At 42.9% G+C, this 60948-nt stretch overlaps 1 protein-coding gene across 1 annotated transcript; it reads right to left on the bottom strand.

Annotated features, from left to right (window-relative positions):
- Nucleotides 1-5147: 5147 nt before the first annotated feature.
- Nucleotides 5148-35977, bottom strand: PLP1 (proteolipid protein 1; the record flags this gene model as incomplete). Its single annotated transcript, XM_082864395.1, has 8 exons — nt 5148-5219; nt 6313-6378; nt 7166-7239; nt 7670-7838; nt 9022-9178; nt 9929-10115; nt 21121-21270; nt 35932-35977. The coding sequence occupies 8 exons, from the start codon at nt 35975-35977 to the stop codon at nt 5148-5150; spliced, it is 921 nt and encodes a 306-aa protein (XP_082720521.1).
- Between the last annotated feature and the right edge of the window lie 24971 nt (nt 35978-60948).

The following is a 60948-nucleotide window of genomic DNA, read 5'->3' as shown; positions in this document are numbered from 1 at the left end:
TAGAAGTCCTTTTAACATTTTTCAACCCTAAATACCATAGCATGTCAGGCCTCTTTCTCTAGACACAGAGTCACATGTCTCCATCTTCTTTTACTTGACTCTGTTTCTCATGGGACTGTACAAGTTTCTCCCTGATTCTGTTTTCTCCACCTTTTCTGTCATAGGATGTTAGTCTCATTCTTTACCACACTTCCAGTCTCCCTCCCTAACCCTTTTTGTCTTTAGTTGAGTTCTCTGAGGGCAGCGACTGTCTCTGTTTTAGTCACAGCTGTATTACCATCATCTAGCATAACACTCGGCACAGAGAATTTGTTAAATAAATATTTGTTGAAGGTTTGAATAATGTTAAGGTTGGATTTCCTTTGCTTATTTCATGATGTGGAAAACACTCATTACTTTATCTTACGTTTCTTTCCTTTGGAATAAATTTGATCAATTCAAGGAGTTCCAGAGCAGGAACACATAGACACCAAAGTTTCCAGGACAATAAAAATTGTGAAAAGCTTTTTGCTTGCTTCAAAGTGGACATGGAAAATCTTTCCCAATTTATAGATGTTGACTTGAACTCCTTACCTGCTTATTGATGTAGGAAAAGGCCAAGTATGATTTTTTTTGAATGTAAGAATGAATATTTCTTTCACAGTGGGATTTACTAAGCCAAAAAAGGAATGGCATTTTGTTACATGCTATAACATGGATGAACCTTGAAAACACTATGTTTAGTGAAATAAGCCAGACATAGAAGGACAAATATTGTAGATTCTACTTACACTAGGTACCTAGAATAGGCAAGTTCATAGAGACAGAAAATAGAATAGAGGTTACTAAGGGCTGGTGGGAGGGAAAATGGGGTTGTTACTGTTTGTTGGTTACAGAGTTTTTGTTGAGGATGATGAAAAAGTTTTGGTTATAGACAGTGGTGATGGTTACACAACACTGTGACTGTATTTAATGCCACTGAACTGCATATTTATAAATGGTTAAAATAAATATTATTTATGTATATTTTACAGCAATAAAAAAGAGGAATAAAAAAGAATGAATATTTCTTCCCTCTGTTACTTAATATTCATCAAGCTAACCATGAATGTCAAAATAGACACACTATCTGTGCTCACAGTATGAAAAATCAAAGAGAGAAGTACCTTGTGTCTTATACTATTACCCTCATGGCTTCTCAGATTTAGCCTGGATGGGAAAAAAAGGCAGACTGAATAGCCTGTGTTTATATAAATCCTGATCTGTGTGCCTTCTGACTCCCAAGATGACTGAGTGGGTGGAAGCACGCACATGCATTGTGACAGTGTGTACATAAATACTGTCACATGTAAGGCCAGGAGCAGGGTGACATAGAGAGCAAGTCACAAGTTGTCAGGACTCTAAATTGAAGTTTTGTTTTTATCAGGGCCCTAGAAAGCCAGAGCCACGTGAAGTCATGGCCCTTAACCACGACCTCTCCCACATACTGAGGGGAGAATTCAGATGCCCACTGCAGTCAGCCGGTCAGACTGCTTCTCGCATGCTCCCTGCCTCCACTCTGCTCCACCCTGGAACTCTTCTCCGCTATGGCTGAGGCTGAGTGAGATCCTTGAGATCATATCTTTATCCCCTTTCTACCCACATCACCCCCAAACTTGAAACTCCCAGGGTTTAGCACAAAGCTTAGTAAGTGCCCAATAAATATCTGTAGACTGAATTAGTGAATGAATGAATGTTGCTCTGGCCAAAGCCGCAGCTTCCATACCCTGCATAACTGCACTCAGTACTGACCCTGAAGATAGGAAAAGCAGTACAACTGATGCTGTAAGAAAATGTTTCTTGTTTATACTGCTGCATCTTGATCTTTGGCTGATCTAAGCACAAAGAGAACTCTTTCAGTTCAGAGAAAAGAGGTTTATGGTGTGTGGCAGAGCTAAGAACAAAGGGCTCAATTGACAGACTGGAGACACTCTCAGCTTCTGAGAGCCTGGAAACTCCATCTATAGATTGGTCCCAGAGGGCAGAGCCAAAAAAGGGCAGATGGAGAACACAGCTTTCTTGGGAACTGGTTTTCCACTCCTCTGAGGCAAAAATACATCACTCTATAGCACCCTGAATCAATTCTCCAAAATATAGTGCTGTGTCCTTGTTTGCCAGTGTCTAAAAATAAGTCCTTGTCATATTTTTATTCTCTTTGTCTTAAAGTCATCCAACCAGCCTTGCTTGCAGAATATTAATTGCAGTGAAGCAGAAACCAGGAGATTAAATTGAAGCTACCTTTGAACGGAGCTCCTTAACTGATGACTGACTTGTTGCCCCCAAGCTAAACTCTCCTTTCTCTCTGATCATGCTCCTTGCCATCTGCAACTACGGGACAATGAATCAACGGCTAACTTTAAGTCAGCTTTCTTTAGGCTGGTCATTAGAGTGCCTACTGTCTGACAGTGTCAAATTCTAGCCTAGGGTTGTGACAGGGATTTAATGCTGTGTCCCAAGTGGGCTACTGGGCTGGCCATTAGAGTAGCAGGTGTCACTAATTTATCTTAACACTGCCCCGCCACAGACTGTTTAAATTCACATTGCCCTTACCATATCTGCTCTGCCCCTACATTAAACCTTTCAACCAGTACTTTCCAGATAAAACTAAGCATTATTCATGTATGAAGCACTAAGTGTTATTTTTGGAATAGACAACAATTCCAAGAAAAGTTAACAATAACTGAATCCTATACACACCAGGGCTGGGGCACCATTGTCATATTAAAGAAGAAACCATACTTGACTCTGAATTAGTAGAACAATACTTTGAAACCCAACTTCTAAGAGAAAAGAAACCTTAAAATGCAATGAGTTGGTAGCAAGACCTGAGTTGAGTTCTAGTCCAAGCTCAGATACGTATTTATTGGATTATTGGATTCCTTTGGGTACTTTATTTGCCTCTATTTCTTAGTGCCTCCAGCTATAAAAATAGAAGTGATTTATCTACTCTTTATTTCAGAAAATTGTTGTGGGAATGACTTGTATGACCTGAAAAATAAATAAGCTCCTTAAACAAAGCACAATAAAAGTACAATTATTTTGAGTTGCTATTGTAGGGTTAAATAGAACAATTCAATCAAAAGCCACAGTGTTTGAGAACATTCTTAATTTTATTTTCTTTAATTTTATAAAATACATTTTGTAAGATAAGTTTCTAAAAGTTTATCCTTTATGTGTGTTAAAAATGGAATTCTATATCAGAAATGAAGGAAACACTTTCAGTTGATTAACTCTCTTCATGTGTGTATATGTGTGTATGTATGCATGGGAGGTTTTCAGGGAAGGGTTGGTTATTTGTTATGTTATTAAATCAAAACAAAACACAAGGTATAGATTACTTCACTTTCCTTGATCTTGATTGGTTTCTTACAGAACCTTTTCCATCTGCTCCCTCTATGCAGCCTGGAAGCTTGTCTTGTATACTGTTCTGAAAGCAAATATCAAGTGTCTTTTTGTAAACCTTACATCTCCTTAAACATTGTTGAAACCACTTTGGGGGAGAAAACAAAACGACTCTTTACAGCAACAGAGCCACATACAGCCATACCCATAAAATCTTTCCCTTAATAAAGACAAATCAACTTTTTATTTTTTAACCCAAAGTTAAAACCCAAACACAGAAAGGGAAGACTGAAATCTGGGAGCTATTCGAATTTCAAACTCTTTCCACTTTTCCTTTTCCATGGAAGCTTACCAACTGAATAGCTGATGGCTGGTGCATTCAGTTATATGATCTGCACCAGGAGAGAATAACCTGTATGTTAAACCTAACTCTTTAATACACCAAGGTAACATTGCTAAATCAAATCATCTCCCGCCAGCTAGAAAGAATGATCAAATAGGTTATTCAAATTGAAGTTCAAATTCACCAAATCTGTTTCTGCAAAGGACGGAATAATTGGTCTAAAATCCCAAGAGATGCAATAACTAGCCAATTTTAAACATCATTTGCGTTTTTTAATGTCCAATTTTCATTTGTTAAAGAATCATAACCAAAGAATCATTCTCCAGACCTTTCTGGTACAACCCCAAACAAGCGATAGACAAACTGAAAAATGTGAAATGTGCATCATTCTGAAACAAATCAAGATCTTCAAATCACCTGCTATGACTGAATGGATAATACCCCATGAAAAGAGCACCATTGTGAAGATATGACAGAGGCCGAAGTACACAACTAATTAACAGAAAGAAGACATGCTATCCAAAGAGTTATCTATCCTGTGTCTACCAGAGGGCTGGCTCAGTTTACACCGTTAGCCTCTAGCAACTGCTGCTCCTTAGGCCAGTCTTTTTTCGTATGAGCTAGTTTCTCTCTATCCTCAGCTCCTTGGAAACCACAGGGTTGTCATGGTAGCTGTTATCAAGGAGAAGGGAGTGAGAAAATGCTGACAACACCTTGTTTCTCTTCTCTAACGAGGTATAAGGCCAGGTGCCCCCTTTGTCTCCACAGACACTACGCTCCCTTATGCTATAAGTAAGGTTGGCTGAGTTAGGGCTTAAATAGTCCATTGCCATCGGGGTCAGTGCTCTCTTTCTATGGGTGAAAGATCCTTGCTTTGACCCCCTTCTCCCAGCTGCAATAGGTAAATTTGGGCAAATGCTCTTATTGTTTTGCTGGCATTCTTTTTTTCTTCTATCTTCAATGGTAATAGGGAGACAGGAATGAGTTCTCGGTTTTGTACACCAACGAGGATATATTTGGCCCCCAAAATGGCAACGGGGCCAGGTACATCCCTTTTCTCTACCTGAGCATCTTTCTTTCCACTTTGTTTCCATCAGTGGAAGTGCCCTTTGAGAAGAAAACACTTCCTGGTCCTCAGGAGATGCTTGAAAATTGAATTGAGCCTCCATTTCTTTGTGACTTGCAGTTGGGGAGTCACCATCTTAAGCATTTCCCATTTCTAGCAGGAACCAGCTATGAAGCAAAATGACTAAAAGAGGTACGTAAGAGGGGAGAGTCCACGGAGAGACATTAATCACCACGAGACTCTCCTTTCTTGTTACACTCGTCAAGTAAGAAGAGGGCCAGTCAGTGGCAAAGGCAAAGAGTTAACATGGGAGACGCAGCATTGTAGGCTGTGTGGTTAGAGCCTCGCTATTAGAGAAAGGAAAATTTCTACAGGATATCAGAACTTGGTGCCTCGGCCCATGAGTTTCAGGACGGCAAAGTTGTAAGTGGCAGCAATCATGAAGGTGAGCTGTAGGTAAGAGAAGAGAGAATATGAGTGAGAGTAGAAAAGGCTCCCTCCTCCACTCCTTTTGGGAACGAGGAAGGGTAGAAATAAAATCATAGTTAAATAAAGAAAAAAACTCCTGTTCTGCAAAAAGCAGCACATCCAGGCTTTTGCCCTGTAAACTTCACTAGAAGTCCTCTCTGAGACATTTCCTTCCAATGGCCCAGGCCCAGAGAATCAACTCGACAAGGAATTTTTCCACACCTCTGCTCAGCCCAGCACTGAGTTTTCCTCAGGAAAGTGAACACTAACTGGGCTCTGCCATCATATCTTACGTGTCTGAGCGACCTGGATTCATAGGGTGCTTGCTGTAGACGCATAGCCACACCGTGCAGCACAGCCTTCCCCTGCTTAATGCATCCATTTATTTCACAAGATGAGGAACAACTCGACTCCGTAGAAAAGCCTCAGCGGTGGGGGCCAGGAGTGCTGCAAGCTGATCCTTGGTTGATCACCACTTATTCAGTGACTGGAGATAAATTGCTTCACCCTTCAGTACCCCGGGTTCTTAATCTGAACAATGAATGCACTACATTGACACTGAGCCGAAACACCATCCATAATAACAATTCTAATAATGTTAAGAGGTCCTTCCAGTATTTTCAGGAGAGTAACTAAATCCCTTGGAGAGCATCCAAGATGATTCCTATTTACAGTATATAGAATTCCAGGCTACCAAGAATCATGTTTAGTAAGGTTTCAGTGTTCTTGTCACTGATCTGATCGGAATGTGTTGAGAATTAACTATAATTTCTGACTGCAAAGCACCTGGCAATGTTACATGCTCTGTAAATGCTCTATCTTATTATTCTTGACCACGAATCTCTTTCCTCTTCCTCACACCACTTTGCTTGTTCTTATCTCATTTCTGAAAATTTTCTGCCTTGCCAACCCAAAGTAGAAGGCCGCAGTCTCTACACTCTGCTGTCTCTGCCCAGCAGCTTTTCTCCAGCACTTCAAGGTTAGAAGGAATCTACCTCTTTTTACCTTTCAGCAGAGCTGTACCCAAGCTATCCCAGGACCACTTATTTTCCAAGATCATTAAAAGACAACTCACCAGGGAAACCAGTGTTGCTGCGGCCCCCACAAATGCAGCAATAAACAGGTGGAAGGTCATTTGGAACTGTAAGAAAATGCAAAAGGGAGAACTGGGTCTTGCAACAGCTGAAATAGGCTCTGCTGCAGATCATGAGTGCAACTTTCTGAACGTGTTGATATCTTTCTGTGTGTTAATTTGGCATCTCTAACTAAGTTGTTACATCCGTGAGTGTAGGCCTCCCATTCTTCAATGTACACCATAGCACCTGACCCCATAGCACCCAGAACACAGAATACTCATAAAATAGTATGGTCTTCCCAAATAATCAACTGATTCCCCTGGGTTGTGCCCAGAATCCCAAAACATTTTGCTTTCAAAGAAATAGTTTACTGCCTTCTTCCTCAGGATTTACTTTTATTCCCCTGCCTCCTTTGTGTATAATATCCATTCTCATTACAGTGTTTCCTTTTTCAAATGTACTTTCTTTTTAAATGAGATTGAGAAGTTCCAAACTAAATGTGTTTTATAAAACCTACGTATGTCTGGGCACAACCCATTTTCTTGATAAGGTTTTTCAGTAAAAGAATGAAAATTTTCACTTGGGGGATTTTGCCATTAAGCTCTACCTTTACCTAGAGCTAAAAATTTCTCTTTTAAAGGAGGAAGTCTTAGAATGGAAGGCTTTCTCTGCAGCTTTAAGGAAAATAGATATTTTACCATGTATGCTCATTGGCTCAGGCAATATTTTATAGAAGGCAATTTGCTAACTCAAAATCCAGCAAAAAGAAATTGTGGTCCTTAAAATCAAAGTTGGGTAGAAATTTTATGTTACTAGCCATTCCACTGTAAAATAACCCAATGCCCCACTCACCTCAGCTGTTTTGCAGATGGACAGAAGGTTGGAGCCACACACCTTGCCAGGGAAGGCATTCCATGGGAGAACACCTACATAAGACACAAATATCAACCAAGGTAAGCTTCACAGAGTTATGGGGCTATATGGAGCACTTCTTCCATCTTTAATCATCCTGGCTGAAAAGTTGGGTCCTACTGACAACCAGGATCTTCTTTTCTAAAGATTTACCCAAAAAAACAGTTGCAATTTTTTTTGTTTGTTATTGAAATATGCTGCTTCTGGGTTGGGGACAGCAGTCAACTGGGGTAGAGCAGTGCAAAGAGCCAAGAAAACTCCACCACCTCCAAGAAGTTCCCTTCTCAGGGAAGAAACCTCTCCAGTTTCAATGAGAAGGATTAACAAACTAGATCCAAGCATCCATATTTTTATTTTTCCCCATAATTACCACCTTCCTTACCCTAAGAACCAAATATATAGTGCTTCGATAGGGGGTAGGGGAGCCAAGCCACCTTAACTCACCATACATTCTGGCATCAGCACAGAGACTGCCTATACTGGCAGAGGTCTTGCTGGGGGTGGCAATAGACTGGCAAGTGGTCCAAGTGTTGAAGTAAATGTACACAGGCACAGCAGAGCAGGCAAACACCAGGAGCCACACAATGGTCAGGGCATAGGTGATGCCCACAAACTAAAACAATTGACATGGGGTGGTTAGAAATCAACATCAGCCTGCAGACATTGAAATATAAACAAGGAGATCCTGGAATGGCATGTACCAGACATGAAACCAGGTTCCAGGGATTTCCACCAAATGAAATTAGTAAGCAGGGCACCTCTACCAAATGTCATTGGCAGTATCTACTAGAGAACTGGCCCCAAATATGACAGAGGGTGGGGGGAATGGGTGGGGGTTGGAGTGAGGAGGACCCCTGGGTTAGAGAGGCTTCAGGAGATTGTTTGGGCAGATAAGGTGTGAAGAAATCAAAAGAGATCTTGAAAGAAAGTCGTGCCATTTAAATGCCTTAGGCTGAGCTTAGAAAATGTTCTTTGTCAAAGGACTTTGGATCCCTAGTTATTGAACAAAGCCAATAAGAGATTTAAATTTCCGATCCCAAAACCTTTCTAAGCCAACTGCTAGCCACAAAAGACATCACCACAACCCACAGATGTTCATCCCCCAAAGGATCTTTAACTCTAGAGGCTGGAAACCAATGTATACCTCACTGGAAGCCTGGATAGCCCTCTAACAAAGATAAAGTATTAAATATGCAGATCTACACTAGCACCCTCTGGGGCCTCCAACAATGTAGGATCCCAGAATATTATGGATTCCATCTTGGAGTCAATTACTTAATTTCTATGATCCACCCTCCCTCTCAGATCAGGTACCTACCTACATCTCAATCCCACGAGTAGCATTTTAAACTCTTGGGCAGTCAGATCTACTCTTGTTGTGGTCCCAGCTAGGAGGGGAGTAAAGGGGTACCAACAGATGGCTTAGAAATGGTCTGATTGAACAAAGCATCCCACGAAACTCATGCTTTTCCTTTTGAGATGAAATTTTCTAGGGAACTTTTAAAAAGTGAGGCTAAGCCAGCTGGGCACCACGTTCTTCCTGACCTTCTCATTTGGCTGCAGCCATCACGTCCTCACTCAAAAGCCAGGCCCCTAAAGAGGACCCAGCCTTGGGTGGGGGTGAGGCCACAGACTCACGCCCAGTTGTCCCCCACCCCCTGTTATTGCCACAAAATCCTGAGGATGATCACCTTGTCGGGATGTCCTAGCCATTTTCCCAAACAATGACACACCCGCTCCAAAGAATGAGCTTGATGTTGGCCTCTGGAACCCCTCCCCTTCTGGCCCCCTGTTACCGTTGCACTCAGGCCCTTGCCGCAGATGGTGGTCTTGTAGTCGCCAAAGATCTGCCTGACTGCGCCGGTGGTGTAGAAGCCCTCAGCCAGCAGGAGGGCCCCATAAAGGAAGAAGAAAGAGGCAGTTCCATAGATGACATACTGGAAAGCATGGATCCTACATTAACAGACAGACAAAAAGCCAGAAAATCTAATGAATTGAGGACCCAGTTCCCTTGCTGCATAAGTTAGTTGGACCCTTGAGTGGGCACCTAAACAAGGCTAGGGATTCTTTAGAGGGATCGCTAGGTTCTTCCTCTGTGCTTCTACCTTATCTTCATTGAAGTAAAAGAAGATGCTCCTCCCAACACCTGGTTTACCCTGTAACCTGAAGAACCGGGGCACTACTCTCCTTGACCTGACCCTTCAGAGATGCTCCCTCAGAGGAGAGAGTAGAGAGGAGCTAGGCAAGAAGGAAGGGGGATGAAAGAAGAGGAGTCTAACTTGCCCTAGGAACAGGAGAGGCTTAGTACTGTGCCTGAGAGGACTCAAGTGGTGTGGTAAACCAAGAGAAGCAGCCCCACCCTGTCTAGTCGTGCCTCCCCCGAGTTCTTTATATGGACCACTTCAGAGGCTCCAACTCTGTCCATGTTAACCCTACTTAGCAGAAATTAAAACATGTGGGACAAAGCAAGGGTGGGGTGGGTGTGGTTAGGAGTGGGCTGGCAGGCAGGCAGAACTCCCCCTCTGAATGTGGCACTCTCCCTTCATTTAGGGCTTCAGATGTGGCACAGGTAGAATCTGCACACAGAAGGAAGATCCAGGAATCCTGTCTGTCCCCACACCAATCCCCTACTAGTCACTAAGGTACTGATGAGTTCTGTATCTCAAAGATAGACAGGGTTCGTGGGGGACAGTAGGTACTTACACATTGATGAGATATTCATAGTCCTGGTAGTTTTTGGAGAAATAGGTCTCAATTAGCTTTTCTGTGCCAGTGAGTGCTTCATGTCCACAGCCACAGAACAGTGCCACCCCAAAGAAACACAATCCAGTGGCCACCAGGGAAGCAAAGGGGGCCCCTACGAGACATCTTGCACAGCACTCTAACAAGCCTGAGGACAAAAGAGGGTAAACAGTCAGGGATGGGCAATACATAGCTCATCACTCATCACTCTCCACCAGCCCAGCCAGGCCCTGTGCTCACATGCACGGATGGTAGGGGGTGGGGGGGGTGTCACCCCGGAGGCCAAAAGCAGGAGAGTCCAGAACCTTAGACTTTTAGAATGTGAGATTGACCCCCCCCAAACTATACTTTGTTCCATTCTTGAAGATAAATCCTTACCTTTAATCCCCAGAATGTAAGTGGGTTTTTGAACAATCGGTATTCAGGTAGCCGGCTAGAGAGATGATGCAATCATTCCCTCCTTTCTTCTCATTCTGATTTGTTTTCATCATTTATCAACTCTTATGGAGTACTTACTATGTACCCAGCATTGTGCTAGGTATTACGTGGAGTGTGAAGGCGTAAAGACATAGACTCTGCCACAGGGGACTTGTTTGTCTACTGAGGAGAATGAGCTAGGTAGACCTAATATTTTCAACTAACAATTCCAGGCAGCCAAGTAAATGGTTATAAAGAGTAAATGCCCTTAGAATTCCAGGAAGGGGTGAGTGTAGGCCAGAGATATTGATATTGTCAGACAACATTTGAGCCTTAAACAGCATTCCAGGTGGAGAAACTTTGGAAATTCCATGTTCCTGGGTATTCCTGAACGTTGTGTGTATTTGCTGCATGGAATGCTTGATTCTTCTTAGTCTGGATGTGTGGAGAGCAGTCCAAAGGAAAGGAGGGAACTGGCAGAGGATGGGAAACGGTAATGGGAGGATTACTATTATTCTCAGTAATAAACAATGCAGGCTGAATGATTTTTGGACACTTTACATGGCTGATTTGTCCCCCAATACTACAGTTTGGCCAATGTCCCCACCCTCAGTCCTACCCTGGAGTTCTGTCAAAACAGCTACAAAGAGACTTTATACAAAGTCAACAAAGCATGAAACATCTTTCTGGAATGGCAAAACACACCAGGGCCTGGGAACACAGGTGTCTTAAAGTGCTAAGAGTCCCTGAGATTCCCCAGACCTGGTACCTCAGGCCCCAAGCCAGTGTTGCTGAGAAGCAGGAAAGGCACGCAAGTCACAGGCTCTGAGAGCAGCGGTGCCCCTAAGTACTAGCCCTGAGCTCTAAGATGTCACATGGAGTGAAACTTAAAAAATATCCAGTAGATGACTGACTAGATGGGAAAAGGATGGCTCCCTCTGGCCTCTCGGCCAGATCCCTAAAAGGTGGAAGAAATGAAAGTGTTAAACTCTTCAGAAAAATGTTATATATACACTGATTTTATCTATCCACATATCATATAGATATGGCATATGAATTATTTTTGTATTTTTGTGTATATATGTAGTATACACATATATAAAATATGTATAAAAAATGTTATATATACACTGATTTTATCTATCCACATATCATATAGATATGGCATATGAATTATTTTTGTATTTTTGTGTATATATGTAGTATACACATATATAAAATATGTGTGTATATAAAATATGTGTACACACACACACATACACACAAATAATCAGCAAATGTGCTGAGAAGCTGCTATTTTGGAAAAGCATGTTGGAACTCCTTACACAAATCAAATAAATTGTATTAATTTTTAGGTTTGGATTTTATCCAAAGCTCGCTTGTCTATTCCAGGGTACCAGGGACTGGGGGAGTCCTTTGCCTGAACCTCTTAATAATAGTACAGTTTCTTTTTAGACCTGAGTGCTTGACCATCTGGTGATTTGCCTGGCTGAACTGCATCCATGTGAACAGATTTTGAAGGACCAAATTATCTCTATCGTGAGAAAGTTGAGGCAGAGACATTTACTTATCTCTGTTCTCAGAGCCACAGAATGAGTGAGTCCTCTTACCCACTGTCCCCTAAAATGACAGCCCTTCCTTGGTACTCAAAGAGCCACTTCCTCAAAGATTCTTGTATGTCACACCAGAGACAAGACTCAGAAGCCCAAGCCAAGCAAAATAGCTAACATTTGCAGCAGGACTGAATTTCCTCCCTTTTCTAAGAACTGAAGCACTGCTGTCAAAAAACTTGGCCTCTGTGGGAAGCAGTGCTTCATTAGAGCTGGCCCACGGGGGGTGTGCGCGTGCGCACACACATGCCAGGGCGGGGGCACATGCATGAATGCAAATGTTCACATAAACACATGTATATACCAGAGAGAAAACCATAGCAGTTTAAATTGCTCATTGTCCTCAGGAAACATTCAGAAACTGATCTTCCTCTTTCTCAACAGGTTAAGATACTAGATGCATCCTTAAGTCAAGAAAAGGAGCTTGGAAATAAACAGTGCTGCCATTTTCCTTCTCGGCCTATCCAACTCTTCTCCACCCCCAAACTCTTAGAATCTTCTAGTAAAGAAGGTCTCTGAAGCCTGGGGGTGGGGGAAGGGAAGGTCAGTGACCCCACTGTTCCCTCTCTCCCCAGCACAGGGTCAAGGCTTGGACAGAGCCCTCCATAGCTCCCCTGGACAAAGAAGCCTTGTTTTTCCCTGAGATCTCAGGAGCCTCATTGGTATTCTGCAGGGGCCTGCAGGCCTGGGGGTGGGGAGGGGATCAGACCCAGGGAACAATGGAAGAACTGTTTGTTTAGCCCAGAGTAAGGAGAGTCATCGTCCGTAGCAAGTGACCGTCTTGTGCCCACTCACTCACCCCAGCTTTCTCACCCTGGAAAGGGCTAAAATGGTGGTGCAGGTGTGAGCAGGGATGGAGAAACTTGAACTCTTGCTAACCAAACAGAGAATTCCTCTCTAAGTTTTAGCTGATGCCCCCTCCAGGGTTGTAAAGATGAGGAAAAAAGCCACTTTAGTCTATCTGATCCCTCAAGCATCATCCAAATAACCAGAGAGTATCACATATAGTGTTCTTACTGGGTGATAAAGGGCTAAGCCATGGGAGCAACTCTGAATCATCAACTGATATTCTTTCTTCTTACATCCACTTTTCCTCCATTTTCTTAGCGCTCAAATAACTTAGCGCCCCCTTTTCTGCTCCACTGCCACTCGAAGCAAGGTACAAAAGGACATAGGCTTTAATGAGTCTCTAACATGGAGTTGGAAATAAATGGCCCTGGATAAATCTATCACTCTTCAGCTATAAACAGTTCAACAATATCAGCATAAGCATCAGGTGTCCACCTCTTCACATTGAAATGAAATGTTTGTTCTGGGGGCATTTAAGTTCAGCAGAAGTGAGGGATCTCAGTCAGTCAGTCCAAGCAAAAAATCAAATTTTGGATTCCAACTGGGAAAAACTTAGAACATGCAAGAAATTGTGTCATCAAACTAGTTGACAATCAGAACATTCTGAGAAAGGTCCATTGGGTTCCCTTTGATTTGGGAATGTGTGAACCTAAAGCCAGAGGGTCTCCATTTCAGAAGACTTCACGGTTGAAAAGATATAGGTTTGATTCAGGAAGGCTGTGAGGGATTCTGAAGAAGTTCCTTGGCTCTTGCAAGGACATTCTCACATTTCCAGGCTAAGTATAGACTGCAACATGGTGGAGTTGGCATAAAAGAACTATATAGCAATAATATTACCCAATGCAACAGAATTGGATTAAACCACCTGACTTTGTTGAGAGGTGATAAAGAAAAATAATAACCTTCCCCAGTGTTTTCCTTTCATTTCTGTTCATTGGATTCAGTACAATTATTAAGCATATTAGCAGTAACTTAGACACTATGGGAAACAAAAGGGAATTATAAGGCCCAGTCCCTTTCTTCAAAGACCTTTCAGTCTTATTGGGGAAAACAAACATGTCTGTGAATCAAAAACCAAAGCTGCCTATAATCTAGTGTTAAAATGTGTATAACCAAGTCCTGTGGGCAAAATGTAAGCAAAGGGGAGATATTCAGTGTTGGCTAGATATATCTGCGGACTCCCCAAACTAGTCTAATCAATCTGTGATAGAACTTCAAGCCCTTCTCATTAATGCTCTTCACAGGAGTCTGAAAAGGATCAACGGGACTGCTGTGACTCATCCAGATTCGTCTATCCAAGGGACTGGATTGATCCTGATGCTGTCTCTTTAAGCAGGAGCCAAAAGCTCCCAAACCCTCCCTCCTTTCCCATGCCCTGGGAACGCCTCAAGGACAAGCTCCATGATGGAAATTTAGTGTGAATCTGGGAACCCATCAAAGGGAGGAAAGGAAGGGCTTTCATGGAAAGGGATGGTAGAAAGAGACCAATTGTGCCTTGCACAATTCCCAGCCTGTCCCTTGAATCCAGCTGACAAAGGGAGAGATAGAAGAACCCTATACAATAGAGCTAAACAACAGGCAGGCTCATTGAGTGAAAAACTGGCCCCATCTCCCTAAGTCTCTAATCTGAGCTAAAGTCTTACCCTCCTCCCAGAACCCACCCCTTAACCTCACCCCATGAACAGAGGCTCCCTTGATCAGGACCTATCACAGTTGACAGGACCAAGATGCTAGAGCAGCCGTGACTGGTACTGGGGATGGATGGGGATGAGTGGGTGGGTTCTAGGAGTAAAAGAACAATCAACAGGAGGTGCCAGAGACAAAGACTTTTGCTTCTGGCCTTATCCTGACCAGACAAAGCCCTGCCTATAATCTTGTCTTTCCTACATGAAATCAGCACTTATACCACATTCAAGCGCTGGAAAGGGGCTCTGTAGCCCCTGAGGCATGGGAATCCAAGCTTGCTAGATAGTCAAGTCATGCAGAGTTAAACATAAAAGGAATCTCAGGCTCCTCTTTGAACAGGTATTATTATTGCCATGGCAACAGCATCTGGACCACCTTGTTTCCTATGTTCCCTACTCCTCCCCAAACACACACATACAGGCACGCATGCATGGATACACATGTGCACACATGTATGCCAATTTATACCCAAACATTGGGAGACTGGGGTAGAGGCTGGATTGTTACACTCTATCTCTGACACATTGTCTTCGCCTTGCCCACTTCTGGAAAGGTTAAAGAGAAGTACCTGGCACTAAGCTGAGAGACAACAGTTTTCATACCTTATTCCTTAGGTTAGTCTCCCACCATTTCCTCCTCTCCCCTTGGTTGCAGTGTGAAGCTGATCTAGGGAACCTTGTTCTCTTCCTCGGAATGTCACTGACTCCTTTCCAGAGCCCTGTCTGGCAGAAAGCTGAGAGGCCAGTGCAGAACTGAACGATCACCTTTAGGACCATTTTAAAATAACCAAGGAGGAATTAATCAATCAGTACTTGCTGAGCTTTTGCTGTGAGTTTGACACTGGGCAGGCCCTGACAGTGGGAAAGGAAGGGAAAGCTACTCTGTTCACTTCCCATGGCTGCTGTGACCCTTCCTGATCAGGTCACTGCCCTGACTTGATGTTCTCTGGACCTGAAGTTCTGTGGGCAAGGAGGGCATTTCTACTGTTGATTTCTTTCAGCACCAGGAATCCTGGGGATGGTTTTCAAGGTTTTAAGTTAATACACAAAAAGGTAACAAGGGAAAAAGATTCCACTGGCTGGGGGTTGGCTGGCCAGACCGGGTTCTGCCTTCATAGGTTTGGAGACTATATTTCCCCTCCCACCCATTTCCCAGGGGTTTCTTGGGCCTTGTTACTACTCAGAGAGATTTGAGAGCATAGTTCTAGTTGGCAGGCTATTGAGTAAATTGTTGGATTTCCTAGCACAGAGCCAGAGCAAAAGGTCCTCGAAGCAGAGCAGACCTTTCAATCTGCCTGGCTCTCCAAGAGCGCCTCTGGCTCTGCAGGGCTCTGCAGGGTCAAGGTGAGGAGTGGGGTGGGGAAGGCTACCTATGATCATTTTGGTCAGTGTCTCTAGGAAAGGTAAGTGAATGTGCTGGTTTGAATCTGCTTTCTTTTTAGCTCCTGGCATTCTTGCAGCATTCTTGCCATCGTGATGGGATTCAGATAGTCTTCAGGCATTTTGTAAAAAACTGGACCCCTGCTCTGCCTCCACACTTTTTGCCTAGGCTACATTCACTTACTCTGAGCCAGCCAAAACTACTCTGCTCGGCAAACAGCCACCTTTGGAGGGAAGCATCATAGTCTGGTTACCGGGGTAACAGCCACTGTTCTCAGACATCAGGCTTTGCAGGAGCCAATGTTTTGCTGTTCAGTAATGGCATTATGTTACTAAGCAGAGAATAATCAGCTACTGCTCTTTGGCTCTTTTCCGGTTCCATTGTTATCCCAAAGACTCATTTGGAACATCCCTCTCCCAAGTCAGGACAAGTTTTAATGAATTATCATTTCCCCCGTAAACCTTTTGTGTGGACACTACTGAATTCCCTGTTCCTCTTCACTTCCAATCCTACTGGATTCTGTATGGTTGAGGTAGTGAGCTCCCTGTTCCTGGGGGTGATTAAGAAGAAGCTGTAGGAATGTTTAATTGGCTGTTGTAGAAGGGAATCCTGCATTGAGAATAAGCTCAGGCAGCTTCTTAAATTCCTTCCAATCCCAGATTCCACGATATAATTTGTCTACTATAATAGTTAAACAGCAAACACTCCATGTCAGAAGTAGTAGCAGTTCAGTACCTTGCTGGAGATGGTCTATTATTTACAAAGTACTTGAGATACTTTGTCATTGAATAACTGAGAACTCAATGGCTACTCCATCATGTGCACCTGGCCCAAGTATGGCCCACCCCCAGGATCTGGGATCCAATACACAACCTCTACTGTGCCCTCACTATGGTAATCTCTCCTGAAGGAAATCATCCAGCCTCCATAACAGGAAACTATCCCTATGGTCACCTTATTTGTTCCTGTCTTTTCCTCAGGGCTTTCATCCTCTAAGGAAGTAATATTCAGCATCCTTCTTTACTCCCTCTCCTTTTTTTAATTCACAAGCTACCCAATCAGCTGCCTTGGCATTAGGTAGGGTTCTTGATGTTACCTAGGGCAGGAATTGAGTTCCTCCAACATTCACTTCTCACCTGGCCACACTCAATTGGACAAATGATTCTTACCCAAGTGCACAGAGTACATACAAAGAAAGCCCAAACACTTTGTAAAGAAGAGTCAGCCTGTACATGCATTATTGTATAATAATTGGTATTATTATTATTTACAATTGTTCTAGAGCTTGCCCATTTTCAAAGGACCCCCACATCATTATTATTTGATTTTTATAACCCTGAAAGTAGACAAAGCAGTTATCGTTATCCCCATTTTCCAGATGATGAAGTGATCATTCACAGCAACCTACCCAATGTCACGAAGTTCATAAGTGGCAGATCTGGCATTCAAACCTGGTTGTGTTAACTTCTAGACAAGTTCTCTGCCCTCTTAATTATCCTGCCTGAATACACGCTTCAAAAAGCTCTCTCAGTGTTTCAGGATGAAACAACCTAAAGTCTGACACCAGGTTAGTATAATTGAAAACCTATCTCCGTGGATGTTGTTGGAGCCTTCTGAGTATTACATTTGATGGTGAATACTCAGGACAATTGATTCTCATTTCATTTAGGACGTATTCAAGCTGCTGCTCTTGTTTTGCCAAATGTAGGAAATGTCTACATGTTTCTGTGGCATCCTGTGTGGACAAAGACCCTTGTGCTCTGCACACCTTGCTCTGAGTAGACACCACCAGAGACCAGACCTCAGACCTCATAGCTTCTCTACAGAGAAGCCCTCAGTACTCAACCAAGTCAGTAAGAGCCCTAAGGTCCCATCAACCTCCTTGTCATAGCAAGGATTTAGAGTCTGAGCCATGGCCTCAGGAAGGCTAAGTCTTTAATATTTGCTACATATGGTCACCCATACATGTGCATGCACGCACACACACACACACACACACACACACACACACCCTTACCCATATCTGTTCCCTATGGTAAAGCCATTGAGGACTTTATTTTCATTTCCTGAACCTGAGATTGGCCTCCTCAGCCATGGCCAAGCCTGAGCCCATCTCTCCCAGTTTCCTTCTGATGCCCAGTAGGGTCCAAATTTTGTATCAAGCAAGCAATTATTTTGAACAGCTGAGGGCCAGCCAACATTAGTTTCCTCCAGCAAAACCAGGGATGTCAGCTGACTGGGCCATTACGGGGGCCTGGGAACCAGGGGAAAAGAGAAGGTAGAGGGAAGTGAGGGGGTAGGAGGACACATGACAACATCCAGCCCGCCGGGCACTCTCTCCAAGGACCTGTGGGACTCTCCACGTGCTGCTGGAATTCTTTGACAATAAAGCATCATTCTCAGTACAGCAAAGGAGTTAATTTAATTGCGTGCTAAGGAATTAAAAAGAAAACAGGTGCCAAAACACAACTCATTTCAACCATTAGAAACCCCGAACCGCAAAGTTCTTGCAAATTCCTGTGCTTTGGCTTGAATCTTCCATGCTAAAGTTTTTGAAACTCACCCATGTCTTTGGGACTCTGATTCCAATTGTAGCCTGCTGGCTAGTCTGCTTTGCGGCTGACTTTGTTCAGCTGGAAGGATCTTGGTCTCTCCAGTCTCCTTCTTCGGTCCTTTACTTTTTCTCTCTGAGTATCTTTGTCCTCTTCTCCTGCAATGAAAAGGGCTTTCTGATTGACAGCCAACCCCCTTAAAGGGACAGGCCCGCTTTCCTCCTCCTCTCCTCCTCCCCTTCTCCTCCCCTTGTCCCCACCTCCTCAGGGATACTCCCTTCTCTAAGGCCTCCATCTTCTTTCTGCTTTTCACTGCCAATTGTCTCATTTTTTTCTTTTTTTTCCCCCCCAAGGCTTGCCTGTGTGGAATTTCACTTTGCTGCAGAGACATCTGGAAATGTGGTTTGGGGGTGGAAATAAAAAGAGGTCCTGCAGGCCTCCAACTGATCCTTGGATCTATTTGGTGTGGGATGGGGCAGCACAAGTGTCAGAAGCCAGGAAGGTAGTAGCCCTGGCGAGGCAGTCAGGGTCTAAAACCTAGATGCCATCTCCCAGTCCTTCCAACTCTGCCCCAACCCCACCCCTCACTCCTAGCTGCCCTTGACCCTATCCACCATTACTCTCCCCACCACCGTTTGGAAAATAAGCGTTCCTTCCCTGCCATCCCAGCTCCAGAAACACAAGAGAAAAGAAAAATTGTCTTTTAAAATAATTTCTTCCAAATCCTTCTTAGTTTCAACTGAATGAGGACAAAACACAAGCTGTTGATTCCACGAACAGATTTTGACCAAGCTGGAGAAAACTAGAATTGTAATCATTTTTATAGACAGGATAACAGAGACCCAGGGACGGGGCAAGACCTGTTGTGCAGGTTCACAGAATAGGCTTAAGAAAAGGTCAGAGTTAGGGATGTGGGTGATTTCCATGGAAAGTAATTGACTTTGACACGAGAACACAATCTGGGAATTAGGTAGTCAATATCCCACCCTGAGAATAGTGTCATCAGAGAGCTGAACCCAGGCTGGTGAGAGGCAGGGACTGGGTTGAGGTGAAGCCATGGGTGCCAGTGAGGATGGAGAGAAGGGGAAAGTAATATGGTTCTTTCCTCAGAGAAACACTAAGAAAAAATAGCCAAGTAGCAAAAACAAGGGAATAAGATACTAAACTTAATAATATTTATTTCTAAAGACTGTGAAGGTATTTGAGTGCCCAGGACTGGGTGGGATTAGCCTATGGAAGGTTTTCTAGAAGAACTGAACCTTAACCAGTGTCTACCTAGCTCCTTGTTCGTGTTCCCTATCCCTTCAGGAGTCTCAGAGAGACACGACTCTCTTGACCTTGAGGCCCACATCTTCCCATGGACGGCCTATAAGGAAACTGGTTGGCATATAACTGGGAGAGTACCATTAAGACTCCAGGGAAGTAAGGGATGCCACCTCCTTAATTTTCCCCATGGCTTTGCCTTGGGGTAAGAGAGGAGAGGAAGGAGATATTGAGCAGAGTCTAGAATCTTCCTATGGTGGGGAGAGAGGCAAAATTGTGTCTTACAGTTTTCTCTTTGCGTTGTGACCTTGGTCACGTTTCTGGCTTGGGCTCTTCTGTTAGGAAATGGGTGAATCTTCTGCAGATGCTCTTGTGGGTCCCCTCGGTTCCTGAGTCCTGCAGTAGTTGAGGCTTGTCCAGAGTCCTAGAACTCTATATCCTCTGCTCTTATACCAGCCCCAAGGAGAAAGGATCCCTGTAAACACTGCCCCTTTGGCAGAACCGTATAATAGTAGCTTTCTGGAGCAGACCAGACAAAGGCCATATGACTGATGGTAGAGGGTCCCAGGATCCCTGACCTCGCCAGCCCTGTTCTCCAGCCACAGACTCCACTTACTGAGGAAACTGAGTTGTAGGATTGTGCCAACAATTAACTTCTGGATGGTTGTTGTGAGAATGGCCCTGGAGGAGAGGGGGGACCAAAAGCAAGAAGTCAAATGGGCCAAATGTGTGCCCTCAGCTTCTCAGATGGCAGAAGAAGCTGAGTGCAAACTTTGAGGGTTCTGATTTAGGGGATGAGAGAGATGTTTTTTTACAGCTCGAATAGATGAGACAGCTCCATATGCAGGGGAAATCTCTCAGGCTGAGCTTCTCACAAATCTGCCCCTGGATTCCCAGCAGCAGCTCTGGGGACTGCGAAGCTACTTGGAGGAAAATATGTGTTCCCAGTAAATTCACAGATACCAATTTTTCAACCATATTCCTCAACATTTCTCTTCTCCTTTCCTCCAACTCTCTTGCCATACTATTCATTTTGTCTTCTCCCCAAGTCTCAATCTCTGTGTCTCTGTTTCTCCATCTCTGTCTCTGCTTCTCTCTGTCTCTCTTTCTTTTTCTCTCGCCACAGTCCTTGATGGAGCACGTCTTCCAGTCTGCACCTTGTTCTTATGTCTGGGATGGCAAAGGGGCTCAGCCAGGTGACTGTGTCATGTTCACTGTCCCTGGTGCCTTAGGATTCCCAGCTCCCCAGGATCTACTGTGTTACAGTGGCTCTGTAGGGCCTGACACTCTGCCTCAGCACCCACTCACCACCCTTTTCCTGAGCCTTTCCCACAGGCCTCGTAGGGTTTTTTCTAGGTCCCCAAGGGGGCTTTTTAAAAAATCTATCCAAACCCACCTATTTCTGTGATTCTGCTTCCAATGGTTCTGCTGGCTGCCCTTGGCAAATATTCTCCAGAGTCCAGCTGGGTCCCCGGCAGTACCCAGGGATTCCTCAAGAGGGCACTGCCAGTCTTCTTGGTGGCAGCCTGCTGCCTGCACTGGGTGCCTGTGGAAACAATACAGGATTGTATGAAACTAGTAAACAGTTTGCTTAATGTAATTCTGATGGTACCTCAGAGGATCTGGGCCCCATTGATCATAGCTTGCTTTGGTTGTGCAGATTTCTTGCAAATAACTCCAAAACGTTTGGATATTACCTCCCCTCTCTGCTGTGTGATCCCACATTACCAGATTCTTGAAGGCCACTGGGCAAGTGGGTTCTCTTTGCTCCATTATATAGAGTGAACTCTGAAATTCAGGGAATTCCAGTGAATTTCTCCCAGGAAAGTAAATAAGGGCTCAAGTGCCCCATCTGGCAGGCCACTTCTCCATGTTCTTAAAAAAGATTATAAAGGGAAACATAGAAGGCACAGTACCTGAGGTCACCTGCTAACACTGGGGCTGCGGAGCTGAGGCTTTGCTTCTCCTCCCCAAGATAATGTCCTCCCAGATCAAATTTAAGAAGGCAAGTGGCTTATTCTTACAGCTTTTCTAGCCCTGGCACAGAGGGCTGGCTGGCAGACAATATATTATTTCCTAGGCACTTGAGCTAGAACTTTCCACACCCAATTTCATGCCGATTGGTGGCCTTGCCTTTCTGGCCAAGAGAACTGAGGGCTGAGGGCCAGAGATGTCACATACTTTGAGCTGGCATGTGGTGGGAGGAAGTAGAGGGTGCTCTTTCTCCTCTCCTGAAGATTCAGAGAGCAGTGCAAGGATGAATGGGGGCAGGGGGTGAGTTGGATGTGTATTTGTGATGATGAGATGCCCATGGCTTAGGGATAGAGTGAAGGGTAGTCTGGAAGCCAGAATAATCAGATGAATAAGCTCAGGAAAGGAGTGTCTGGGGAGCACCAAATAGATACTAGCAACGTGGAGAAATAAGTTGTCCACATAATCCACCTTCACCAAAATGAAAACTCAGCCAGTCTTGGCACAGTGGTCCCTGCGGAGGGGCCGTATGTTTGATACAATCTCTGAGCACAGCAGAAATAATACTACTATCCTTGGCTGTCAAATACTCACCTAGCTTCTGAGGACCAATGTTATTTGTTCTAGTTTGCTGATGGGGTACAGAGGCAGCTCTCCCAATGCCACCCAGCAGGCAAGGGACAGAGCCACCTCTAGAGAATGCACCTCTCCAGACTCTCATTGCTTAGAAATTGCTTGGAAGATTGTTCTGCTTCAAAAGAATGTTTACACAGAGAGCCTCTGGCCTGAACAAGAAGAGCCGGGGGAGCATGGACAGGTTTCAGGCTGCTGTGGCCCAAGTCTCCAACCCTTTGTACTTCTCAGGCTAAGCAGGGTGTCCACGTTCAGCTCCAGGCAGGGCAAGTTACATGCAATTTGTAGATAGTGGGACTCAAAATCAGTCACTGGAGATTAGATAATACTAAGGACTTTCTTATATTTGTTAGGTGTAATAATAGCATGGTAATTATGTTTTTTAAAAGGATCTTATATCAGTTAGAGTTGCATAGAGAAATATTTAGAGGTGAAATGTCATGATGCCTGAGATTTTTTTTCCTCCCCCAGAAAATTACAATAGCAAGATTAGATGAAATAGCATTGGTTAAATGTTGAAAATTATTGAAGCTGGGTGATGGGGACATGGAGGTTCATTATACCATTCTCTCTACTTTGTGTATGGTTAAACTTGAGGTCACAAAAGAGGAGTCATTAAAGTTAAGGTTGAACTCTTGCACTGCTGGTGGGAATGTGAATTCGTACAGCCACTGTGGAGAACAGTATAGAGGTTCCTTAAAAAACTACAAATAGAACTACCATATGACCCAGCAATCCCACTACTGGGCATATACCCTGAGAAAACCATAATTCAAAAAGAGTCATGTACCAAAATGTTCATTGCAGCTCTATTTACAATAGCCCGGAGATGGAAACAACCTAAGTGTCCATCATCGGATGAATGGATAAAGAAGATGTGGCACATATATACAATGGAATATTACTCAGCCATTAAAAGAAACGAAATTGAGCTATTTGTAATGAGGTGGATAGACCTAGAGTCTGTCATACAGAGTGAAGAAAGTCAGAAAGAGAAAGACAAATACCGTATGCTAACACATATATATGGAATTTAAGAAAAAGAAATGTCATGAAGAACCTAGTGGTAAGACAGGAATAAAGACACAGACCTACTGCAGAATGGACTTGAGGATATGGGGAGGGGGAAGGGTGAGCTGTGACAAAGCGAGAGAGAGACATGGACATATATACACTATCAGACGTAAGGTAGATAGCTAGTGGGAAGCAGCTGCATAGCACAGGGAGATCAGCTCAGTGCTTTGTGACCACCTAGAGGGGTGGGATAGGGAGGGTGGGAGGGAGGGAGATGCAAGAGAGAAGAGATATGGGAACATATGTATATGTATAACTGATTCACTTTGTTGTAAAGCAGAAATTAACACACCATTGTAAAGCAATTATACTCCAATAAAGATTTTTAAAAAATATAAAGTTAAGGTTGAAACAAACTCAGAAAAAAAGGAAACACTTTCAAGAGAGATCTCTGATCTTTCTGGGAGGATGCACATAGCCTGATAAGAGTGGCCTGCTTCTGGGGAAGGGGATAGGGGGCTTGGAGCAAGAGGGAGACTTTTCACTCTACGCACTTTAGTGTAGTGGGAATTTGTACAATCAGCCTTTGGTATCCTGGGGTTCGCATCCTTGGATTTAACCAACTGCGAATGGTTGAATACTTGGATGCAGAACCTGTGGATACCGAGGGCTGAGGGTTGACTGTGGAACTTGAGCATCAGCAAATTTTGGTATCTTCACCAGTCCTGGAACAAATCCTCTGCAGATACCAAGGGACAATTGTAATTATATGCAATGCCTTGGTTTTTCTATTGAAAATCTCATTCGAAAAATGCTTCAGGTAGATTGAGGGACAGCAGCCTGTGGGTCCCTTGAGTCTGCTCCACTGATGCTGGTGGATCACAAGAGAGAAGTCCTCACCGTGGCAGATAGGCCAGCCCCCATGCCGCCCACACCCTTCTTTGCCTGCGTTTCCAAAACACTGACCTCCAGCCGCAGGAGAGTACTCCCAGGAACCCCTCCTGAGGTACAGCTGGATGGGGAAGAGGGGTTGCTCTTGTCCTGCTCCCCGCGGGAGGTGAAGACATGAGCCCTTGAATACAAGAAAGGTCCTCAGCACAAGAGGCCGGTTCCTCCACCTTCCAGGGGAACAAGGCCCCTCCTCGCCCCTCTGCTGATCCCACGAACAGTGAGGGCTACGTCTGCCACTGAAGGGACACGCTCAGGCAGCTGCTCAAGCCTCCCTTTCAAAGCTGCTGCCCAGGACTGCCTTTTCAGAGATATGATTCTGCCCCCTCCATCATCATCATCATCATCATCGTCGTCATCATCATCAAAGTTTGCTGTCCATTCAGAGAAGCCAGGCCAAGCCCTTCATCCCTGGCTGCTCGCCTGATTCAAAGGAGTCGCTCTGGGCTGTGGCCAATACCTCACGCAAAGCCACGCTCCTATGGAGTGGATTGTCTACCCTCGAGGCTGTGGTGCCTTCCTTGGGAAACTGTGTTAGCATCCAGGATGGAGAAGAAGGGGAGTCTCAGTTCTCCCTGCTGAGAGCTGCATACTCCACGTAAGCACAAATCATGGGGCCAGAGCTTAGCGCAAATGCCCCACAGGGCTGAGGATTGCTTTCCCCCTCCCCTCTTCCCACACCCTGGGCTGAGACCAGGAGGAATACTGGGTGGTTGCTCTCCCCACCAGCATGGGCTCCTCCTGCCACTGAATAGGATGCGGCAGGCACTGAGCCTTGGGGGAGCTCCCACCCTCCAACCATTCCCCGCCTAGGAACTCGATTGCTCTGGAATTGTCTGTGACAGCCAAGGGGGCACAAGGGGCGCAGGGAGGGGTTAATGCACTCCTCCATCCTGGACTGCCCCTTCCTAGGCTGTAGACACCCTGGCCCTTGGAGGGAACTGGGTTCTTTTTTAAAGCACAATTAGTCCAAAACCATAAAGTCTAAGAGGCAATTCCCCTGGAGGACCCTCCAAAGAGGGTTTTACATGCTTCTTGGGTTATCCTTGAAAATCCTTCAAATTTTCTAAAGCACTGCAATTATTTCCACAAGCTGAATCCAGCAGTTCTTGGAAGGATTTCAAAGGATAGAGTGTCAGCAGCTTCCCTTAGCCTCTGCTCCCTCCCCGCAGCAGAAACCTTCAGGAAGGAAAGCAAATCCTCACTGGTATGTTCTCTCTACCCTGGCCATACTGTTGCTGCCCAGCCACAGAAGCTCTATTCGATTCTCAGCCCATGAGACACCCTCCAAGGAGCTGGCCTTAGAGAGAGCCACTGAGCCTAAGCTACAAGCCTAAAAAGCCAGTAGGGTTCTTCGTTCTGGGGCAAGAGCTCCCCTACTGTCCTCAGATTTCCTCAAAAACGGGACATGGAGGTGGCTGGGGAATGCTGGGGTGGGGCTGGCTGTCCCAGTTAAAGCTGAGTTTAGAGAGAGTGGCTAGTCCTGGGTTTCCTGGGAGTAACCATCCTCTCTCTGTTGATAAATCAAGAAGGAAGTTGATAGGATTGCAGCATGAAGGATTTTTAGCAAGGTATCAAGTGGGCCTTCCAGAAGATCAGAGCTCTGTGTGAGCAGCGGAGCAGAGTGACTAATAACATAGACTCTGAAGTCAGACACACCTGGGCTTGAATATCAGCTCTACCAAATACCAGCTCTGTGACTTGGGGTAATTCAACCTCTCTGGGTCTCCATGTTTTCATTCCAAAAACTGAACAATAATAATAGTGACCTCGTGGAGTTATTGAGAAGATTACACAAGATAATGAACATAGTAAGCACAGTGCCTATGCTACGGTATAATAATAATAATAACTAGGGGAGGTGACAGAGTATCTCTGAAAATGTTTAATAAGCATTTAACAAACAGAAGCTGAACTTGAATGATCTCTAGAACCAACGCCTTTCAGATCCAGGATTCCTAGACTTCCGCGGAACCTCTTCATCTTTTAAATGGACCTGAGGAACTATGCTGAGGAGTACTGAGACCCTTTGAGACTCACCCAGCAGTTCAGCCGCGTGCTCCTCTAGGTATGGTCCTCACTAGGATGACCAACTGTCTTGGTTTGCCAAGAACCAAGAAGTTTCCTGAGATGTGGGAATTTCCATGCTTAAACCTAGGTAAACGCCAGGCAAACTGGGACAAGTTGGTCAGCCTACACCAGCACTCGCACCCACGCAGGGCCATAAGCACAGTCCTTGAAGAAGTTCCCTCAAGGGCTGTGCAAAACAGCCTGCGTCAGTTTCCCCATGCTGAAGCCACTGAAGAAGAAATTCTAAAAGCCCCCCATTCCTTTACTCTCTGAAGTATGATGTCCAGGCAAGTAAGCTTGCCAGATAAAATACTCGACACCCAATTAAATTTGAATTTCAGATAAACCACAAAAAAATTGTTTAGGATAAGTATGTTCCCAATTACTGTCTGGGATATACTTATACTAAAAAACGTGTTTATTGTTTATCTGAAAGTCAGTGCCCTGTATTTTTATTTGCTAATTCTGGCAACCCTACAAGCCAGGGCAATCTTCCATGGCAAGCCAAGCTGGTTTCTGGGGAGGGAGCTGGGGGGGTTGCTAGGGAAACCTCAAAAAAGAAATCACAGTTCCCTATGGACACACCTTCTACTCTGCATTTTGGCCCCCCATTCCTTCATCTTGTGAGCCTTACCAGCTCCCCGAACCACGCCTGACTCTAGGGAAGATCGTTTGGGGCAAGGCAAGATGTGATGGGCCCTGAGGCGGGCCGTACAATGCAGTGGTTAGGGGTTCAGGCTTTGTAGCAAGCCAGACTGGGTTTGCATCACACCTCAGCTTAGGACATAGCACAACAGTAATAATAGCGGTTCTTGTTAATAATTAGGGCCTGACCTTTCTCCTGTTGATATTCTCTCTTCTCTTCTTATCCTGTATCCAGCACTTTGCCAGGTTTTGAGAAGAATACAGAGTAATGGGAGGATTTCAGGACACAGCCCTTGCCTGAGGGGACTTACAGGCTCATCTGGAAAACATATTAGAGATATTAACCAAATGGAGACTCAGACACAACTAACATTGAGCATCTACCTATTCTTGGCCTGCCCTATGTGCGCATGTAAACAGAGGGTTTAGCCTGTCCTTTCAAAGTCAGATAAAATTGGCTCTAGCCCCTATGCCACGCCTTGCCAGGGAGGCCCAGTGTCTTCCCCAAGATTTCTGAGAATTCTAAGGGAGCTCAGAATCCTATGACCAAATTTGGTTCTGAATTTGGGCTCCTAATGAACTTCTGATTCACATCCAGTCCATCTTCCATGGCCACTCCCTGCTTTCTATTTTTTGTCACACCAGATTGGGAATGCTGCTTTTCTTCCTGGATTTCTGTAAAAACCACTCACATAAAGGATTTGTGCAAGTAACAGAATTTAGCGATGTTTGGGTGGATGGAGGGACATATGCTATAGCAACACAAACAATTAAAAGTTGATGACGGGCTTCCCTGGTGGCGCAGTGGTTGAAAGTCCGCCTGCCGACGCAGGGGACGCGGGTTCGCGCCCCGGTCTGGGAAGATCCCACATGCCACGGAGCGGCTAGGCCCCGTGAGCCATGGCTGCTCAGCCTGCGCGTCCGGAGCCTGTGCTCCGCAACGGGAGAGGCCACAACAGTGAGAGGCCCGCGTACCACAAAAAAAAAAAAAAAAAGTTGATGACTAGACATTCCTGTATTTAAAAGTCCTTGGCTACATTGCTACTTGGAATTTCTCTGCAAACTCCATCCTCCTGCCATGCATCCACTATTGCTCCTTTCTCCCTTCTCTCATTTCCTCTTTTTTCTTCTCTCCCACCCCAAGTTCATGTTTATTTCTTATGAAAAGCAATTTAGCTACATATGTGTTATCTTCCAGTCCTTTCCATCAGAGCACCTCCTTCCCTGAAACTGGCGTATCTGAGTATTTTCCTTAAAAAGGACTGTACCCTTCTTAGGAAAAACCTTTATGTCAACTAATTTATCACCCTACCCCTCTTGCACAAACGTAATCCCTGTTAATCCCATAGCATACGAGGTAGGGTTGTTATACCCATTTTACACATGAGCAAACTGAGGCATCTGAAGCCCACAGCTGGCACTGGAAGAGCTAGGATTCAAACGCAGTTCTTCTAAGTCCAAGTCTGGTGTTCTTCCCATTACCCAAGGGTGTTGCTAAATTGTGTACTACAGACAATTAGACAATATGTCAGGGATGGGGGTTGGAGAAATTACTCTCAGGTGGAGGGTTCTCTGACTGAGGGGAAATGCCCACTGCAGCCTATAAGCCTTTCCCTCAGACCAGCTCCAGAGTCAGCAAAGCAGCGCTCTCTGTCTACAGCAAAATCACAGGCACTCAGATTCACTAGGCCGCTGGATCCCTGAGTTGTTTAGCCTAGGAATCGCTTCAGACATGACCTAGCTATCACATCTTTGTCGGGTTTTTTTTTTGGTGGTTTTCTGGCTGCAGCCATGCGGCCTGTGGGACCCCAGCTCCCCAACCAGGGATCGAACCCCGGGCCCCAGCAGTGAAAGCGTGGAGTCCCAAACACTGGACGGTCAGGGAATTCCCCACATTTTTGTTTTTTTTCAAACAAATTTTACTACCAGGTCTTGCAGCAGCCCAAAGAAGTGGATACTGTTACAATGTCCAATTTACAGACAAGCAACCTGAGTATCAGAGAACTCACATAACTTGCCCAAGGTCACACAGCTAGTAAATGGTGGAAGGCAAAGGTGGAGCCCTCTGGCTTCATGTGTTGTCAATGCCCTCCAGCAAAAGGCCACCAGGAATACACCTGGCTTTGTTCAAGTTGGGTTTATTGCCCGTTGCAGCAAAGGGAGACACCCCAACACCCCACTGTCTCCCAAAGTGTACGTTTTCCCTAGAGGCAAAGAGCAATAAGTCCAACTTGTTCAACCCCAGGTGTGCTCCTGGTGGTCTTTGGCTGGATGACATTGACAGAAACAGGGGTTCACCAACACTCAGCTGCAGCCCTCACTGCCTTGGACCCAGATGTTCCACTTAGTAATAGTGCCCGCATCTGAGACCCCTTCTGTCTACCTGTTTGAGGTGCCAGCCTGCCCATATCTGGGAGATAAGTTCGTGCTGAATTGCAGTCTGATAGTTCATTGAAGTCCTTCAGCTTTGGGTTTATTTTGCTTTTCTAAGAATGAGATCCCTTGGGGTATTTTTGGTTATCTGTTCGGATTTGTATTGTTCCCTGGTAAAATTGTTTTCTAGCCTTCTAACACATGCTCCTATAGTCTCTCTGCTTGTCTAAGTGTCTTTAATGCTGTTTGTTTATAAGAGGAACAATCTATAAGGAGAGGACAGCATAGATTCAATAAATTTGTCCTTGAGCTGGCCCCAGGGACTGAGGAGTTCAGGTCTCCTCAGACCATTGTCCTTCTGACAAATTTTATCTCAGTTTATCATTTCAAAGCCTTATAGAGATTTCTCAATCTTGTCTTTGTGTCCCTGAGACCTGCTTCCTTTAGTTTCATCTACCCAGAATCAGGGGCTTTCATCTGGCCCCTCATTGGTGGCGATTGGCCTTTGGCCAAATTCTGGACGCACAAAGTTCACCACCGCCATCTTTACAGATGGTTGAGTTCTCATGGGGTTTTCTCAGTCTAAAAATGCACCGCTTCCAGGCTAAACACCTCTTCCTTCATGTTTTCCCCCCATAATGCTAATTTGTGCACTTAGCCCCCTAACTGGCCCAATTTCACCAGGGACAATTTAAAATTGCAGTAGTCCCTTTGGGGGAGCTTTGGACATAAACAGGAGAGGTACTTTAGAGCAAAAAGTAAAAGAAACCCTCTGGAGGAGATTGTCTTCTTTGTCTAAAAGAGAGGTCAGTTTGTTTAACGTAGGAAATATCACCTCCTTGGTTTCCATATTTGGAAGATTAAAAAGTGCTGGCTTTTTAATTATACAGCTTGATAAACTTATCAAGGGCCCACGTTATGTCAAAACCAGCTATATGTACTCTCTTTTTTGTGTGTATACCTCAAAATCTGTATTTCTACGTGTGAACTTTCTTTCTTTTCCTTGCAGAGGAAACATAACTAGCCCTTTACAGTTGATAATTATACATTTGACTGCAGCTGACCCTCTCATATTTTTTCTGTTCCACTGTCTTTTTCCTGTCTTGTGAAACTTTAAATATTAATTTTATCACAAAACAATTTAGTTGTCTTGCATACACTCTAGGAATATTTAGTCCAAATAAACTCAAATTTGTCTAAAAGAAAATTTTAATTTATTAAACTGTCTTACTGTCTGTGTGCACTGAAAAGCATAATAGCCTTGTTGCTATAGCTATAAGAAAATAAGAAGAGGCTTTAGGGACTTCCCTGGTGGCACAGTGGTTAAGAATGTGCCTACCAATGCAGGGGACACAGGTTCGATCTCTGATCCGGGAAGATCCCATATGCCGCGGAGCAACTAAGCCCATGCACCACAACTACTGAGCCCACGCACTGCAACTACTGAAGTCTGGGCGCCTAAACCCTGTGCTCCACAACAAGAGAAGCCACCAAAATTAGAAGCCTGCACACTGCAACAAATCCCCCGCTTGCTGCAACTAAAGCCCGCGTGCAGCAATGAAGATCCAATGCAGCCAAAAAATAAATTAATTAATTTTAAAAAAGAAAAAAAATTTAATGGCTTTAAAAAAGGAAGAGGGTTTAAAGTGAGAGAGTGGCATGGACATATATACACTACCAAATGTAAAACTGATAGCTAGTGGGAAGCAGCTGCATAGCACAGGGAGTTCAGCTTGGTGCTTTGTGACCACCTAGAGGGGTGGGATGGGGGGGTGGGAGGGAGGGAGATGCAAGAGGGAAGAGATACGGGGACATGTGTATATGTATACCTGATTCACTTTGTTATAAAGCAGAAACTAACACACCACTGTGTGATAAGCAATTATACTCTAATAAAGATGTTTAAAAAAAGAAGAGTGTTTAGTTTCAAGATAAAAGAAGAATTTTGGTATGATTTGATATCTTTAGCACACTATCTTGGCTTATGCAAAACCAGGTTTAAATGTCTCATAATTCAAACTTCTTAAATTTTCTACATTGGTTTTATAAGTTAAACAAGTTAGTATTGTTTCCATAACTTGTTTAAATTAAAATTATATGTATAAAATTGTATTCAACTAAACAGAATGAAAAAAATCTTTTCAAAACTTTGTTTATGAAATTCTAAAAAATGCTGTATACTGAAAGAATTCAGTGTGTTAGCTAAGTTGTAATTTCCAGATACTTAGCTAATTTTAAAACCTTAGACCCAAGTTCATTGTAAATAATCTTTGGCTGTCTGGACAGTTCCAAAAAGAAAAAAAAAGATACAAATATAGCTATATTCTTATTTTTTAATGGCAATCAACTAACAAAATATACAAAAGTTTTGGATGATATTTTGTACATTTTTTTGCCTTCTAAAACTGTTAAAATATGAAATAATTGTTCATGGAGACAAACATAGCTAAACAACTTTTTATTTTCTGTCCTCTAGTTTTCTCTCACGTTTCAGGAAAGAAAAGTTCAGTACTTTGATTAAAGATGAGAAAATATAAATGGTTAGTTATACTTGGTACAGTAATTACAGAGAAATAGAAATGTATAAAAGATAATGGATATTATTTTCATTTTGCTTTTTAAAGAAGCAGTAATACATACAGATGGCCAGCAAACACATGAAAAGATGCTCAACATCACTAATTATTAGAGAAATGCAAATCAAAGCTACAATGAGGTATCACCTCACACTGGTCAGAATGGCCATCATCAAAAAATCTACAAACAATAAATGCTGAAGAGGGTGTGGAGAAAAGGGAACCCTCATGCATTGTTGGTGGGAATGTAAATTGATACAGCCACTATGGAGAACAGTATGGAAATTCCTTTAAAAACTAAAAACAGAACTACCATATGACACAGTAATCTCACTACTGGGCATATACCCAGAGAAAACCATAATTCAAAAAGACACATAGGGCCTTCCCTGGTGGCGCAGTGGTTAAGAATCCACCTGCCAATGCAGGGGACACGGGTTCGAGCCCTGGTCCAGGAAGACCCTACATGCCGCAGAGCAACTAAGCCTGTGCACCACAACTACTGAGCTGCGCTCTACATCCCACATGCCGCAACACGCCTACAGAGCCTGCGTGCTGCAACTACTACCACACGCCTAGAGCCTGTGCTCTGCAACAAGAGAAGCCACAGCAATAAGAAGCCCACGAACCGCAACAAAGAGTAGCTCCTGCTCGCTGCAACTAGAGAAAGCCTGTGGGCAGCAGTGAAGAACCAACGCACCAAAAATTATTTAATTAATTAAATTTTTTAAAAAAGACACATGCACCCCAATGTTCATTGCAGCATTATTTACAATAGCCACGACATGTAAGCAACCTAAATGTCCACCGACAGAGGAATAGATAAAGAAGATGTGGTACATATATACAATGGAATATTACTCAGCCATAAAAAGGAACAAAATTGGGTCATTTGTAGAGATGTGGATGGACCTAGAGACTGTCATACAGAGTGAAGTAAGTCAGAAAGAGAAAAACAAATATCGTATATTAAAGCATACATGTGGAACCTGAAAAATTAGTATAGACCATCTTATTTACAAAGCAGAGATAGAGACAGAGACATAGAGAACAAACGTATGGATACCAAGGATGAAGGGGGTGGGGTGGGATGAATTAGGAGATTGGGATTGACATATATACACTATTGATACTATGTATAAAATAGATAACTAATGAGAACCTACTGTATAGCACAGGGAACTCTACTCAGTGCTCTGTGATCACCTAAATGAGAAGGAAATCCAAAATAGAGAGGATATATGTGCACATATGGCTGATTCACTTTGCTGTACAGTATAAACTAACACAGTATTGTAAAGCAACTATACTTCAATAAAAATTTAAAAAATAAAGAAGCATTCATAGTTATTTTAAATGATATGTTTTATTTAACATACTAAGTTAATTATATTTAAAGCAATAGTTAAAAGCTTGAGATTATTACATATTTTCATATTTATATATCTGTATATGCATAAGTGCAAATATATAAAGATGTATTAATAAATTCTTTATTACAAGTTGTTGCATGAATAATGTACCAAAGGAGTAAAATTAGAATTTGGGTCTTCTTTTTGTAGAATGACTAAGTTTTTCTGTGCCCAAATTAGTAGAGGTTCCTTTTTGTCTCCAAATTATTGTTAACTCTCTGAGCTTTGTGACACAGTCTGAAATCATTTGTTAAAGATTCCTTATTTTTTTAAAAAAGTTAATTGTCTAATAGATGTTGTTGTTTATCACTGGGTAATTTTACCATGCTAACTACAAATATTTTTGGCTTTAGATATTTATGACTTATACCTAGTCCCTTCTAACAACTATTCTTAATTTTGCCTTTCCCAAATGCAGAATGATAAAACTATTAAAATGTCTTTTACGTCTAAACAACCATTGGGTTTCCTAAAATGAGCATTAAGTAACAAAAAGATTTGCCCATTCATCCTATAAAAGAAAGGATAATAAGAATAATTAGGTTTGTCTAATTATCTCCAACTTTTGTCAAACTATTATGAGAACTTTGTCTCCCAAACTTAGTATTATAAATAACCTGAAAAATTAAAAATAGAGTTTATCTTCCAGATATGTAAAATATGCAAATGTAGATATCTTTCCATGTTGAATAACTTTCAAGTTAAAATAAACATACTAATATTTAAGCACAAAGACTGATACAATACCTGTCTGTCAAAAGATTTTTCCGGGATTCTAGATTGACAAACGCTTTTTCCCTTTTTGTTCATAAAGTTTCTGGATAGGCACTAGGGGTATGTAATAGCTTAATTCCACAGGAATGGTCAGAGGTATATTGCTTATTTTGGTCTTTCATTAGATCCAGTAGCTGAGGCATAGCACCTTGCCTAAGAGCTATAACAGCAATAGCAAAACATGTCGAAACTTCAATTAGCTTAGTGTTAGCTCTCCACTAAACTCAATGGTTCCCCATACTGTGCAAACTCTCTCATTGAGAAAAAAGGCATAACCTCCTAGGAAATACTGCTTTCCCTGTCACACTCTCTGTGGCTGTGACACTTGAAACGCAGTCAGCCTCCTGCATTTACTCGAAGAAGGAAAAACCTACAATTGCTTCCTTCTGTCAGGAAATTCTCTATATCCTATACACACCTTCAGAGACGCTTCAGCCTGCTTTGCAAGAACTGCTCAATCCGACTCAAAAAAAAAACCTATATTAACTTAGAAGGATACAAAATGGGCTCACTGCTATTGTCACAAATGTCACTTTTGCTCCCAATACAGTCTGTGCCCCATTAGGGTACTATTTCATATGTGGACATCAGAAATCACACTAACTCATCTTGTATATTCAGGATAATTTTTAGAGATTTAAAATTACCACTCCTCCAGAGGATCATGTTTATCTAGAAATAATTTTTAAATTACCCCCAGATTACCCAATCACCTCCAAAATGAGGCATATGCAAACTACTTTGGAGAACTCCCAGAAGGGATAACTGATTGCCTCTTCATGTATACTATTAGAGCTGTGATTCCCATATTAGAAATAATAGAACTGGCAAAGATGATCCAAAACTTGTCTCTGACCTTAGAAAAAATCTTAAATAATATAAGCTCGACTCTGAAAGCCCAACAACCTAGTCAAATTTCAGTAGCCAGGGCTGTTATAAACAATCACATTACCCTTGAGTTTTCTCTTGACTAGTCAAGGGGAATTTTACACTATAGCAAATACTTCTTGCTATGCCAATACACTACGAGATAAGTAAAACAGCTGGGAGAATAAAAGCCACTTGTTTCCTAGACTAATCATCATTGTGTTTCTGATAATTGTTAGTATTACAGTTGGCTGATATAGCCTGGATAGAGTTAGAAATGCTACTCTACAACCATTGTCACATTGGAGGACTCAACAACTCATCCTGAAGCAGAGTAGACTAACACTAGTCCTGCTACAGACTACATTCTCCAGCCAACCTCCTGATCAACAAAATCTTGGCAAAAGTGAAAACCTGGCTATCACTGATTAATGTTCAGCAACCCAACTTCATCTGCCCTTGGCTATAAGGGAGGCACTAAGAAAAAAACAAACAGCCCCTCACAGCTAGGACCCAGCCTGGTACTATCAGCTGGGCCCTGCTGTTCTCCTGCTAAACAATCTCACAGAACATCAAAATCAGACAAGGCCACTCTGTGACCATGATGAATCAAAACCAAGAAAGACCACTGTGGGGGCCGAAATAGCTCAGCAGGAGAGCATGAGATTGAAAAGGCCACTGTGTAATCAGATCTGAACAGAGACAAAATATGAACATTATGTAAATCATAGCAATGACCAAACTCTACCCCCCCCCCAATTCTGGCTAATACGAGTGACTGCTGCTTCTTTAATTACATCTTTATCTTTGCTTTAATCTTCCCTCTTTTTAGATAAGATTTATTGAGATATTCAATTATAGAATTACTCCTGATTCCTGACAGCATCCAATCCAGAGTAAATCCCCACTTCTTTAAACCCTCACCAAAATCACTGAAGTCCAAATCCTGAAGCACCCCATGATTCCTCATGGTGTGCATTCTCTTTTCACTGCAATAACACATACATTATCGCAATTTTATCCCACAGGAAGAAATTACTATCATCACCATTTTGCAGATAATGAAACTAAGACTCTGAGAATTTAAATAACTTTCCCAGGACTACCCAGCTAGTAAGCAGGGAAACCCACACAAGAACCCACAACTTGTTCTTTGCAGTATGTCATGCTGCTTTTAAAAGATATATGTATATGTATAGCTGATTCACTTTGTTATAAAGCAGAAACTAATACACCATTGTAAAGCAATTATACTCCAATAAAGATGTTAAAAAAATAAAAGATTGCTTGAACGGGGATTCTATTAGTTTCCTGGCAATTTCTCTAAAGAAAATTCCATTTTCCAAAAGGCTACATCTTACTTTTAGTTGACATATTGGTATATCAACCCCTCCCTGGCTATTCTCAGCCACTTTGAATGCTCTCATTAACTTGCACACAGTAGTTGCTCACTAAATTGTGTGTGTGTGTGTTGTGTGTGTGTGTGTGTGTGTGTGTGTGTGTGTGTGTGTTGTGGTTGGATAGGTTGTGATGTATTTTAATGTGTCCTGTGATTTGTCCTGGGGCCTGCACCTGGTTACTTGAATCACCCATCCATTTCTACACAGAAAAAAACCAAACAAACTTCTTTCTTTGGGTCCCTTCCAGGCTTGGGGGCTGACCCAGCCAGCCTGGTGAGGCTTCTAACTCAGCGCGGGGTTGTGAGGGCATGTGAAGGGAGGAGCCAGAGCTGCCACTGTGGGGCTTCTGACAATTTAGAGCTGACAGTGGCAATGGCAAGGGCATTAGTCTCCCAGCAGGGATGAAGTGAATTCTTCCTGCTTTCAGCCTCCTGCCCACCTCATGTTGGGTGCAGGGGCTGGAAGAGAGGTTTCAGAAGGGATGTAAGATATGGCTTCTGCTTTGGGGAGCTTACCTTAGCCTCCCCCAGCAAGAATACCTCCTGCTTCCTCTTCTCCCCCTCCCATCCAGTGCCATGTGTTGAGATGCTAAAGGAAGCACTCTTGCAGGGAGCTGCAGATGTGCTGGCTGTTGTGGGCATGAGGCACAGCCCTGAAAACCCACAGATGGAGAAGCGTGCATGTTCATTGACCTAAGCATGTCTGCTTTCCAATAATTACCAGTCAAGAAAATCCCAAGGGATGGTGAGGAGGGAGGAGAGGAAGGAGGCAAGGAACAAAGTTCTAGCCATTTTTATGCATCAGGGGTTTAGGGACAGTGATCTGAAATGTGTATTACGGGAGCAGGGGAGTTTGCCTGGAGGCTGCATCTGCTTAAAGGTACTTTATTTGGATTATACTTTCATTGGGGGTGGCATGGTGAGCAGGTGGCAGCTTACAGCAGCATCAGTAGAGCTGAAGCTGCTCCAAGTCATCCCTGCTTTCAGGTGTGATGAAAGGAGCTCCTTCCCTGGGCCAGCAGGCAAGAGAAGAAGCCAGAGAGATGGGATCAACGAGAAGGGTGTGGAGTCTTGAGAAAAGGTGAGCAGGAGGCAAAGTGTTTCAGAGGCAGTGGCTCCTTCCTGAGAATCAGGACAGTGGCTGTTTATGAACTGCCCAAGACCATTGTTCATGGTTGGTCTTTATTAGATAATCAGAGAATTTTTTCCCATATCAACTCACAGATTTAAGAGAGGAATAGAATCATTGGAGTGATCCATGGCATTCTTGAGATTGGATCCTCTGAACTTTGACCTGGAAGGTTAGAGTGGGGGGCTGACTTGGTCCATCTGGACATCCATCGGCTTGTTTATCCTACAGCCACCAGAGCCACCAGCCCAGTTTCTGCTCCTCCTCTTAGAAAGCCCCAGCTCCCACAAAAACACAATGGCTCTTTCCCAGTCCCCAGCAGCCCAGCTGACACAGGCTGGCATTTTAAAAAAAGAACCTCCCTTCACCCCTGCTCCAAATAGGAGATAATGAATAGGAAAGAAAGTATCAATAACACCAAATGGAAATATCCTCAAAGCACTGACACTGTTCATTGGAGTAGCTTACTGGAAGGAGAGTGGAGTTTCCCAAAGCACGTTTCAGAGAACGCCATTTCCACTCAATGCTGAAGGGTGGCTCTGAGGAGGAATCTGCTTGTGAAAGGCTGGGTTACCCAAACTTAAAAATAAAAAATGTTGGAGACACAACGACCCAAAACCTGTGGGATGCAGCAAAAGCAGTTCTAAGGGGGAAGTTTATAGCAATACAAGCCCACCTTAAGAAGCAGGAAACATCTAGAATAAACAACCTAACCTTGCACCTCAAGCAATTAGAGAAAGAAGAACAAAAAAAAAACCCAAAGCTAGCAGAAGGAAAGAAATCATAAAAATCAGATCAGAAATAAATGAAAAAGAAATGAAGGAAACAATAGCACAGATCAATAAAACTAAAAGCTGGTTCTTTGAGAAGATAAACAAAATAGATAAACCACTAGCCAGACTCATCAAGAAAAAAAGGGAGAAGACTCAAATCAATAGAATTAGAAATGAAAAAGGAGAGGTAACAACTGACACTGCAGAAATAAAAGAGATCATGAGAGATTACTACAAGCAACTCTATGCCAATAAAATGGACAATCTGGAAGAAATGGACAAATTCTTAGAAATGCACAACCTGCCAAGACTGAATCAGGAAGAAATAGAAAATATGAACAGACCAATCACAAGCACTGAAATGGAAACTGTGATTAAAAATCTTCCAACAAAGAAAAGCCCAGGACCAGATGGCTTCACAGGCGAATTCTATCAAACATTTAGAGAAGAGCTAACACCTATCCTTCTCAAACTCTTCCAAAATATAGCAGAGGGAGGAACACTCCCAAACTCCTTCTACGAGGCCACCATCACCTTGATACCAAAACCAGACAAGGATGTCACAAAGAAAGAAAACTACAGACCAATATCACTGATGAACATAGATGCAAAAATCCTCAACAAAATACTAGCAAACAGAATCCAACAGCACATTAAAAGGATCATACACCATGATCAAGTGGGGTTTATTCCAGGAATGCAAGGATTCTTCAATATACGCAAATCTATCAATGTGATAAACCATATTAACAAATTGAAGGAGAAAAACCATATGATCATCTCAATAGATGCAGAGAAAGCTTTTGACAAAATTCAACACCCATTTATGATAAAAACCCTGCAGAAAGTAGGCATAGAGGGAACTTTCCTCAACATAATAAAGGCCATATATGACATGCCCACAGCAACATCATCCTCAATGGTGAAAAACTGAAAGCATTTCCACTAAGATCAGGAACAAGACAAGGGTGCCCACTCTCACCACTCTTATTCAACATAGTTTTGGAAGTTTTAGCCACAGCAATCAGAGAAGAGAAGGAAATAAAAGGAATCCAAATCGGAAAAGAAGAAGTAAAGCTGTCACTGTTTGCAGATGACATGATCCTATACATAGAGAATCCTAAAGATGCTACCAGAAAACTACTAGAGCTAATCAATGAATTTGGTAAAGTGGCAGGATACAAAATTAATGCACAGAAATCTCTGGCATTCCTATATACTAATGATGAAAAATCTGAAAGTGAAATCAAGAAAACACTCCCATTTACCATTGCAACAAAAAGAATAAAATATCTAGGAATAAACCTACCTAAGGAGACAAAAGACCTGTATGCAGAAAATTATAAGACACTGATGAAAGAAATTAAAGATGATACAAATAGATGGAGACATATACTATGTTCTTGGATTTGAAGAATCAACATTGTGAAAATGACTCTACTACCCAAAGCAATCTATAGATTCAATGCAATCCCTATCAAACTACCACTGGCATTTTTCACAGAACTAGAACAAAAAATTTCGCAATTTGTATGGAAACACAAAAGACCCCGAATAGCAAAAGCAATCTTGAGAACAAAAAAGGGAACTGGAGGAATCAGGCTCCCTGACTTCAGACTATACTACAAAGCTACAGTTATGAAGATGGTACGGTACTGGCACAAAAACAGAAAGATAGATCAATGGAACAGGTTAGAAAGCCCAGAGATAAACCCATGCACATATGGACACCTTATCTTTGATAAAGGAGGCAGGAATGTACAGTGGAGAAAGGACAGGCTCTTCAATAAGTGGTGCTGGGAAAACTGGACAGGTACATGTAAAAGTATGAGATTAGATCACTCCCTAACACCATACACAAAAATAAGCTCAAAATGGATTAAAGACCTAAATATAAGGCCAGAAACTATCAAGCTCTTAGAGGAAAACATAGGCAGAACACTCTATGACATAAATCACAGCAAGATTCTTTCTGACCCACCTCCTAGAGTAATGGAAATAAAAACAAAAATAAACAAATGGGACCTAATGAAACTTCAAAGCTTTTGCACAGCAAAGGAAACCACGAACAAGACCAAAATACAACCCTCAGAATGGGAGAAAATATTTGCAAATGAAGCAACTGACAAAGGATTAATCTCCAAAATTTACAAGCAGCTCATGCAGCTCAATAACAAAAAAACAAACAACCCACTCCAAAAATGGGCAGAAGACCTAAATAGACATTTCTCCAAAGAAGATATACAGACTGCCAACAAACACATGAAAGAATGCTCAACATCATTAATCATTAGAGAAATGCAAATCAAAACTACAATGAGATATCATCTCACACCAGTCAGAATGGCCATCATCCAAAAATCTAGAAACAATAAATGCTGGAGAGGGTGTAGAGAAAAGGGAACCCTCTTGCACTGCTGGTGGGAATGTGAATTGGTTCAGCCACTATGGAGAACAGTATGGAGGTTCCTTAAAAAACTACAAATAGAACTACCATATGACCAAGCAATCCCACTACTGGGCATATACCCTGAGAAAACCGAAATTCAAGAGTCATGTACCAAAATGTTCATTGCAGCTCTATTTACAATAGCCCGGAGATGGAAACAACCTAAGTGCCCATCATCGGATAAATGGATAAAGAAGATGTGGCACATATATACAATGGAATATTACTCAGCCATAAAAAGAAATGAAATTGAGCTATTTGTAATGAGGTGGATAGACCTAGAGTCTGTCATACACGGTGAAGTAAGTCAGAAAGAAAAAGACAAATACCGTATGCTAACACATATATATTGGAATTTAAGAAAAAAAAATGTCATGAAGAACCTAGGGGTAAGGCAGGAATAAAGATGCAGACCTCCTAGAGAACGGACTTGAGGTTATGGGGAGGGGGAAGGGTGAGCTGTGACGGGGCGAGAGAGAGTCATGGACATATACACACTAACAAACGTAGTAAGGTAGATAGCTAGTGGGAAGCAGCCGCATGGCACAGGGATATTGGCTTGGTGCTTTGTGACAGCCTGGAGGGGTGGGATAGGGAGGGTGGGAGGGAGGGAGACGCAAGAGGGAAGAAATATGGGAACATATGTATATGTATAACTGATTCACTTTGTTATAAAGCAGAAACTAACACACCATTGTAAAGCAATTATACCCCAATAAAGATGTTAAAAAAATAAAATAAAATAAAATAAAAATAAATAAAAATAAATAAAAAATGTTTCTACTTACAGACTTCTCAGAACCTCCAATATACTAATGTGCATTATGGCCTCTAAAAGATGGAGGGAATAGAGTTTGCCGCTGGATGCCATTTATCAAATGCTTACTGTGTGCTAGGCTCTGAGCTAAGTGCTTCACATGTATTAATCCTCATGTAACCCTCATCACATAAGATAGATGCTACTGTTCTCGTCATTCTAGAGGTAAAGTAACTGAGCCACACAGAGTTTAAGTAACTTCATCGAAGGTCACAAGCTATAATTAGCAGATTTGATACTTTGGGGAATTGTACTATAGCATATCAGATCTGTGTGGCAGACACTGTACAGATGCTCACCAAACCCATTTCCTCTTCTTAAGGGTCCACCACCAAATTACATCACCCAGGCTCTCTTGCAATGGGGTGGTCAGTACTTACCTTTGGAATGTGAGCAGAAATGATGTGTGTCCCCTCCAGGCTGAGACAGGTAAGAATGGGTGTGCCTCCTCTACCTTCTCGCTTTTCCCTCACCTCTCGGCAGAATGCAGAGGATCCAGTAAAGGACTCCAGACACATAAAGGTGGCCAAGCCACACTACGAAATGAGCTTGGGTCGCTGGATGTCTGTGTAGATAAGAGCCTCCCAGCCCAGCCCACACCCACTCCTTCCAAGCAGCATTGACTGTGACATGGATAAAAAATAATTGTTGATTGCATTAAACCACTGAGATTTGGGGGTTGTTTGTTACAATATTTATCCTATCCTATCTGGACTAATACAATCAAGAAATTCTTTTTCCCTGGAGTGTTTCCTGGGACAAAGATTCTGAGAAGTTGACACTGAGGAGCATCTGTGTAGTATAATGAGCACCAGCTTCAAAGTCAGACAGAACTAGATTCAAATCTCAGTTCTGTACAAGCTATGCCACTCTGGGCAAGTCACTTAACTCTTCTGAGCTTCTGTTGCCTAATTTAAAAGTGGACATAATAATGCCAAACTCAAAGAGTCATTGTGCAGATTAAGTGAGATCATGAACAGAAAAGTGTCTGACACACAGTAGGTGCTTGTTAAAAGGTAGCTATTATCATTTCAGGAAAGCCCTGGCACTCTGTCTGGCACATAATAATAAGGACCTAAGAGGGAGAGGACTGGGGTTGGCTGCATGAACACAGCATGAAGGGGGCTAGTGTGCCACAGCTAGCCGGTAAGGAGTCCGGGAAAAAGTCTGGAACTGCCTAAGAGGCAAGAAACCATTGTTTCAGGGTGTGCGAGGAGGGGGGATTCACAGCACCACCTAAACAAGCTCCAGAGACGGGAATGAGCAGCGACTATCAGCACGGACACCAGAGATGGGCATGAGACGCTAAGGCTGCTGCTGCCGCCACCAAGAAGTCTGTGTGCGAGCACGGATCACTCTCCACACCTCCCCTCCCGGGAGCCTGTGCAGCCCGCCACTGCCAGGGTCCCGTGATCCAGGGACAACTTCCCCGGGAGAACACATGTCGTGCCTCAGGCTGTTGCAACATCATGCCGGCCTCTGCCGCCGCAGGCTCGCCCCGCATCCGTACCCCTCCCTCCCCCCGGCCTGAGTGAGCCAGAGCCCCCGAATCAGCTGCTTCTTTAACCGCGTGTCCTGTCTGGACAGGGAACAGACGCCCTCAGGCGACCTAATGCAGAGGCAGGGCCAACTCCGAAGCTGAACCCCGGGAGCTGTGCGAACAAAGAAGAGAAAGGGAAATCTCTCCATGCAGCCACAGGAGCAGCTGGTTAAATGTCCACAATCAAATTGATGTACCGTGCATCTGTGGAATACCTGGATAGACAACGAATCATCCCAAAACTGAGGTGGTGGACTTTGGGAGCAATTGTAGACATGGGGTTTGCTTTCTCTATCTAATTTGTTTCTGGTTTTATGTTTATCTTAGTTTAGTCCTTAGAGTTTATTATCACTGGTAGATTTGTTTATTGATTTCGTTGCTCTCTTTATATATATATATATATATATATATATATATATATATATATATATATACGTTTCCCTTTTCTCCTTTTGTGAGTGTGTATATGTATGATTCTTTGTCTGATTTTGTCTGTATACCTTTGTTTTTACCATTTGTCCTAGGGTTCTGTCTGTCCACTTATTTTTGTTTTTTGTTTTTAGTATAGTTTTTAGTGCTTGTTATCATTGGTGGATTTATTTTTTGGTTTGGTTGCTCTCTTCTTTCCTTCTTTCTTTTTTTATTACTCTTTTATTTTTAATAATATTTGTTTTATTTTAATAACTTTATTTTTCTTTCTTTCTTTCTTACTTTTTCTCCCTTTTCTTCTTAGCCGCATAGTTGACAGCATCTTGGTGCTCTGTCAGGGTGTCAGGCTTGAGCCTCTGAGGTGCAAGAGCTGAGTTCAGGACACTGGTCCACCAGAGACCACCCAGCCCCACATAATATCAAACGGCAAAAGCTTTCTCAGAGATCTCCATCTCACTGCTAAGACCCAGCTCCACTCAACGAACAGCAAGCTACAGTGCTGGACAAACTATTCCAAACAACTAGCAAGACAGAAACATAACCCCACCCATTAGCAGAGAGGCTGCCTAAAATCATAATAAGTTCACAGACACCCCTACACACACCATCGGACACGGTCCTGCCCAGCAGATAGACAAGGTACAGCTTCATCCACCAGAACACAGACACCAGTCCCCTCCACCAGGAAGCCTACAAAACCCACTGAACCAAACTTACTCACTGGGGGCAAACACCAAAAACAATGGGAACTACAATCCTGAAGGCTACAAAAAGGAGACCCCAAACACAGTAACTTAAGCAAAATGAAAAGACAGAGAAATACACAGAAGATGAAGGAGCAAAGTAAAAACCCACCAAACCAAACAAATGAAGAGGAAATAGGCAGTCTACCTGAAAAAGAATTCAGAGTAATGATAGTAAAGATGATCCAAAATCTTGGAAATAAAATGGAGAAAATGCAAGAAATGTTTCACAAGGACCTAGAAGAACTAAAGAGCAAACAAACAATGATGAAAAACACAATAAATGAAATTAAAAATTCTCTAGAAGGAATCAATAGCAGAATAACTGAGGCAGAAAAAATGGATAAGTGACCTGGAAGATAAAATAGTGGAAATAACTACCACAGAAGAGAATAAAGAAAAAAGAATGAAAACAATTGAGGACAGTCTCAGAGACCTCTGGGGCAATGTTAAACTCACCAACATTCAAATTATAGGGGTCCCAGAAGAAGAAGAGAAAAAAAAAGGGACTGAGAAAATATTTGAAGAGATTATAGTTGAAAAATTCCCTAATATGGGAAAGGAAATAGTCAATCAAGTCCAGGAAGCACAGAGAGTCCCATACAGGAAAAATCCAAAGAGAAACATGCCAACGCACATAATAGTCAAACTATCAAAAATAAAATACAAAGAAAAAATATTAAAAAGCAGCAAGGGAAAAGCAACAAATGACATACAAGGGAATCCCCATAAGCTTAACAGTTGATCTTTCAGTAGAAACTCTGCAAGCCAGAAGGGAGTGGCAAGACATATTTAAAGTGATGAAAGAGAAAAACCTACAACCAAGATTACTCCACACAGCAAGGATCTCATTCAGATTCAACCGAGAAATTAAAATCTTTACAGACAAGCAAAAGCTAAGAGAATTCACCACCACCAAACCAGCTTTACAACAAATCCTAAAGGAACTTCTCTAGGCAGGAAACACAAGAGAAGGAAAAGACCTACAATAACAAACCCCAAACAATTAAGAAAATGGTAATAGGAACACACATATCGATAACTACCTTAAATGTAAATGGATTAAATGCTCCAACCAAAAGACATAAACTGGATAAATGGATAAAAAAAACAAGACCCGTATATATACTGTCTAGAAGAGACCAACTTCAGACATAGGGACACATACAGACTGAAAGTGAGGGGATGGAAAAAGATATTCCATGCAAATAGAAATCAAAAGAAAGATGGAGGAGGAATACTAATATTCAGACAAAATAGACTTTAAAGCAAAGACTATTTCAAGAGACAAAGAAGGACACAACATAATGATCAAGGGATCAATCCAAGAAGAAGATATAACAATTGTAAATATTTATGCACCCAAAATAGGAGTACCTCAATATATAAGGCAAATACTAACAGCCATAAAATGGGAAATTGATAGTAACACAGTCATAGTAGGGGACTTTAACACCCCACTTTCACCAATGGGCAGATCATCCAAAATGAAAATAAAGAAGGAAACACATGCTTTAAATGACACATTAAACAAGATGGACTTAACTGATATTTATAGGACATTCCATCCAAAAACAACTGAATACACTTTCTGCTCAAGTGCTCATGGAACATTCTTCAAGATAGATTATATCTTGGGTCACAAGCCCAATCAAGCCTTGGTAAATTTAAGAAAATTGAAATCATATCAAGTATCTTTTCTGACCACAACGCTATAAGACTAGATATCAATTACAGGATAAAAACTGTACAAAATACAAACACAGGGAGGTGAAACCAAACACTACTAAATAACCAAAAGATCACTGAAGAAATCAAAGAGGAAATTTTAAAAATACCTAGAAACAAATTACAATGAAAACAAGACAACCCAAAACCTATGGGATGCAGTAAAAGCAGTTCTAAGAGGGAAGTTTATAGCAATACAACCAATCCTACGTCAAGAAACAAAAACAATCTCAAATAAACAACTTAACCTTACACTTAAAGCAATGAGAGAAAGAAGAACAAAAAAAACCAAAGTTAGCAGAAGGAAAGAAATCATGAAGATCTGATCAGAAATAAATGAAAGAGAAATAAAGGAAACAATAGCAAAGATCAATAAAACTAGAAGCTGGTTCTCTGAGAAGATAAGAAAAAAACAATAAACCATTAGCTCGACTCGTCAAGAAAAAAAGGGAGAAGACTCAAATCAATACAATTAGAAATGAAAAAGGAGAAGTAACAACTGACACTGCAGAAATACAAAGAATCATGAGAGATTATTACAAGCAACAATATGCAAATAAAATGGACAACCTGGAAAAAATGGACAAATTCTTAGAAAAGCACAATCTTCCAAGACTGAACAAGGAAGAAATAGAAAATATAAACAGACCAAACATAGGCACTGAAATTGAAATTATGAGTAAAAATCTTCCAACAAACAAAAGCCCAAGACCAGATGGCTTCACAGGCGAATTCTATCAAACATTTAGGGAAGAGCTAACACCTATGCTTCTCAAAGTCTTCCAAAATATAGCAGAGGGAGGAACACTCCCAAACTCACTCTACGAGGCCACCATCACCCTGATACCAAAACCAGACAAAGATGTCACAAAAAAAGAAAACTACAGGCCAATATCACTGATGAACATACATGCAAAAATCCTCAACAAAATACTAACAAACCAAATCTAACAGCACATTAAAAGGATCATACAACATAATCAATTGGGGTTTATGCCAGGAATGCAAGGATTCTTCAATATACACAAATCAATCAATGTGATAAACCATATTAATGAATTGAAGGAGAAAAACCATATGATCATCTCAATAGATTCAGAAAAAACTTTAGACAAAATTCAACACCCATTTATGATAAAAACCCTCCAGAAAGTAGGCATAGAGGGAACTTACCTCAAAATAATAAAGGCCATATATGACAAACCCGCAGCCAACATCATTCTCAATGGTGAAAAACTGAAACCATTTCCACCAAGATCAGGAATAAGACAAGGCTGTCCACTCTCACCACTATTATTCAACATAGATTTGGAAGTTATAGCCACAGCAATCAGAGAAGAAAAAGAAATAAATGGAATCCTAATCGGAAAAGAAGTAAAGCTGTCACTGTTTGCAGATGACATGATACTATACATAGAGAATCCTAAAGATGCTACCAGAAAACTACTAGAGCTAATCAATGAATTTGGTAAAGTAGCAGGATACAAAATTAATGCACAGAAATCTCTGGCATTCCTATACACTAATGATGAAAATCCGAAAGAGAAATTAAGGAAACACTCCCATTTACCATTGCAACAAAGAGAATAAAATACCTAGGAACACTCCTACCAAAGGAGACAAAAGACCTATATGCAGAAAACTATAAGAGACTGATGAAGGAAATTAAAGATGATACAAACAGATGGAGAGATATACCATGTTCTTGGATTGGAAGAATCAACTTTGTGAAAATGAATCTACTACCCAAAGCAATCTACAGATTCAATGCAATCCCTATCAAACTACCACTGGCATTTTTCACAGAACTAGAACAAATAATTTCACAATTTGTATGGAAACACAAAAAAAACCCAAATAGCCAAAGCAATCTTGAGAACGAAAAACGGAGCTGGAGGAATCAGGCTCCCAGACTTCAGACTACACTACAAAGCTACAGTAATCAAGACAGTATGTCACTGGCACAAAAACAGGAATATAGATCAATGGAACAGGATGGAAAACCCAGAGGTAAACCCATGCACATATGGTCACCTTATTTTTGATAAAGGAGGCAAGAATATACATTGGAGAAAAGGCAGCCTCTTCAGTAAGTGGTGCTGGGAAAACTGGAGACCTACATGGAAAATTATGAAATTTGAACACTTCCTAAAACCATACATAAAAATAAACTCAAAATGGATTAAAGACCTAAATGTAAGGCCAGACACTCTAAAACTCTTAGAGGAAAACATAGGCAGAATACTCTATGACATAAATCACAGCAAGATCCTTTTTGACCTACCTCCTAGAGAAATGGGAATAAAAACAAAAATAAACAAATGGGACCTAATGAAACTTAAAATCTTTTGCACAGCAGATGAAAACATAAACAAGACCAAAAGACAACCCTCAGAATGGGAGAAAATATTTGCAAATGAAGCAACTGACAAAGGATTAATCTCCAAAATTTACAAGCAGCTCATGCAGCTCATTATCAAAAAAAAAAACAACCCAATCCAAAAATGGGCAGAAGACCTAAATCGACATTTCTCCAAAGAAGATATAGATTGCCTACAAGCACAGGAAAGGATGCTCAACCTCACTAATCATCAGAGAAATGCAAATCAAAACTACAATGAGGTATCACCTCACACCGGTCAGCATGGCCATCATCAAAACATCTACAAACAGTAAACACTGGAGAGGGTGTGGAGAAAAGAGAACCCTCTTGCACTGTTGGTGGGAATGTAAATTGATACACCCACTATGGAGAACAGTATGGAGGTTCCTTAAGAAAGTAAAAATAGAAGTACCATATGACCCAGCAATCCCACTACTGGGCATATACCCTGAGAAAACCATAATTCAAAAAGAGTCATGTATGACAATGTTCATTGCAGCTCTATTTACAATAGCCAGGACATGGAAGCAACCTAAGTGTCCATCGACAGATGAATGGATAAAGAAGATGTGGCACGTGTATACAGTGGGATATTACTCAGCCATGAAAAGAAACGAAATTGAGTTATTTGTAGTGAGGTGGATGGACCTAGAGGGTGTCATACAGAGTGAAGTAAGTCAAAAAGAGGAAGACAAATACCGTATGCTAGCACATATATATGGAATCTAAAAAATAAATAAATAATGGTCCTGAAGAACCTAGGGGCAGCACAGGAATAAAGACGCAGATGTAGAGAATGGACTTGAGGACACGGGGAGGGGGAAGGGTAAGCTGGGATGAAGAAAGAGAGTAGCATTGACATATATACACTACCAAATGTAAAATAGATAGCTAGTGGGAAGCAGCTGCATAGCACAGGGAGATCAGCTTGGTGCTTTGTGTCCACCTAGAGGGGTGGGATAGAGAGGGAGGGAGACGCAAGAAGGAGGCAATATGGGGATATATGTATATGTATAGCTGATTCACTTTGTTATAAAGCAGAAAGTAACACACCATTGTAAAGCAATTATACTCCAATAAAGATGTTAAAGAAAAAAAGAAATACTCTATAATAAATATTCAGTTACTAAGAGAAAAAAATAATAATAAGGACCTAATAAAGAGTAGCTCCCTTCTCTTTAATTCCTTCCCACATCCCCATAGCCTAAGGGCTGGCTTGACTTGGCAAACACCTTGTTGGGATTTCTACCCTCCCAGTTCCCTCCTAACCCTTGTCTTCTTGGCAGCTCCTCCCTTTACCACACCTTCCGGAGCTGGTCCATGCCCCATTCTCATCCTATCCCGGACAACCCACCAAACGCCAAGCGAAATGACTCTACTGAAGACCTGCGTCTTTAAAAGGTTTTGTGGAGTGAATAGTGTCCCTCTTCCCAAATCAAGCCCTCAGCTCCAAGCTCCTCTGGCATCCTCTGAGCTGACTCTGATGGCTGGGATGTGCCAGGGCTATGCTGCCACCCTCCACTTCCAATGTCCAATCTAATGCTACCTTCAGTGTACTGGGACCAAACGTGAATTCTTCAAGTGTCTTGCAAATGGGCAAGCCCAGGGAAGACCTGAATTTGCAACAGCTGCAGAGAGAAGGCTAGGGGCAGTGAGGAGGGAGTGCGCACTTCACAGAGAATTCTGGCAGTGAGGGGATCCTTGACCTGTGGTGATATGCGACCACTCCAGGCAGTGATCCAGAAAATTGAATTCACATCTGCTCACCTCTTTCTGGAGCAGACAGAACAAATGGTTCTTGCTTCCTGTCCATATCCAGCACCCTCCTAATTCCCCCCAAAAAAGAGGGAAAAAATCCAGCTATTTTTAATCCTCTGCTTCTTCAAAGTTGGCCTAGATCTCTCAACTGTTTTTCCTCTTCCCTCTGTGCTGGACTTTTCTTTGATTTGAGACTCTCTTATTCCGTTAGGCTGATCAACCTCCTGAGATAACGTCTTTGGAGGGTTGCGTTAGTGGGTGTTCGTGGGGACCGTGCTCTTGCTGGGGACATGGAGAGCCTTCCCTCAGCCCCTGCAAGCCATGACCTCCTCCTGGGCTCCCTCTAGTGTTTCTTGTTGTTCTTGACTACGAGCCTCACGGGCACCTATGCCTCCCCTCAATCTAGACCATCTGTCCCCTGTGTGAAGTAGACCAGTGGGCCTTAAGTCCGCAAAGAATGACAGTGTTGGAACTAACAAAGGCAGCACTTGCAGAAGTCTTCAAGGCTTCAAGCTGATTACACTGGGCTGAGGCTGAGCCAGGGATCCCTGGAGAGAAACCTTTAGAAGATTCCATGGCACCTCATCAGGGGAGGCATCTGATAGGAATCCCTGACAGCTCGGGAGTTGGGACCAAATCCTCCTGCTTATTGCCTAGACTAAAACAACAACAATAGCAATTGGATGGGGGTGGGGGGAACAACACATTCCCAAAGGGCAGACATGCTCCAGCCTTAGGAGGGCACAGCTGGCCGAGGGATGGTCCGTGAATCACCTCATCTTGCCTTGACTGCAGGTGGAGAATAGGAAAGGGAAAATAATAATTACAACTAATAGAGTGAGTGAAGCCAGTTCTAAAATACCCCATTTGTATGATTCCATTTATATGATATGTCTAGAATAAGCAAATCTACAGAGACAAAATGTAGATTAGTGGATGCTGGGAGCTGGAGGGAAAGGAAATGGGGAGTTACTGCCAGTGGGTACAGGATTTCTTTTGGGGATGATGAAAATGTTCTGGAGTTAGTGGTGATGATTTCACAACTTGGTGAATATACTAAAAACCACTGAACTGTATATTTTAAAAGAGTAAATGTTATGATATGTGAATTATATCTCAATAAAACCATTAAATTTTAAAAACTAATTACAGCTAATAGTTACTGAGTGCTTTAGTGTATATCCAGCCCTGTTTTAACTGCTTTATAGACAATAACGTGTTGAATCTGTAAAGAAAAAGACCCTATAAGGAAGATCTTATTATTGTCCTCATTTTAGGCGGAAGGCAACTGAGGCATAGAGAAGTTACACAGCGGGTAGGATAAGAACCGAGGTTTGAACCTAGACAATCTGCCTTCCAATCCCATGCTCCTAACCAGTATGCATACTGCCTGGCTAGTGTGCTGCTGTGTGGATTAGCCCTCTTCCCTGCCTTTAGCCTCCTAAGTTACTCCCTCTCCTCTCAGACCCATTGCCTATGCTTGGGGCTTCATCTACTTCAGAGAAAATCCTAATGATTTTCCGTAGTAAGGCCCTGGGCCAGTATGACCTTAGGGCACAGAGCAGGGAGCCCCTCCCAGTAATCTGAGAAGGGCCAGGAAAGGAAAGGAGGGAGAGTAGCTAAATTCCATGTCTGGAGAAGGAGGCAGCTAGTGAAGTAACTGGAAAGCTGGAAAGCCAGAGAGAATCCCCTCCCCTCCTCCTGTCCCCAAGCAATACAACTGCTCCCCCAGCCCCTCACACACACACACACACACACACACACACACACTCACACACACACACTCACATGCACAGACATCTGTGCTCAATTATTCCAGCAGAAGGGCAGAGCAGGACTGCCAGAGAAGAGATTGCTTGTTAGTGAGGGAGCTTGGCAAACGTGCCCTCCAGCTTTGTTTTTGAAAGCAGCCTGAGTGTTGGGGGCTGGGTGACCTGCAGAACTCCTGAGGCTCAGAGAGCACCCTTAGTGAGGGCAGATGCTGAGGAGACACTCAGCTGTTGTGCAGGATTGGTTTATTCAAGACTCTATGGCTAGCCTCCTGGACTCCAAATCAAGTCCTAAGGCTCTATTCTGGAACCTTCCTAAGGCAGACTCAATAGGATTATGCAGAGGAAGCCTCATTCCCTGTTGACTCTGCTTATCCTGCAGGACCCCGTCCGTCTTCTCAATCAGTGGGCTAGCTGAGGACACGCTCAGGCCCCGTCAGCTCCCGAGACTTCGAGTCCTCTGTGTAAAAGTACAGTCCTGGTGCCTGGCCCTTCAGTTCCCTGACAATAAGCCTGAAGACATATAGCAAAGCTTCCCATGATGCTTCTCTCCCAACAGCAAACCACCCTGTGTCGTTAGAAGCCGTCCACTTCACATCATCACACATCTCTGGAGTTGCCACCTACTCTTCTTACTTTTCTACCTTCACAGGCACATGGTCTCACATGTACTTACACGACTCAGTTTACTCATCTGTCAAATGAAGGCGATACTGCCCAGCAATCTCCTAGAAGTTTTGAGAATCTGATGAGATACAGTTCCAAATGATCTCGTAAAGTACACAAAAGGCTGCACGTGCTAGGAGACAACGTTCATCTCGCCCATCAGCCTGTGAGCGTCTCATCTACCTGATTGTTCCTTTCCTAGTGCCCAGCAGAGTATTCTGCACATAGTAAATTAGCCAATAAAATGGTGCTTCACGAATTCAAGCTATGACTAGGAGCGTAGCATTTTAGGGCTGCAAATGACAAACCTCTGTTCCATGAGCTGTTTCCCAGACTAAGCCTGGGACCAAGACTTTCCCATATGCCCAACAGCAGCAATAGGTGACACCAAGTGAAGCCAATGTCACTCATTTTTCTTCAGAGGGGTCCAGTGGGAGTAGGGTTGTGCTGGGCTGTAAGGAGATTGGAGCAAGGCACAATCTTTCTGCCATTTCATGGCAAGGAGCAGGGGGAAGGCAATACCTGGGACCAGTGCTGCGGTGATAAGATGGTGAAAAGGGGACAGCAGCAGACATGGAGACTGGGCTCTGGCTCTGTGTTCGTTTCAAACCATTTCAGACCCAGTCAATGTGAACACAGTGAAGGAAGAAGACTGCATGGGACCATTTCACGCTAGCAACAGGCAGATGGCCTAAGACTTGAGAGAGTAGAAATAATCACAGACCCACAGACCTGGAGGGGTGGGACCTTTGAAGCCACCTCCTTCATTTTACACTTGAAGCCCAGAAACCTGAAGTCATTCATCCAAGGTCACAGAACCAGAGAAGTTCACAGCCATGACTGCAAACAGGCAGCTCGACTCACAGACCAGTGTTTGTTCTAATCCCTATCTTCTTACAAAGGGGAATAGTTCTTTATCCTTTCATATCCCTCAACCCATTTGATCTTCATGGCAATCCCAGGAGTCAGGAAGGACAAGGGCTGTCATTCCCATTTGGTACCAGAGGAAACTGAGGCCCAGAGAGGTTTTTGCATTAACAGCCACAAATATTGGTGACACGGCCTAGTACTCCTGACAAAGGCAGCTGAGTGATTAAGGGCACTGCAGCTAGAGTCAGACAAACCTGGCTTTGAGTCTTAGCTCCACATATTACTGTCCCTGAAACTTTGGGGTAGTTATCTATCCTTTTGGGACTTTAGTTTTCTCAACTATAAACTGGGGAATGTTAATAGTACTAATCTCAGAGGCACAGGTAATTAATGCTCTATAACTCTTAATAATTCTTCTTTTCTCTCTGTGCCATGCCCCCAGCCTCAGTGCCTCTCTCTTCAGGAGGAGTCCAGTGGGAAGAAGAGGAGGGGCAGTTGATAACAAAAGCCAAGAAAGTGAGCTTTGGAACACATGACGACAATGCTTCCCTATCACCTGGCCCCAGTCCCTCCTTCCTCCCTCCTCCCACCAAGGACACTAGATAAAAGAATACTCTTTTATGAATGGATAAAGAAGATGAGGTACATATAAAAAATGGAATATTACTCAGCCATAAAAAGAAATGAAATTGAGTTATTTGTAGTGAGGTGGATGGGCCTAGAGTCTGTCATACAGAGTGAAGTAAGTCAGAAAGAGAAAGACAAATACCGTATGCTAACACATATATATGGAATCTAAGAAAAAAATGTCATGAAGAACCTAGGGGTAAGACGGGAATAAAGACATAGACTTACTAGAGAATGGACTTGAGGATATGGGGAGGGGGAAGGGTAAGCTGTGACAAAGTGAGAGAGTGGCATGGACATATATACACTACCAAACGTAAAATAGATAGCTAGTGGGAAGCAGCGGCATAGCACATGGAGATCAGCTCGGTGCTTTGTGACCGCCTGGAGGGTGGGATAGGGAGGGTGGGAGGGAGGGGGACGCAAGAGGGAAGAGGTATGGAAACATATGTATATGTATAACTGATTCACTTTGTTATAAAGCAGAAACTAACACACCATTGTAAAGCAATTATACTCCAATAAAGATGTTAAAAAAAAATACTCTGAGTGGACTGGCACTCCCCATGCCATTTGTGTTCCTGGGCAGGCAGCCTGCAAAATCTTTAAATGCAAATTAAAAAAAATAAATCAGCAAATCCCAATTGCCTGACCTTGGAAGTAAAGAGACAGACAGGTGAACAACAGATGTAGAGGAATGAGCCAGGAGGACTGTGGGTCCCACAGCTTGGGGGTGGGGGAGGAGGTGAAGGTGAAGATAAAATGAAGGCAAGGAGATAAGTGGGCATAAATACAGATGCTCACCACATGTCTGAGCCTCTTTTCTCCCAGACAGACAGCCAAACAGCTTTGTGGCCTGGTAGGACCAGGCCTCCATCTCCCTTAGCACCACCAAAACCAAGGTCATTGCCAAGTCCTGACACTGGCCCAGTGAGAATCCCAGGAAGCAGGATCTTGGTTCAGAAGAGAAGAATGATAAACAATTGCTCTTTCCAGAAGCCCTTCCCCTTTATGCCCTCATGTATACTTGTGTGTTCCTTTCCCATCTATACCATTCGCCAGGTTCTTAGAACACTGGCCTGGTTCTGTCCTGGGCCCTCTACCAAGGAAAGTCATCCCTCAGCTACAAAATAGGTCAGAGCCAGACTGGAGACTTCAGGCTTTCCTGTCTGGTTGCTTCCACTGTCACGACTCGAGCCTCACAGGTTGCTCTTCCTAAACCATACCCTTGGGAACGAGGGTTTTCCCATTCCTTCTCTTACTTCTCTTCTTTGGCAGCAGGTCCCTGAAGGTTACTATAGTCAGAACTGGCCCTGTTCAGGCTGAGCCAGGCTGGGCTAAACTGATAGACCTCCAGCAGAAATTTAGCCTGAGGCAAGTGAAAAGCAGGTTTTCCAAGTACCCCTCTGCTAGGGACCCTTCAGCTCAGCATGTGGGCTAAGTCTCTTCAATAGTATCACTGCCTTTGGTTTTGTTTCCTGTGTCCCTATACAGGGAATGCAGCATCCTCAAACCACCTGTCAGGTTGTCTCAGCCCTCAGGTTCCTGAGCTATGGAGCCCATTTCTCAGAGCAGCCAGGGGGTTTCTGGACAGGTGTAGTGTTGGATCAGTCAGCAGAAGAGCTAAAGCTTCTCCCCACCCTTGAGCAAACAGGGACGCTAGTCTCAGTGGATCCAAGACTGCCAAGCTGGCAATGCAGTTGATTGGGCTCCTTGGGTCAAGTTCTCAATACAAAGATGGTGAGATTGTGGACATGAAGAGAAAAGGGAGCTCACATCCCAATGAATAACATTCAGGATGTGGAGGCCTCTTGCTGGTTTCTAACCACGTGTCCTCATTTCACTTTTGCTGTCCTCCAGCAGGGGCACCTCCTCCAGGTGGACCAACTGGCATCCATGGACAGATCCAAATGCCCGGGTGTTTGGCTTCTGGGTTCTTAGTACTCCCTACTCACAGCCACTTCTCTCTCAAAGAAGAAAAAAGAATCAGGAGAAATGAAACTCACATTTACTGAGCAAGTATTGGTTGCCAGACACTGTCTTGGGTACTTTCCTATACCTTATCCAGTTTCTTTCTTTCTATTTTCTATTTTTTTTTGGTGGGGAGGGGGAGTTGTACGTCAGATGCAAAGAATGGCATTGCTTGGAATTTTGTTAGAGTCACACTATCAGTTCATGCATGGCCCACTTTGTTTTATTTTATTTCTACTTTTTATTAATCTTACTTTTTATTGAAGTATAGTTGACTTACAATGTTGTGTTAGTTTCAGATGTACAGCAAAGTGATTCAGTATATACATATATATATCAGTATATATGTATATATACGTATTCTTTTCAGATTCTTTTCCATTATAGGTTATTACAAGATATTGAATATAGTTCCCTGTGCTACACAATATATTGGTCCTTGTTTATTTATTCATCTTACTTTATTTCTTTCCCTCTTTATCGTCTTTCCCAGTGCCATTTCTTTTCCTGATGGACACCCACTCTTTTTTTTCTTATGTGTTTGATTTACATAAGTAATATTATCTGTACATCTTTTTTCTGCTTCTTTATTTCACACAGTATCACAATTATAGAGAAATAATTATGTTGATATCTATGGATCTAGTGTGATCATTTTGATTACTGAATAGTATTCCAAGATTTGCATATTTGTTCCCCTGTTGATGAACATTTAGGTTGTTTCTAATTCTGCAATATTGCAATGGACATTTTCATACAAGCCACTTTGTGTACTTGTGAGAGAAGTTCTTGTGGGATATACATCCAGAAGTAGAATTGCTCTGTCATAGGGTATGTACAAATTTTCTAAATATTTGCAAATTCCTCTACAAAATGGCTGTATCTATTTACATAATTCCCTGTTTCCCTACATTGTTATTAACACTTGTTATTAGCTTACTCTTTTTAAATGTTTTGCAGTCTGATGGATATAAAAGAATATCTTGTTGCTGTTTTAATTTGCCTTTTCCTAATGATAATGAGGTTGAACATTTCTTCAAATGATTATGATCCACTTATTGGAGCTTCTGCTTCTGTAAATTGCCTATTTGTACATTTGCTGTTTTCTCTATCAAATTTCCTATCTCTTTCTTGCCCTACATATTCTGGATATTAATCTGTTTTGCTCATATATATTACAAATATTTTCTCCAAATCTGTTACCTGTCTGTTCAATTTGCTCATTGTGTCCTCTGTAGAAAAGAAATCTTTATTCTTAATGGACTTTAATCAAATCCATCCACTTTTGTCTTTATGGTTTGTGCTCTCTACCCCTTAGGAAAACATTCCCACCCCCATGCTGCAAAGATATTCTCCTACATTTTCTACCAAGAGTTATATAGTTGCTTTTTATGTTTAAATCTTCAATATCTTTAAGAGTTTATTTTGTATATGGCATGAGAAAAGCATTTAATCTTATTTTTCTTTATAATAAGCCAATTTTCCCACTATTGCTACATTATGTCAGTTCTACATAGAATAGACCCTTCCTGTGGTCTTCAGTTTTGATCAGTAAGTCAAGATCCATTATCAAGCTCCTATTGTGCTCCAAAGCCCTGAAGAGGAAGTCTAGTGGAGCTTATGACACAGAGCTTGCCTTTAGGAAACGTGCTATCTAGCTAGAAGAATAAAACATGGACACAGGGACCTGAGAATATGCACAAAGCAACACCTAGGTAAGGGTAAGTAAAGACCTTGGAAGCTGAGAATACAAGTTTAGAGGGTTAAAAAGGGAGCAGGTTCCCTATTCCCAGGCTAGGATGGATAAAAGTTTTGGACTAGTGGTACAGGGACAGCATTTGATGTCATCACTCTGAGATACTCATCCAATCAGGCTAGCTTTATGCAGTTGCCACAGGATGAAAGAGATAGGAACCACTAAGACTTCACCATTTGCCATGATCTGGACTTGCTTGTATACTCGGGGTTTCTTTCCCATGCCCTTTTCCCTTTGTATAGCTCCCAAGCCCCAGGGTACCAATTAAGAAGGAAGCAAAGTCATTTTTGACTAGAGTCCAAGCGCCCAGTCCACAAAATCCCCCTGAATCAGCTTTTCAGAGAAATGGACTGAATTGAAGGGAAACTATTTATAAAATAATAATAATAATACCCTCACAACCCTTCTGGAGCCCACATATTTTCCACAAATATGTTCTACCTTGGTCACCACTGGGAAAGGAGGCAGCCGACAGAGGGATATTTTTGTGGACTGAATGCCTGGACTCTTGTCAAAGGACTTTGGGGTCAGGGAGACACCAGACAGGAGTTCCCAGACTGACAGGACTGAGCTGCCTCCATTTTTCCAGAGGCCTCCCTCTTTCCAGAGGCCTCCCTCCACCCAAACTCCTGGCATCTAAATAGTTTGTCTATGCGTTTCTTATTCTGTGGCCAGAAAACTATGGAGGCTTCAAAGAGAGTCAGCGAACCCTCCTCCCCCAGCAGTCCCCCTCTGCCTCAGGATGCCACATCATGCCACAAAGGTGTAACCTCTTGCCTTCCAAACGTGGCCCTCCCAGGAGTCTGCACTGCAAAGCACACGCCAATTATGCTCAGCAGGGCAGCCTGTATTTAGTGTGGCCCGCATCAGGAGCTGATTTTGCTTCTAGTAATCTCCTTCTGCTTTAGTGCTTTGAGACTTTGGTGGGGTGGGTGGGAGGGGAATGGAGGGAAAGAGGGGTAGGGGAAGAAAAGCCAACAGAACTCATCAAAAGCAACAAACAATAAAGTGCAAGCTCCTAACTCCTTAATCCCCTCAGGGACCAGTCCTCACCATAGCAACCAGTAAGTCTCCAGGCCTCCTCAGTCTCCAGTCCAGTTGTTAGTGAAGAGTGGAGACTGGCTGCTTCGGCTGGGATGATTGCAATACTAGGCAAATTAAACTGGTCCTGAGGAGATGTGCAAGTTGAAGGAGGGGGCGGCGGCAGACAGAGGAGAAGGAACACTGAGGTGAGGAATGGCAGGTTTCCATCAGGCAGCATCTCTCAGGAACTCTCTCGGGAAGGTGGAGAGGATCTCCAGTGCCAACTTGGATTAACCCTCAGAGGTCCTGGGTGAAGGCTGGCTCACCCCACTCTCTTCCCCCCTTCCCCTCAGGCAAGTCTCTGCAGTCTGAGGGATACTTCAGGGTGGGTGGATACCAGTCAGCTCTTTGCAGCCCAAAGTGATACACTCCTTCTTTGGCCAAAAGCAGAAAGAGGAGCTAGGAAGTAAAAGTCGGCAGGGTTCCCACTTTTACCTCGCCCAGGAGGTAGCTGGTCATTTGTGAGAGTCTCTCTCCCGAGAGGAACAGGAGGCATGCTCCTCAGGAAAGATTCCTGGCAATTCAGCTCCTCTGACCAATAACTCTGCCACCCCAGGCCTCCCAAAGGCACCATTGCTATAGCCTTCTTTTGGTTCACTCTGTCCACTAAAGGGCACTGACCCCCATGGATAGACAGCCATCTGCCAAGAAGGGAGTCTTCAAGTCTTATCAGAGTCTCTATACCTCCCGCTGGCAACTGCCTTGGCAACTACTTTCCTAAGAAACTGAGGCTGGAGCTGGGTATGGGGCTGGAATAGAGTCACTGACACACATAATGAGCTGGGCCTGGACTAGGAAATCAGACCCAAGGCTAATCCCCAGGCAGCTCACACTGGCCCTACCCCACAGCAATATGGATTAATTCTTAGTTCTTTTCCTAAATGCATGCTTTGACAAGGAAAGGGGAGGCAGTAAGTTGGGGAGGAAAGACTCAGGGAAGGCCCTTAGGTGTTTTGCTCATGTCCACCACTAGTGAAGGGTTGCTTCCTCAATTTGTTCCTAGTGGGTTTGATTTCCCCTATTGCAAATGGAACTGAATACTCTTTCCTCTTTAAAAACACTACCTTGGGGCTTCCCTGGTAGCACAGTGGTTAAGAATCCACCTGCCAATGCAGGGGACATGGGTTCGAGCCCTGGTCCGGGAAGATCCCACATGCCGCGGAGCAACTAAGCCCACGTGCCACAACTACGGAGCCTGCGTGCCACAACTACTGAAGTCCACGTGCCTAGAGCCTGTGCTCTGCAATGAGAAGCCATCGCAGTGAGAAGCCCGCGCACCACAACGAAGAGTAGCCCCCACTCGTTGCAACTAGAGGAAAACAAAAAGCCCACGCACAGAAACGAAGACCCAACGCAGCCAAAAAATTAATTAATTTTTTTAAAAAACCACTACCTTCCTTCCTCTCTATGTGCCCCTGTGCCTGATACCATCTGCACACTCTTTCCATTCCCTTAGTGAGGGGCAGAGTCCCAGAGTGTGAAAATATAATCATCTTCCCTTTAGCCTCAACCTCCAAGACCTTAACACCTTAGACTTACTAATTTCTGAGTCAGGATGGAGTCTTGATTCCACTCACACGCTCACTCAGCATCTATTGAAAGTCACTAGACTAATGTCCATAAGGGCAGAGGTCATGTCTGATTTTGCTCATCAGTGTGTCTCCAGTGGCTGCTTGGCATGCAGTAGGTATTCACGGAAGATTTTTTTGAATGAAACCTACTATGTGTATAATCTCAGAGTCTCTTGATCACTTAAGACAACAGCAGCATCTGAAGCTTCCCTTTATTGAACAACTACTATGAGCCAGATCCTGTGTTAAGTACTTCAGACGCACACTCTAATTTAAACCTTGTGACAACACTGAGGGGTAGAAACTATTATTTAATTCCATTCCATATATGAGAATAATGAGGCTCAAGGACATTAATTAATTTTTTCCAACTCACATGGTTAGTAAGTGGCAGAGCCTGGTACCAAACTCAGGCCCCTTGGACTCCAAAGCCTGCCTCCCTATGCTGGGGTTAGGGAAGTGCCACTGAGATTAAAGATA

Source organism: Leucopleurus acutus (genome assembly GCF_964270905.1).
Source record: "Leucopleurus acutus genome assembly, chromosome: X".
In the NCBI taxonomy this organism is placed as follows: Eukaryota; Metazoa; Chordata; class Mammalia; order Artiodactyla; family Delphinidae; genus Leucopleurus; species Leucopleurus acutus.
Note: the sequence above shows the minus strand (reverse complement) of the source record. Positions and strands in the feature narration are given on the sequence as shown.